We start from the raw sequence: 60,948 nt of genomic DNA, 5'->3' as shown, positions 1-60,948 counted from the left end.
TCCCTCAGGAGATGGCAGATTCTCTGTCCCTGGGGGTTTTAAGCAGAGGTTGGATAGCCCCCTGTCATGGATGCTTTAGTTGAGATTCATGCTCTTCAGGAGGTGGGACGAGATGATTTTTGGGGACTCTTTAATGCTACAGTTCTATGATTCCCATCAGCCTCAGACAGCTTGGTCAGGGCTGATGGGAGTTGTAGCCCAGCAACATCCAGAAGCCCAAGGTTGAAGAACACTGAGAAAGTGCAAAGATAAGAAGGTAGAAATCGGGTGAAACAACAGCCCTCACTGGCTTTCTAGCTGCAAATGCGATCTGGCTAGCATCTCAGAAGGGAGAGAAATATGCTTTCCTGGTTCTGACAGAGGATTAACCCAACAAATGCATGCCGGCGCTGGCCTCCCCTAGTCAGGTTCCTGCGCGGAATCATGGCCCCCTACTCATTTCACATGTTAACAAAGACTCTTCCACCATTCCATGTTTCACCATAATCCATAATCCATTTCGGAGAGGCGTACGTCGCCTTCTAAAGTCTTCATCTTTCCACGGGGCTGACATGAGATTTGAAAAAATCTCCGCTGACATTTAAGCACATGTTTGCTTGGCTGCAATGGGATTAGGTGGCTGTTTCTGCTGGATGCTGTCGGTGAAGTGGGAGGAATTTTTCAATAAAAACAGAGCTTTTTATTTTTATTTATTTTTTAGCAGAATAAAACTTTATTTAGAATCCGACAATAACAAAGAGGGGGAAAAACAACCACAGTGGTTGCTACATCAATTAACCAGTTTAAACATTTTATAAATACTACAAAAGAAATTACATAGCATCAGTTTGAACTTACCAAGGTTTTCATAATAGACTTTTATGACTTTATCTTTTTCTTAGCATATCAAAAAGAGAAAGACCAAGAAAGGAAACACAAAAAGAAAGAGAGAAAAAGAAGAGCTTTTTAAAGGTACATACGTAGCTCATTTAGCCATGGTTAACAAGCAAATCAGGGATGCGGGTGGCGCTGTGGGTTAAACCACAGAGCCTAGGACTTGCCGATCAGAAGGTCGGTGGTTCGAATCCCTGTGACGGGGCGAGCTCCCGTTGCTCGGTCCCTGCTCCTGCCAACCTAGCAGTTCGAAAGCACGTCAAAGTGCAAGTAGATAAATAGGTACCACTCTGGCAGGAAGGTAAACGCCGTTTCCGCGTGCTGCTCTGGTTCGCCAGAAGCAGCTTAGTCATGCTGGCCACATGACCCGGAAGCTGTACGCCGGCTCCCTCAGCCAATAAAACGAGATGAGCGCCGTAACCCCAGAGCCGGTCATGACTGGACCTAACGGTCAGGGGTCCCTTTACCTTTACTTAACAAGCAAATCAGCCATGCCCGTTGCCCATAACACTGATCAGCGAATCCCTATTTGGGGGTAATGTGGGGGTGTGTGTTTGGGGGGTGTTCACAACTGCAAGGAGTATGGTAGCGACTGTCACCTGTTTATAAGGCGAAGGGCTTTGGCTCAGCCAGTGTGGTGTAGTGGTTAAGAGTGGTAGACTTGTAATCTGGTGAACCGGGTTCGCTTCCCCGCTCCTTCACATGCAGCTGCTGGGTGACCTTGGGCTAGTCACACTTCTCTGAAGTCTCTCAGCCTCACTCACCTCACAGAGTTTTTGTTGTGGGGGAGGAAGGGAAAGGAGAATGTTAGCCGCTTTGAGACTCCTTCGGGTAGTGATAAAGCGGGATATCAAATCCAAACTCCTCTTCTTCAAACTCTTTGTGGACAGAAGTTCCCAAAGTAGGGCTGTGCCTGAAACCTTGCAGCGCTGCTGCCAGTCAGAGTTGGCAGTTCTGAGCTAGATGGACCAGTGGGTTTGCCTCAGTAGAAGCTTTGATTTTCCCAACTCCTTTTGCGTTGAAAGCAAGAGGATTGGAAGTGGACTCAGTGTGGGTGGGGAGGGTGGGCCTTGCACCTCCTTCCTCGCTACCTGCCCTGGCACACGCACACACACACACACACACACACACCCTTTCTGTTTGAGTTCTGCCACCCTCTGGAAACCCTTATTTGTTTTGGCAGACCTTTGAGGGGAGTTTGGGGCCTCCTTGGTGAATTAAAACCCGGCAGATTGCTGGGTCCGGGTGGCATCCTCTTAGAGCAGGGGTCAGCAAACCTTTTCAGCAGGGGGCCTGTCCACTGTTCCTCAGACCTCGTGGGGGCCGGACTATATTTTGGGGAAATAAATGAACGAATTCCTATGCCCCACAAATTACCCAGAGATGCATTTTAAATAAAAGCACACATTCTACTCATGTACAAACACCAGGCAGGACCCACAAACAACCCAGAGATGCACCTGAAGGAGCGTCTCCACCCCCCATCGTTCTGCCCGGACGCTGAGGTCCAGCGCCGAGGGCCTTCTGGTGGTTCCCTCATTGTGAGAAGCAAAGCTACAGGGAACAAGGCAGAGGGCCTTCTCAGTAGTGGCGCCCGCCCTGTGGAACGCCCTCCCGTCAGATGTCAAAGCGATAAATAACTACCTGACATTCAGAAGACATCTTAAGGCAGCCCTGTTCAGGGAAGTTTTTAATCTGTGATATTTTAGTGTATTTTTGGTTTCTATGGAAGCCGCCTAGAGTGGCTGGGGAAACCCAGCCAGATGGGCGGGGTACAAATAAATTATTATTATTATTATTATTATTATTATTATTATTATTATTATTTTAAATAAAAGGAAACATTCTACTCATGTAAAAACACACTGATTCCCAGACCATCCGCGGGCCAGATTGAGAAGGCGATAGGGCCGGATCCGGCCCCCCGGCCTTTGTTTGCCTATCCATGTCTTAGAGAGAATCTTTAGAAAGAACTCAGATGCGAAAACTGCTGATCTCCTTACAAAAATATGTAATTTGTCCCCAAGATCAACTTGAGGACAGGTAAGTGGCCAATGAAAAAGCTTTTTATTTTTTTTATTTTTTAAGGGATCCAGTGGAGAATTTCCAGGGGGAAATCACAGGCTGGTTAGCTTAGTGTCTGTTCTGGGGAAATCGGTTGGAAAGCATTGTTGTTGTTGTTGATTAAAGATCTCTTTGGTTTACAAAAGCACACACCTTGCCTCTTTTTTCAGGATTTCATAGAATCATAGAATCATAGAGTTGGAAGAGACCACAAGGGCCATCGAGTCCAACCCCCTGCCAAGCAGGAAACACCATCAGAGCACTCCTGACATATGGTTGTCAAGCCTCTGCTTAAAGACCTCCAAAGAAGGAGACTCCACCACACTCCTTGGCAGCAAATTCCACTGTCAAACAGCTCTTACTGTCAGGAAGTTCTTCCTAATGTTTAGGTGGAATCTTCTTTCTTGTAGTTTGTATCCATTGCTCCGTGTCTGCTTCTCTGGAGCAGCAGAAAACAACCTTGCTCCCTCCTCTATGTGACATCCTTTTATATATTTGAACATGGCTATCATATCACCCCTTAACCTCCTCTTCTCCAGGCTAAACATGCCCAGCTCCCTTAGCCGTTCCTCATAAGGCATCGTTTCCAGGCCTTTGGCCATTTTGGTTGCCCTCCTCTGGACACGTTCCAGTTTGTCAGTGTCCTTCTTGAACTGTGGTGCCCAGAACTGGACACAGTACTCCAGGTGAGGTCTGACCAGAGCAGAATACAGTGGCACTATAACTTCCCTTGATCTAGATGCTATACTCCTATTGATGCAGCCCAGAATTGCATTGGCTTTTTTAGCTGCCGCGTCACACTGTTGGCTCATGTCAAGTTTGTGGTCAACCAAGACTCCTAGATCCTTTTCACATGTACGGCTCTCAAGCCAGGTGTCACCCATCTTGTATTTGTGCCTCTCATTTTTTTTGCCCAAGTGCAATACTTTACATTTCTCCCTGTTAAAATTCATCTTGTTTGTTTTGGCCCAGTTCTCTAATCTGTCAAGGTCACTTTGAAGTGTGATCCTGTCCTCTGGGGTGTTAGCCACCCCTCGCAGTTTGGTGTCATCTGCAAATTTGATCAGGATGCGCTTGAGTCCATCATCCAAGTCGTTGATAAAGATGTTGAATAAGACTGGGCCCAAGACAGAACCCTGTGGCACCCCACTAGTCACTCTTCTCCAGGATGAAGAGGAACCATTGATGAGCACCCTTTGGGTCCGGTCAGTCAGCCAGGATTTCTCACAGACCAGTGACATTTGTTATGAAACATTAGTGCTGAGTACAGTATAAGGCTGGAGAAGAAGAGGGGGGAGAGGAAGGGGGAGGGGGTAAGGTTTATATTCTTTTATATAGTGTACTTGTGGGGGGGGGCTGTGTCAGCCTTGGTTGAAAAGCATTGTTAAAGATACTATTTTGTAGTTGTTGGCAACCGTCTGTTTCAAGAGATGTCTGTGGGAATCCCCTGGAGACAAGAGCAGTCAAGTTGTGCATCCACAGCAGTGGCCAGAGGAGGAATGACCGCCAGGAGGAGCAGAGAGAAAAATCGCCTTGGTGCATCTGCAGCAGCACAACTGGACACTTTCATGTGTCCCAGCTGCAACAAAACATGTCTCTCCCCTATCGGTCTCTACAGCCACAGCAGGCGCTGTAACTGTCCAACAGTTTGACTTTATCCAGGAAGGTGCACTTCTCCATTGTCTCCAGAGGTGCCAAAAACAGGGGATAAGAGCAGAGGCCCTCTTATGGATTAGGAACTGCTTAAGAAGTGTGTGGCGCTGTGGGTTTAACCACAGAGCCTAGGGCTTGCCAATCAGAAGGTCGGCAGTTCGAACCCCATGATGGGGTGAGCTCCCATTGCTCAGTCCCTGCTCCTGCCAACCTAGCAGTTCGAAAGCACGTCAAAGTGGAAGTAGATAAATAGGTACCGCTCCAGCGGGAAGGTAAACGGCGTTTCCGTGCGCTGCTCTGGTTCGCCAGAAGCGGCTTAGTCATGCTGGCCACATGACCCGGAAGCTGTACGCCGGCTCCCTCGGCCAGTAAAGCGAGATGAGTGCCGCAACCCCAGAGCTGGCCACGACTGGACCTAATGGTCAGGGGTCCCTTTACCTTTACCTAACAAGCAAATCAGCCATGCCTGTTGCCCATAACACTGATCAGCGAATCCCTATTTGGGGGTAATGTGGGGTGTGTGGGGGGGATGTTCACAATTGCAAGGAGTATGGTAGTGACTGTCACCTGATTAGAAGGTGAAGGGCTGTGGCTCAGTGGCAGAACATCTGCTTTGTGGACAGAAGGTCCCAAAGTAGGGCTGTGCCTGAAACCTTGCAGTGCTGCTGCCAGTCAGAATAGGCAGTTCTCAGCTCCCTCGGCCAATAAAGCGAAATGAGTGCCGCAACCCCAGAGTTGGCCACGACTGGACCTAATGGTCAGGGGTCCGTTTACCTTTACCTTTAAGAAGCAGGAAGCCAAAGGTAGGAATAAATGGACAGCTCCCCCCAGCCGAGCCCTGTGTTTTTTTAAAAAAAATCATAAATGATCTAGAATTAGATCGTTTTCCAGTTGGACAACAGGATCGGGCTGGACGTCCTATAGGATTCTAGGAGCTTACTTCTGAAAAAGTGCTATCAGGATCCGACCGCTCGCCCCACCATTGGGAATTCTTTGCAGGGTTCCGATCTTCCCAACTGCGCGAAGCGCACCTTACTCCAGAGTAAGCATGCATAGGATCAGGCCAGGGCACCCCACTGGACCACTCCCGAGCGCACCGGAGAGTAAGCACGCAGAAGATCGCCGCTGGAGGCCCGACAGCAGCGAGGAAGGGCAGAACGGGGAGGTCCGGGAGGCGGAGTTCGTCTCGTCTCGTCCCGCTCCCCGCCCTCCTGCGCTCCAGGCTCGGCCATTGGTTCCCCGGCTCCCCCCGCCGCCGAAGTTTTCCTTTCCCTCCCCGCCTCCTCTTTCCCACAGAACCGGAGGCTGGAGTTTCTCCGGCTTTCCCGGCGGAGCCTCCCCGACGCGATCGCTCCTTCCGGGGCTCCCTCCGCCCGCCCGCTCCTACGGGCGCCTCTGGGGTACTTTTTGGAGAGGTCGTGCGTCTTGGCGCACGTCGGAAGCGCCGCGGGCGCTTTCCGTTCTACCGATCGGGAGCGGGGCTGGATTTGCGCCGGCGCTGCTCTTCCCGGGCGCCGGATTTGGGGAGGGTCTCTCGCACAGAGTGCCCGCCCCGCGCCCCACAACAATTTGGCACATTTTGGAACGCGCGACGTGGCTGGCCACCAGACGTTGCCCCGCTGCTAGACACGTGTGCCTGGGATTTCAGACAGTTTTGCCTGCAGCTTTCCTTGCCTCGCCTCCTGCTATGGGAAAAGGAGGGCGCGGGGCGACTTGGGGGGCTGGATAGGGGCGGGGAGAGCTTTAGACGGCGGAAGACCGCCCGCGTCTCCAACCCTGCGCTGAGCAGCCCAGAAGCCAAGGCGAGGGGCTCTGAACCGCTCTCTCCTCCTTCTGCATCGCCTCCTCGTATTTTCATCGCCCCCCTCCAAGATGGCAGCTATCCAAGCCCTCCAGCAGTGGTGCAAGCAACAGTGCCAAGGATACCGGGATGTCAGCATCACCAACATGACCACTTCTTTCCGGGACGGTTTGGCCTTCTGTGCCATCCTTCATCGCCACAGGCCGGATCTCATGTGAGTTCTACAGAGAGAGAGAAAGAGCTGGGGAATGGGCTGCCTTAGGGGTCTCACCCCCTTGCAATTAAGGACTTGGTGTGTGTGTGCAAAGAACCCTTGCAAAGCGCTGGGGGGGGCGGAGGATGAAGGCAGGAAGGCAAGTTTCTGGCAGGTAGAGCTTTCAGAGGGGGGTCTTCTGGAATAGCTAAGTGGCACCTCCATGGACAGATGCAGTCTACCAGAGACTTAAGCCAGCATGGTGCAGGGGTTAGAGTGTTGGACAAGGGCCTAGGAGTGACCAGGGTTCCCTTGGCCATAAATCATAGAATCAGAGAGTTGGAAGGGACCCTGAGGGACATCTAGTCTAACCCCCTGCAATGCAGCTGTCCTATACAGGGATCAAACCTGCAACCTTGGCATTATCAACACCACACTCTAACCGACTGAGCTATATTTTGGAACAGGCACTTACTCTCAACCTGGTCTGATTCACGGGGTTGTTGTGAGGATTAAATGAGGAGGCAGGGAGAACCATGCAAAGGGGGGGGGGTATTTAAAGCAAATAATAATAATAATAATAATAATAATAATAATAATATCGGTGGTGTCGGTGGAGGCAACTTCTTCATGTCTCCAAAAGGCAGGATCAGCTGGGGTTTATGGTCCAAAGTTGTTCCTACGCAAGATGAAATGTCAAAGTGCTCTGATCAGAAAATATGATGCTGGAATATCTCACTTTAAGTAGTAGTAATTGCTGATGTTGGGGACCACAACTCCCATCACCCCTTGGCCATTTGCCATGCTGGCTGGGGCTGATGGGAGTTGGAGCCCAGCAACTTATGGAGGGCACCAGTTTGCAGGAGGCTGCTTTGGCCCATAGAGCTGCACATTCATTAACCCGTAAACACCCAGGCATCCAGGTCGATCCAATAAGCTTCCTTATCCATCTGCCTTTGCTCTGAAATCATGTTCCAATGTCCACTCTGCTTGCGCTTTCTCTTTTCAAGTGAAGTGGGTGGCGCTTAGTGAGAGAAGCTTTCTTCCTCTGTTATGGGATGCCGTCCCCTGAGGCTCACCTGGCAGCATCACGGCTTTCTTTTAGGCGCCAAGTAAAAAAATCCCACACCTTTTTTGTTTGCTCAGCCTTTTAAAAAGTTCTTTTGCACTTTTAAAATGTACTTGCCTGCTCCTTCCCCCTCAGTTTCGTCTTGTGTGCTTAAAAACAGACAAACAAACAAACCTGTAACCTGCCCTGGAGTCAATCCGGATGAAGGGAGGTTTTAAAAACATGCTCATTAATTTTGTCCTGACAATCCGTACAACAACCCTGCGAGGTGGGGGTGGTATTAGTGCTGGCTGAAGCCCGCAGGGTGGCTTGCCAAACTTCCCCGAGGGAATTCAGGACAGAGGTGAGATCTGAGCAAGTTTTTTCACCTAAAAGCAAAAGTGATAATACAGAGATGTCAGGGCTAGTCACTGCCAATAGCCTTTACCTCCGTGGATTTCTGCAATCTGCTTTAAAAGCCATCCAAGTTAGTGGCCATTGTCACATTTTGCAGTAGGGAACCTCACAATTTAACTATGCGCTATGTGGATAAATTATTTTTGTCTGTCCTGAACTTTCCAATGTTCAGCTTCTCTGGATATCCTCTAGTATTCCGAGAGAGGGAGCACAACTTTCATCTATCCGCTTTCTTCATGCCATGCATAATTTTTATAAACTTGTATCTTATCCCCTCTAACTCTCCTTTTCCCTAAACAAAAAACTCCCAAAAGCTGGTGCCTTTCCTTGTAAGGTTGTTGATCCATCCCCTTGATTATCTGCATTGCCTTTTCCTGAACTTTCTCCAACTCTTCCGTCTCCTTTTTGGGGTGAGGTGACCAGAACCCTACACAATATTCCAAATGCAGTTGCACCTGAGATTTACATCATGGTGTCACGATACCAGCATTTTTCTTTTGATCCCTAATGATCCCTAATGTGGAATATCGATAATTTTGGTTGCCCTTTTCTGAAACTCTACAATCCCCTGGATGGCTTTACCGACTGGTAAAGCATGAGGCCCTTAATCTCTGGGTCATGGGTTCAAGCCACATTCTGGGCAAAATATTCTTGCATCTCAGGGGGTTGGACTAGATGACCCTCATGGTCCCTTCTAGCTGATGGTCCAATCAGCTGATCAGCAGTCACAGCAAGCCCTGGTGAGAACAGCTGCAATAGGGAGTGGCTGAGTGGGGGCTGCACAGCACAGCTTGCCCCTCCCATTTCAGCAAGTTCACCCCCCCTGTTTTGCCTTAGATTCACACTAGGGCTGCATGCATTCCCCCAAAGCTAAAAAGTTCACCGTTTGTCTCCCGAAGCTTCAAAATTAATTCAAATTGGCAGTTGCCGCCCACAAAAAGCAGGATGGAATTCCAAATAATAAAGAACAAAATTCAGCCCCTTCTCTTCCAAGTAAATCCATTGCAGGAGCAAAAGGATTAAGAAGCAAAGGAAAGGAACTGTCTTCTCTTGGGAGTTAAGAAAACTAAGAGGTTTTCCACAGGCCTGTTGGGGGTCCACTATATCGCCCTCCACTCCTGCAAAACCAGGGCCAGACAAAGGAATCGCTCACAACCAAACTTTGCCCACCGGATGACGCCATCCCTGTTGAAACCCCAAACGCACATGATGAATGAACTCAGAGGTTATGCATGACTGTCTGAGCTACTGTGGCATAATGTGCCCTTGTCCCACTTCCTTCCATATGACTGACTCTGACGAAGGAACTGGTGGGAAAGGAGAAAGGAGACAGCTGAGCGGTTGAGCTGCATCGCCGCTTCTACCCAACCCTCTCCTCTGCCTTCAGCACCAACAGGTCAAAGAATCATAGAAATGTTGAGCTGGAAGTGTAATAAAGAAAAATCTGCCCTCATTCCCTTATGGGGAACACAAGAGCCCTTATAGAGTCCTTTGTAGGTTCTCCATCAGTCGGAGAAAAGAACAGAGGCCAACCAGAGAATATTGAGAAGCAAAGCAGCTCGTAAGCCTGATCTTTATTGATCTGTTGCAACAGGGTGCTCCCCTCACACGCAGGAAAGGAGGAGGACCCAGAACCCAGGTGTGTCCGCCCTTATATATACATTTTAAATTCCCTGCCCTGGAGCTCAAGACCACCCCTCCATACATCATACACACATCACAGAAGGGGTGTAACCCAAGACCACCCCCCAAAAACATCATACCTACATCACAGAATAGGCAGTCTACAACAGAAATTTGAATGGTGTTGTTTTTCTTATCTGCCAGGTTATCTGATAATGCCTTCTCTGATTGCCTTTCCTGGTAGTCTGGTCATACCTTTGAGATGGTGATTTCCCAATTCCTGAGACAATGGGAATGTTCTCTGATCCCCTCTCTCCTTGCAGAGAAAACATTTGGTCAGTTTGGGAGTCAAAATGGTTTCAGGACTGTCTTCCTGTGCTGATCTATGTATGTGCTTGGTTGGTACATTTATGAACATTTATTATATATATAAGACCTTAAAATTTTTATTTCAGAAGGGACCCTCAAATGTCATCTAGTCCAACCCCCTGCAATGCAGGAATCTCCAGGACAGATGGCCACCCAACCTCTGCTTAAAAACCTCCAAGGAAGGAGAGTTCATAACCTCCCGAGGGAGGTTCTTCCACTGTCAGACATCTCTCACTGTTAAATCCACAGATGGATTCAATAAGTTTTGCTCTGTTCTTAAGAGCCCATCTGATTCTGGACCTTTGCAATGGAGCCTTCCTGGAAAAAAGCCAGGATTCTTGTCCCATATCCTTTCTCTTGATTGCATCTGTGTTTAAACAGCGTTTATTTCTCAGCAAACAGACGCTAAACGTACCCCTTGGAATGTGGAGGCTAAAGCAAATAGTTTAGATGGAAAGCCTGTTATTGTTTTGACTTGCTTTGCTAACAGGTCTGACACATGTTTGGCTGTTTATACATCATCCACATCCTTCTCAGGAAAAGCAGGCGAGAGGGTCGGGGGTGGAGGAGTGAAACAGAATCTGCTCGCTCAAGGGCTTGCCCCTGCCTTGGTATTTTTACAATTGTTAATCACCTTCTAAACCACTGTCCCAAGGTGATTTGCACATAAGATAATTAAAAACTGTTAAAAAACACACAACAAGATTAAAATTCCAGGGAAGCATAGTGGGAAAGACCCCTTTATCTATCTGGGAAAGGATCAAAAATGTCAACTGTTTCTGGGAAGTGCCTGTTGAATCTTGACAGGAATACTCTAGCCAAGTAAGATTGTCTTACTTCACAGTCTTAACAGTGAGTCTGGAATTGACTGTGGAGGCCAGTACTGGATCTACATGTCCTTCCACAATGTAGACATAGGTTTCCGGGCAGGAGTTGATCACGGTGAGGGTTTGCCAAGCATGCCCTCCTCTTAGCACGCTTCTCCCTTGCGTCCTGAGTTTGAGTGTCTTCAAAGTCCATGACACCTTTGGTAAAGGCTGTTCTCCAATTGGAGTGCTCGCAAGCCAGTGTTTCCCAGTTGTCGGTGTTTATACTACATTTTTTAAGATTTGCCTTGAGAGAGTCTTTAACCCTCTTTTGTTGACCACCAGCATTACGCTTTCCATTTTTAAGTTTGGAATAGAGTAGTTGCTTTGGAAGACGATAATCAGGCATCCGCACAACATGACCAGTCCAACAAAGTTGATGTTGAAGAGTCATCGCTTTGACACTGATGATCTTTGCTTCTTCCAGTACACTGGCATTAGTTCACCTGTCTTCCCCAGTGATGTGTAAACTTTTTCGGAGACACTGCTGATGGAATCTTGTGAGGAGCTGGAGATGGCGTATATAAGTGGTCCCTGTTTCACAAGCATGGGACCTGAGCGCCCCGTGTGGCTTCTCGCCTGTTCAATACAACCAGCAGAAGCTGAGTCAATTCTGCCCACTGGCCTGATTTACATAATGGATATAGAGGAAAATACTTTTTTTTCTGGGGAGGAGACGTTTGGGTGAAGTTGAGCAGGATTTTGAGGCACACATATCTCTCTTGTTAATAGGGAGTGGGCTTTTGTGGGGCAGCTTCTGTGACCCTCTCTATGCTGTTTCTTAATTTGCGGTAAAAGATCATTTGCCAGCTTGCTGCTCCCCCAAAAAGCGTCTTTTGTGCTGTTACCTCCCAATAGCCCCAACAAGCATGGAGGGGGTGGGAATTTGTGGTCCAGAGCACCAGGAGGGCACCAGGTTGATGAAGGCACCAGGTTGTTTTGTAAACAAGCATTTTGGTTTCCCTGTGAATGTCCCAGTCCTCATCCACTCTGCACTTCAATCGGGAGAAAGCTGTACTTGCAGAGAAGAAGAAGAGGAGTTTGGATTTGATATCCTGCCTTTCACTCCCTTTAAGGAGTCTCAAAGCGGCTAACATTCTCCTTTCCCTTCCTCCCCCACAACAAACACTGTGAGGTGAGTGGGGCTGAGAGACTTCAGAGAAGTGTGACTAGCCCAAGGTCGCCCAGCAGCTGCAGGTGGAGGAGCGGGGAAGCGAACCCGGTTCACCAGATTACGAGTCCACCACTCTTAACCACTACACCACACTGGCTCTCAGGTGATGCTGAATTTCGGCATGAATGTCGGCCCTTGTAGAAAGATAACTCCCCAGGCAGGAGACGTGATCAACACTTTCCAACGTTACACCATTGTGTTGGATTTGTGACACTGCGGAGGGGTTGTTTTATGCTTGTTGGTGCAGCACTTTCGTTTTTTGGATGTTGAGCAATAGGCCAAGATTTCCATAAGCTTCTGCGAAGATATTTAGGATGGTTTGGAGGTCATCCTCTGAGTGTGTGCACACTGCGTTGTCATCAGCATACTGAAGGTCTATGACGGAAGCCATGGTAATCTCATTCTTTGCTTTCAGCCTATTCAGCTTAAAGAGCTTTCCATCTGTTCAATATATGATTTCTACTCCGGTGGGGAGTTTCCATTTGACAAAGTGTAGGATCATGGCGATAAAAATAATAAATAGAGTTAGATAACACAACCTGATGCCACTGTGAATGGTTCACTGAGAGCCATTGTTATCTGCGATTGCTGCTGTCATATTATCATGGACGAGCTGAAGTCATTGCCTCCAATGTTTGACATGCACACACTGCAAATCTACCTTAAGAGCTGAGTGCTGGGAGCAATTCACATACTTTTTCCTGATAATCTTTACAGCGACCCTGTGAGGTAGACCAGTATGATTATTCCTGTGCAGTGAGGAAGCTACAATTCCCAGATTTCCTTGGGAAGAGGGATTGGTTGTTGAACCACTCTGGGAACTGCTACTTCTTCTTTCTTCTTTGACTCGTAGCCAAATAAGATTGTCTGCAGCTGTGCGAGGGCAATAGAGGGGTCTCCCGGCGACTCTCAGCACCCTATAAAACCGCAGCTCCCAGGATTATAGAATCATAGAGTTGGAAGAGACCACAAGGGCCATCGAGTCCAACCCCCTGCCAAGCAGGAAACACCATCAGAGCACTCCTGACATATGGTTGTCAAGCCTCTGCTTAAAGACCTCCAAAGAAGGAGACTCCACCACACTCCTTGGCAGCAAATTCCACTGTCAAACAGCTCTTACTGTCAGGAAGTTCTTCCTAATGTTTAGGTGGAATCTTCTTTCTCGTAGTTTGGATCCATTGCTCCGTGTCCGCTTCTCTGGAGCAGCAGAAAACAACCTTTCTCCCTCCTCTATGTGATATCCTTTTATATATTTGAACATGGCTATCCTATCACCCCTTAACCTCCTCTTCTCCAGGCTAAACATGCCCAGCTCCCTTAGCCGTTCCTCATAAGGCATCGTTTCCCGGCCTTTGACCATTTTGGTTGCCCTCCTCTGGACACGTTCCAGTTTGTCAGTGTCCTTCTTGAACTGTTGATTCTTTGAGGAGCTGAACTGGAAGCTGACCTGAATCTGATTTGTGAGTGGAGGAAGGAAAAATCTCTTGTGCTGAGGATCCAGAAGTAAAAGTGAGTCTTCACTGAAACTGTAGAAAAGGCAAAGAACTCAGTACTTTCCTGCCTCTGTCCTGGGTCAGCTGCGCCCGAGCCAGGAGAGGCGGCTGAGCTCCTCTGTATCTCCATATCTTCATAACCTTCATTGGGGGGTTTTAATAAGAGGTTGGATGGCCATCTGTCCTATAAGATCGAGTTGAGATTCCTGCATTGCCGGGGGTTGGACTAGATGACCTTTGGGGTCCCTCCCCAGTTCTATGATTCTATGAAACCACAGCTGTTTAAAGTGGCACCGCAGCCCTTTATTTATGGTGCCAAGTGGCCTTTGTCTCTTCATTATTTGCCCTCCTTTTCCCCTTCTCATGTATCTCTTCCTGCTTCCTGCCAGCCCCTCCCACCTCCCTCAGGCATTTCCTTGAACTCTCTCTGCCTGTTCTCTTCCTGGCCAGGGAATCAACTTTCTTTTCAAACTGTGGCAGCGGGAATCCTTTTTTCACTGTCTGTGAAACACTGTGAAACACTGTGAAACACTGTGAAACAACACTGTGGTGTTGTTCTGAGAGTACGGGATTCCCCTCCCGTCTCCCTGCTTTCCCTTCATTCCCATTCCAGTTTCATTACTAATTTCCTCTGTTAATCTAGCCAGTTCAATATACTCGTAACAGTTTGTCTTGCCATTCCTTTTTTGTTGGCCCAAATTCTTTTCCCCAGTTTTTAGCAATTAGGATCCTTGCCGCTCCTGTGGCATAGAGGAATATTTTCTGATCTTCTCTTACTATACCTGTGTCTGTTATCCCTGGTAGAAAAGCTTCTGTATTTTTCATAAAGTTATATTTAAACATTTTTTTAAGCTCGTCGTATACTATATTCCCTGGAAAAGACCCTGATGTTGGGAAAGATGGAGGGCACAAGGAGAAGGGGACGACAGAGGACAAGATGGTTGGACAGTGTTCTCAAAGCTACCAGCATGAGTCTGACCAAACTGTGGTCAGGCAGTGGAAGACAGGAGTGCCTGGCATGCTCTGGTCCAGGGGGTCACAAAGAGTTGGACACGACTAAACGACTAAACAACATCATTACTATATTCCAGAAGCTTTTGATTTTTTCACAGGTCCACCAAACATGTATAAGTGTCCCCTCTGTTTTACCACACCCCCAGCACAGATTTGTTTTTGTCTTATACATTTTAGCTATTTTGGTAGGTGTTAAGTACCAGCTATAAAACATCTTGATTAGATTTCCACTCCAGTTTCATTACTGCACCAAGGCAGGTCTGTTTGAACTCCTGCGCCTTTAATAGTTGTGTAGAATTTGGAGGGGGGAATTTTATTCTGTGCTCCTTCTCCCCTTTCAGACAAGTTGCCCTTGCAAAATTTTCCTTTTTTAAGCAGCTGTGAAATGATAGAGGAGACCGCATGCCCTCGAGGAAACCACTTGGTTTCTACTGAGTGGGGTTTTTTTTTGCATGACAGGCAGAAATCAACAGATCAAGCTTTTCCCAGGATGTTGATATGGTGATGCTGGAAACTTGCCACAGGCATGTGGGGGTCAGAGACTCAGGGTCAGCCTCAGACCCCTTGTCCTTCCTTGCCCTGAGCTGAGATGTGAGTAGGGGCAGGATCCTTCGGGGGAGCGGAGGACAACTGAGCAACTGTTTCCAGCTTCTCTTCGTCTGCGTTGTTTGCATGTACATGAAAGGATAAACTCACATTCCAGCAAAGGGCAGTTCAGAAAACTGGAGAGCAACAGTCGCAATGTACAAACGTCAAGTAAGATGGACTAGTGAATTCAGTTTGCGCTCTACGTGGGGCTACCTTTGAAGGTGACCTGGAAACTACAACTAATCCAGAACGCGGCAGCTAGACTGGTGACTGGGAGCGGCCGCCGAGACCACATAACACCGGTCTTGAAAGACCTACATTGGCTCCCAGCACATTTCTGAGCACAATTCAAAGTGTTGGTGCTGACCTTTAACGCCCTAAATGGCCTCAGTCCAGTATACCTGAAGGAGCGTCTCCACCCCCATTGTTCAGCCCGGACACTGAGGTCCAGTGCTGAGGACCTTCTGGCGGTTCCCTCGCTGTGAGAAGTGAGGTTACAGGGAACCAGGCAGAGGGCCTTCTTGGTGGTGGCGCTCTCCCTGTGGAAGGCCCTCCCACCAGATGTCAAAGAGAACAACAACTACCAGACATTTAGAAGACATCTGAAGGCAGCCCTGTTTAGGGAAGCTTTTCATGTTTAATAGACTATCTTATTTTAATATTCTGTTGAAAGCCACCCAGAGTGGCTGGGGAAACCCAACCAAATGGGTGGGGTATAAATAAATTATTATTATTATTATTATTATTATTATTATTATTATTATTAACATACTAGGACTGCTACTTGCTTGCCATTATAGTTTCATTTGCTATATTTGTATCCCACTCTTCCTTTGGACCCTTCTCTGTTTTGTCCTCAACAATACCCCTGCAAAGTAGGATAGGCTGTGACGGAGCAAATGGCCTGAGGCCAGCCAGTGAACTTTGTGGCTGAGCAGGGTTTTGAAGCAGGATTCAGTCCTCTAACCCAGGCTTCCTCAACCTCGGCCCTCCAGATGTTTTGGGACTACAACTCCCATAATCCCTAGCTAGCAGGACCAGTGGTCAGGGATGATGGGAATTGTAGTCTCAAAACACCTGGAGGGCCAAGGTTGGGGAAGCCTGCTCTAACATTGCACAGCCAGTCAAACTATTGGAAAGTTTTAGCTGTCTAGCTAATGTGGAAACTCTGTTTCAACCTGGCATGCTCTTTGGGTCCTGTTTTTGAAGAGGAATGCTCAGATGACCTGCTTTTCAGTTCTTTCCCCGCTCTCCACTGGAAATGGGTGTCTCAGCCACCTATTGACTAAATTTCTTTTTTTTTTTATTATAATATTTTATTAAGGTTTTCACAAAGTAAAACAAACAGAAAAAGAAAAAAAAGAAAAAACAATACCAGAAAAAATACAAAAAATAACAACAATTAAAAACAATTCCATCTTTCAAAACATATCTTGCATTAGCTTGTTTCTTGGACTTCCCCACACCTCCCCCTTTTGTATTCCAGTTTGATTGTTTGTTCAGCAAATCCTTTCCCTCTTTACCTTTATCTTAATTTTTGTCTTGATATTTTAACTTTACCTTTCCCTCTGTTTAACATTCCATTTTTCCCTAGTATTTCAAACCTTATTGCTATAAACCCCTTAACTTCAATCCAACATCATTCCATCATTCATTAATTTTACATTGTTTCTGTAAATAATCTTTAAATTTCTTCCAATCTTCTTCCACCATCTCTTCTCCCTGGTCTCGGATTCTGCCGGTCATTTCTGCTAATTCCATATAGTCCATCACCTTCATCTGCCATTCTTCCAGAGTGGGTAGTTCTTGTGTCTTCCAATACTTTGCGATGAGTATTCTTGCTGCTGTTGTTGCATACATAAAAAAAATTCTGTCTTTCTTTAACACCAGTTGACCAACTATGCCCAGGAGAAAGGCCTCTGGTTTCTTCTGGAAAGTATATTTAAATACCTTTTTCATTTCATTATAGATCATCTCCCAGAAAGCCTTAATCCTTGGGCACGTCCACCAAAGGTGAAAGAATGTACCTTCAGTTTCTTTACATTTCCAGCATTTATTATCGGGCAAATGATAGATTTTTCCAGCTTGACTGGTGTCATGTACCACCTGTATATCATTTTCATAATATTCTCTCTTAAGGCATTACATGCCGTAAACTTCATACTTGTGGTCCATAACTGTTCCCAGTCAGCCATCATAATGTTATGACCCACGTCTTGTGCCCATTTAATCATAGCAGATTTTACCATTTCATCCTGAGTGTTTCATTTCAACAGCAGCTATCGACTAAATTTCAGGCTTCTAGCTCAAAGCGTTGCCAACTAACCAGCGGAAACTTCTCTCCTTCTATTTGAAATTTATTTATTTGGTTTTTCAAATTCAACACTTACAGAGATATATCAAACATAAATAATAAAATCAGGATTCCAAGGAATCTCCTGGACTTCCACCCTCCCCTTTGTGGGTCCTATTATTAATCATTTCCTCCTGCATCTTTTATGACGATCCGAATCTTTTACATCTCCATTGTGTCCAAAATTCAGCTTCAAACTACAAGTGATATTCCAATACTACTAATGATTTTACAGTGGCCTTTAAGATAAGTTATAAATTTTCTCCATTCATTATTAAAATGTTGGTCTTCCTGATTTCTGATTCTTCCGGTCATTTTAGCCATTTCAGCATAGTCCATCAACTTCACCCGCCATTCTTCTCTGGTAGGGACTTTATCTTCTTTCCATCTCTTCCACCTCTCCTTTTATCGCTCTACTGTCCTGTTCCAGTGTCCTTATCTGTGGCTGGACACGCAAGCCGGCAGGGGACTTTCCTCCTGTGCCCAACCTCTGTGTTTGCGTGCCAAACTTTGCACCTGCCAGGTGGGTCTTAAGGTTAATGCCCAGGTGGAAATGAAAGAGAAACCGAGGGCGCGGCCTCCAAATTGCGGCAGGATTATAAACTTAAAGCTCCGGTGGTGATGATTTCCTTTCAAGTCTTGAGCCGGAGTAATAAAGAGCAAAGATCAGCATGGTTTTTTTGACTGCTTTGCGGCGTCTGCATTGCCCAACCAGCTAATGCCTTTGGAGGAAATGTGTTCTCAAGCTGATTTTTGATGACTCATCGGTGCTGAGTCATGCTTCCCTAAAACCGCCGTGGAAAATGCCTGCTAGCTCTCCGTGCCCTATTCTTCCCAGTACAGTGGTACCTTGGTTCTCAAACCTAACCCGTTCTGGAAGTCCATTCCAAAACCAAAGTGTTCCAAAACCAAGGCGGGCTTTCCCGTAGAAAGTAATGCAAAATGGATTAATCCGTTCCAGACTTTTAAAAACAACCCCTAAAGCAGCAATTTAACATACATTATACTATCTAACAAGACCATTGATCCATAAAATGAAAGCAATAAACCATGTACAGTGGTACCTCTAGTTACGAACTTAATTCATTCCGGAGGTCCGTTCTTAACCTGAAACTAGAGGTGTGCTTTCGCTAATGGCGCTGCTGGCACACGATTTCCGTTCTCATCCTGAGGCAAAGTTCTCAACTCGAGGTAACTCTTCCAGGTTGGCGGAGTTTGTAACCTGAGGCGTTTGTAACTTGAGGTACCACTGTACTGCGGTCGCACAATCAGTCAGTCAATCAATCAGTAGCTGAACTGGGTTCTACACAGTCATAAAAGCAAAACAAAAAAGAGGCGCAAAAGCAAAAACCCAAAATAAGTAGCGAAAACAGACAGACCTCAGCTTAATACTCAAAACGGAAGCGCAACACTCAAAACGGAGCATGTTCGGCTTCTGAAAATGTTCGCAAACCAGAACACTTACTTCCGGGTTTGCAGTGTTTGGGTTCCAAGTTATATGAGTACCAAGGCGTTTGAAAACCAAGATGCAGTCATACCTCATGTTACGTTTGCTTCAGGTTGAGCGTTTTCAGGTTGCGTCCCGCGGCGACCTGGAAGTACCAGAAAGGGTTACTTCTGGGTTTCGCCGCATGCACAGATGCGCAAAATAACATCACGTGCATGCGCAGAAGCGGCGACCCGCGCACACGCAGACGCGGCTTGCGTTCTTTTCAGGTTGCAAACGGGCCTCCGGAATGGATCCCGTTCTCAACCAGAGGTACCACTGTATCCCTGTATAGAGTCTCTCACCCACTCGGTGGACAATTGGTTGCTTGTGGCTTGGTCTGAGATCAGAGGCGAGTGCAAGCCAGCATTTCCCAGGCTTAAGGGAGTTGTAGTTCAAGATGTCTGGAGATGCATGGAGTTGGGGATGGCGGCTATAGGATATGGAGATGACTGCACTGGTTCATGTTCCTCAGCAAGTTTGGAAGGTTCTTTTAATAAACGTATCTACTGCTTCTCTGGACACGGGTGGTGCTGTGGGTTTAACCGCAGAGCCTAGGACTTGCTGATCAGAAGGCCGGCGGTTCGAATCCCCGCAACGGGGTGAGCTCCCATTGCTTGGTCCCTGCTCCTGCCAACCTAGCAGTTCGAAAGCATGTCAAAGTGCAAGTAGATAAATAGGTACTGCTCCGGCAGGAAGGTAAACGGCGTTTCTGTGCGCTGCTCTGGTTCTCCAGGGGTGGCTTAGTCATGCTGGCCACATGACCCGGAAGCTGTACACCGGCTCCCTTGGCCAATAAAGTGAGATGAGCGCTGCAACCCCAGAGTCAGCCACGACTGGACCTAATGGTCAGGGGTCCCTTTACCTTTACCTGCTTCTTTGGCCACATTAACAGCATACGTTTAAAACAGCACCATGCCATTTTAAACAGGCATGGCTTCCCCCCTGCAAAGAATTCTGGGAGCTGTAGTTTGTTAAGGGTGCTGGGAATTCTTAGGAGGCCCCCCATTCTGTACCCTCCAGCACATCAAAACGGAAAAACCAGGACGCCATATTCTGGGATGTCATATTCCCTTTTTTTTCTTGTGAGAGCACAGCAGCCATTTTGGGTGCTGTGATCTCCCGTGATTTCACGTGGCAATCTCTCCCTGAAAAAGCGCTTTTCAGGCATGGCGCCTCAAAATGCACAAGATCGCAGCCCCGGGGGAAACGCTGAGGAAATCGTGTGAGATCACGGCGCCCCAAATGGTGAGCGGAGCTGGCTGGCTGAGGGTTCGATCCTGCTGGGTGCTGCTTTGCCTGCGACAATCCCTGCAGGGATTGAAACTCAGATCCCGGCACCCGTCAGGATCGCATGCTCCACTCTCCAGCTGAATAAAGTTTTCGGTGCCCAGTCTCGCTCGTTTGGCTTAAACCTCCCTTCTCTTTGACCTTCCTTTCCAGAAACTTCGATGCCCTGAGCAAAGAAAATATCTACGAAAACAACCAGTTGGTAAGATTTTCCAGTTCTGCTTCCTGCTGTGACGTCATGTTTTCTGTGCCCTCAGGGTGCCTCTCTGCCCCATGCTTTGGCCCTGGACAGATTAGATCAAAACAAACGGACCATAAATTTAGACAGTGTGCCAAGAAACTTAACCCTTCTTCCATTCTGCCTGCATCTGGCAGCCTTTGGGTCAATTCAAACACTCCTCCATCTGTACCTGTTTAATCGACGTTTTCCACTTTGTACAAAATGCTTGGCAATGTGCCCTGAATCGAACCAAAGGCTGCCGCTCGTTTGCCCTGCTGCCAGAGAAGAAAATCAAGAATTTGTTTGAGCCGTGGGCTAGTATAGAAAGTATCCTTTAACGTTCAGGACAAAGAGTGCCGCCCTTTTCTGTCCAAGCTCTGAAAAACCAGTTCTGCAAGATTTCCAACGTGGTCAAGTGCAGCGAGGGAAAAGCTGGACCCGAGGGGTGTCTATTGGCCAATGCCCGTGCCGTCACCAACACTCATACACACCCAGATCCTCAAGGCGGTTTTGCAAGTTTATAATTTGTTTGAGGGGCAGAGGTGAAGGATTGAAGAATAAGTGTATCCACATGGATTTGGGGAAATGTGTGTTTGTGAGGCAAGTGGCGAGGCTGGACTAGGAGCTGTCAGAACAGGGTTCAAATTCCCACATGGCCATGAAGCTTCCTGAGTGACCTTTGGGTTCAGTCACTGCCTTTCAGCCTAACCTACCTCAGAGGGTTGTTTTTGGATTAAATGAGGAGGTGGAGAACCATGCATGATACCCTGAGCTCCTTGAAGAGAAAGCTGGGGTGGAAATGCAATAAATAAACAAATAAATAAATACTAAACACACACACATTTTTCTGAGGACTGTGGAACAGCATAGATGGCCCTCCTTCCTGTTTTATCTTCACAGCAACCCTGTGAGGTAAGTTAGCCATAGACTTGCCCAGTAGGCTTTGAAGACAGAGGTCCTTTGGCTGGGTCGGGACAATATGGGGGGCAACTCCCATCTCTTGTGGGGGCGCAATTAGTGCCAGCACCGTCCGTTAAGAATTTGGGTGTAATTTTTGACACCTCCCTTTCCATGGAGGCGCAGATTGCAGCTATAACAAAGGTGGCATTTTTTCATCTCCGCCAAGCTAAGCAGTTGGCTCTTTACCTCTCTCGCCCTGATCTGGCCACTGTGATCCATGTGACGGTCACCTCCAGACTGGATTATTGTAACTCGCTCTACGTGGGGCTGCCCTTGGGACTGACCCAGAAACTCCAGCGGGTGCAGAATGCCACGGCAAGACTCCTCACGGGATCCTCGCTGCGAGATCACATTCACCCGGTGCTATACCAGCTGCACTGGCTCCCGGTGGAGTACAGGATCAGGTTTAAGGTGCTGGTTTTAACCAGCCCTATACGGCCTAGGACCCTCGTACCTACGGGACCGCCTCTCCTGGTATGTCCCACAGAGGACCTTCCGGTCTTCAAACAAAAACATCTTGGAGGTCCCAGGCCACAGAGAGGTTAGGCTGGCCTCAACCAGAGCCAGGGCTTTTTCGGCCATGGCCCCGATCTGGTGGAACTCTCTGTCACAAGAGACTAGGGCCCTGCGGGACTTGACATCTTTCCGCAGGGCCTGCAAGACAGAGCTGTTCCACCAGGTCTTTGGCCAAGGCACAGTCTGACCGCTTCCTTTGGTAATTTTTCACAGAACTCTAGCCCAATGGTTGCTATTAATTTGATTTGAACTGATTTTATAATGAATGGATTTTAGGATGCTGTATTACTTTAATGTTGTTAGCTGCTCTGAGCCTGGCTTCGGCTGGGGAGGGCGGGGTATTAAAAAATTATTATTATTATTATTATTATTATTATTATTATTATTATTATTATAGGCTTCATGACTGAATGGCGAGGGTAGGATTTGAACCTGGGTCACCCCGGTCTCAAACCTTTATTGCCATACAAACAAAATCCTGAAAGGTTCGGTACAACAGAATCACTCAGCAAAATCTGCATCTAACGATTAAAATACTGTTGTGCAACATTCGCGAATCCTCACTGCGTGTTGCAGAAACTTGGCTACTGTCTGCAAGATCACCCCAGTCTCCAATCTGACCCTGCTATCCTTGCACCTCACTGGCTTCTATATTTTATTTTTTTGCAACCTCTCCCTAGACTCTGCCTTCCCATTTGGAAACTGGACCGTGCCCTGCTCATTCGCTTGTGTTTACCAAAAATTGCATTTCTGGATCTCTGACCGCGTGGTGGTGGGGGAAGGGAGCTGTTGTCTTGCGCAGATGTTTCCCAACAGAGGCACGGCATTCGGACCACCCATCCGGCTCTGTGCTGGCTCCAGAAATCTGAATGTGGGCTGGCTGGATGAATGAATGAATGCATTCAGAATGGAATGTGCCTTGTGAAGAAGATGGGCTGCAGATTTTGCGGCTTCTACAAGGAGAGCTTCCTTGGCCTCAGCCCAGAATCCGTTCCACCGCTGCCTTCGAAGCCTCATCCTCAGCCTGCCCCCGCCAGAGAATATTTCCATGTGGACTAGTGACTTGACCCTCTGCTGAGCGCTGGGAAGATGCCGCAAAGAGGCCATTCTGATATTCCTTTGCCACTGGGCTTGTTTTGCCTCTGATTCCTGAGCCCCAAAACCAGGCTTTAATTCAGCCAAGCATGGGGGTGCTTCATTCCCTTGTGGGAGATTTTCGGGGGCCTCATGCTTGGGCTGGGGTGGGCCAGAGGCGGGAATAGGCAGAAAGGCATCTATACAAAGAGACCCTTAGTTTTTTTCCTGGCAAGGAAAATATATTATCATACTCTACAGCAGGGTGGATTTGATTTAACTCAAATCGATTTAAATCACGATTTAAATCACTAGTCAGTAAGGCTTGATTTAAATCACTAGTCAGTAATAATATAATAATATAATAATTTATTATTTATACCCTGCCCATCTGGCTGAGTTTCCCCAGCCACTCTGGGCGGCTTCTAATCAAGTGTTAAAAACAATACAGCATTAAATATTAAAACCTTCCCTAAACAGTAAGGTAAGACTTGATTTAAATCTTTTTTTTTTTTTTACATAAAGACTCATTCTTGCTGGTATTATCTTAATATTCACAACCAGATGAAGGTTTCCTTTTTGAAATAATAAATTACCAGAGTAGTTTTTACAGTTATATCAAAAATTGCTGATTTGGTTATAATACATAGACAGATAATTATGAAATTATTTACCGGTAGGTAGCTGTGTTGGTCTGCCGTAGTGGAAACAAAATAAAAAAATTCCTTCTAGTAGCACCTTAGAGACCAACCATAAGACGCACCTAGTTTTTGGAGGAGGAAAACAAGAAAAAAGAATTCTGCATCTCAGAAGCCAGAACAGCAAGAGGGATCACTGCGCAGCGAAAGCAGCAATCCCTCTTGCTGTTCTGGCTTCTGGGATAGCTGCGCAGCCTGCATTCGCTCCATAAGACGCACACACATTTCCCCTTACTTTTTAGGAGGGAAAAAGTGAGTCTTATAGAGCAAAAAATACGGTATATATGTTGTTAGAACATGATTAGCCACACGTTGCCTCTTACTGCTTAACTTGGTCTGTGTTTGCAACACAGGGGATTTTTTTTGTTACATGCAACCTGGACCACCAGGTCTCTTCATTGCCTACTGCGGTTTCCTCTATCCTGACACCCTCCAGCTGTTGTTGAACTCCAGCCCCCATCAGCCCAAGCCAACATCTGGAGAACATCAAGCTGGGCTGGGCTAGCCTACTTGCAGTATAGCCATTAAGGGACGCCTCTCATCCGGCCGTACCTGACCCTGCTGAACCACAGCAAGACGTGGTTGCCGGGGGCTGTGGGAGGTCTCTCTTCTCACCCAAAGTTCTTATTTTCTGCCCCCCCATAACATGGTGGTCACCCCATTGCCGTAAGCCCTGTATATTTACATTTTGTTCTTTAAAGCAGTTGGGTGAAAGCAAGCTGCTGTATCTGTGACTTGCCATTAAAGCCTTAAAAAGAATGCAATAAGAGATAAAGCTAAAAAGATGGTGAAAGAAGAATGGGAATGTTTAAATAATTACCTAGGGGGTAAGGGTTCATCAATACAGAGTTTAGAATGATACCGCATAGGGAAATGATCGCTGATACCAAGATGAGGGATTCTATGAATGCAGATAGAGAGAATTGAGAAGAATAATGATCTGTTGTGACCTTGTCGGAAGTGTACAATAGACGAGCCTTCTTGTGTTTTGGCTCATCTTCCTCCCCCCCTTTTTTCCTTTCATTTTTTTCCTTCCTCCTCCTCCTCCTCCTTTCCTTTTCCTTTTTCCTTTCCCATAATAGCTTATGTTTTATGCCACATACTTTGATATTTTTTGTACAGTGATACCTCTGGTTATGGGACGCGGGTGGCACTGTGGGTTAAACCACAGAACCTAGGACTTGCTGATCAGAAGGTCAGCGGTTTGAATCCCGGCGATGGGGTGAGCTCCCATTGCTCGGTCCCAGCTCCTGCCAACCTAGCAGTTCGAAAGCATGTCAAAGTGCAAGTAAATAAATAGGTACCACTCTGGCGGGAAGGTAAACGGCGTTTCCATGTGCTGCTCTGGTTCGCCAGAAGCGGCTTAGTCATGCTGGCCACATGGCCCAGAAGCTGTGCGCCGGCTCCCTCAGCCAATAAAGCGAGATGAGCGCCGCAACCCCAGAGTCGGTCATGACTGGACCTAATGGTCAGGGGTTTCTTTACCTTTACCTACCTCTGGTTATGTACTTAATTCATTCTGGAGGCCCGTTCTTAACCTGAAACTGTTCTTAACCTGAAGCACCAGTTTAGCTAATGGGGCCTCCCGCTGCCATCAGAGCACGATTTCTGTTCCCATCCTGAAGCAAAGGTATTATTTTTGGGTTAGCGGTAACCTGAAGCGTATGTAACCTGAAGCATATGTAACCCAAGGTACCACTGTAGATTTTTTAAGCTTTCCATTATTATTATTAAGAGTTTTTCTTTTGTAATTTTGGTTGTTTATATTTATCTGTATTTGTTTAAAGCAAAATAAAAGTATAAAAAAGAAAAAGACAGATCTTGTTCTCTGGGAAAAGGAGGGGAGGGGGAGTCTAGAACAGGCCAAGCTTTAATACGAATCGGGGGGGGGGGGGGGACGCAACCAGGAAGCTGATTTTAAGATCTCTCTGCTCAGCTGTGTAAAACTGTAATTGATTCAAGATGGTGGAGCTTCATGGAAAGTCACCAGCTTGAGATCCAGGAGGACTGGGTTTGATTCATCGACAAATAGTTTCTGATCGAATCCCACAAGCCTCTTCACCTCTGCCATTTGCTTTCTCTACCCCTGACAGGCACGTATAAGCATTCTAGATACACAGACCAGTTGCCGTTGCTTCATCAGGCATCCTGGGTCATAAAGATGATAGTTAGCTTTGATGTAGCTATTGTTGGTTTTGTTAATCTAAGGGCCGGGAAGAGATGGTAAATCCTGCCTCTCCTGTTTATGATCTCCAGGGTTTCCTAAAAGCATTCCTCCTTGTTTCCTCTTTTATTTTCTCTGGACTACTATGCATGCTCAAATTAGCTCAAATTAGGTAATGCAAATAAATACGATATCTTAATCTCACACAGCAAAAGTAATGTAAAAAACCATAAACAACTGTACATACCATATGCAATATTACAGGATAGTGGATCTTGTAGCATAGTAGTGGCTGCAGTCAGCAGCGAGTGTTACAAAACAGGATTAGATGAACAAACACAATATTGGTTTGAGTAACAGGTCTTGGCAATCTACAGATACAAAATTTCTTTCCTAAAGTGACCCATATGGCACAACAGAAATAAAGCAATCCATGATCTGGTATGGTCTCTGGTATGCTCTGGTATCTCCATCGAATGAGGTCTCAGGCAGAGACCCCTTGCCAGAGACCCTGGACAGCCCCTCTTAAGTTGCTGGAGTGTTTCTGGCCCTCCTGAATCGAGTCTTGCTTTCGACCAGGGTTTCTGAACTTGGATCTCCAGCTGTTTTTGGACTACAACTCCCATCAGCAGGATCAGTGGTCAGGGATGATGGGAACTGTAGTCCAAAAAAGCTGGTGACCGAAGTTTTGGAGCTCTGCTTTAGATCGTCTCCACCCCCATCGTTCAGCCTGGACACTGAGGTCCAGCGCCGAGGGCCTTCTGGTGGTTCCATCACTGTGAGAAGTTAGGCAGAGGGCCTTCTCAGTAGTGGTGCCCGCCTTGTGGAACACCCTCCCTTCAGATGTGAAGGAAATAAGGAGCTATCTCATCTTTAAAAGACATCTGAATGCAGCCCTGTTCAGGGAAGTTTTTAATATTTAACGCTGTACTGTTTTTAACACTTGATTGGCTGGGGAAACAGCCAGATGGGTGGGTTATAAATAATAAATTGTTGTTGTTGTTATCTTGTAGCAAACCATAGTTCAGCTTTGTAAACCGTGGCTTGGCCTTGCCTCTCATTGGTTTGGGATTTCAAAACAAAGCAACCATCAGGTCTCCTTAACTCCTCTGTTTGCGAATGATAGGCTTTCAAAGTGGCCGAAATGGAACTGGGCATCCCGGCCTTGTTGGACGCTGAGGACATGGTCGCTCTCAAAGTGCCCGACAGACTAAGCATCCTCACCTACGTCTCCCAATATTATAACTATTTCCACGGACGGTCGCCAAGTAAGTAATTTTTCCCTAACCCCTTCCTTTTCTCCTGCAGAGCTTTCGTCTGAAAATAGATCCTTTGAACGCTTCAAAAAAGAAAAAAAGAAGAAAAAAAGAAAGGTTCTAGCAACTAGATGGAAGTGACCGCTTTCAATCGCTGTGTTACTCATGGTTGGGTGTTAGGAAACCCGTTTTCCCTCACAGAACTGTATTTTCCAGAGTGGTTTAACCATTGACCCCTCTTCCCAGTGAACTCTGGAAACTGTAGCTCCATGAGGGGAAACAGGGGGTCTCGTTTGGCACCCTCAACAAACTACAGCCCCCAGGGTTCTTTGGGGGAAGCCATGATGATTTAAAGTGGTATCCATTGTACTTTAAAAGTATTGGGGGAATGTGGTATTCACTTATTCCCCTGACAGCCCAGTGAGATCCATTAAGCCAGTCTTCCCCAAACTGGGGTTGATGGGAGTTGCTCTCCAAAACATTTGGAGGTCTACCAGGATGACAAAGGAGGTTGTGTTACACTGAAAGACTGCAGTCCTCCGCTTATTAGATCCAATTAGTTTTCGGCTGACGTTTTTTCAGTTTAGGGCATTGATCTATAATAATAATAATAATAATAATAATAATAATAATTATTATTATTATTATTATTATTATTATTATTATTATTATACCCCGCCCTCCCTGGCAAGAGCCAGGCTCAGGGTGGCTAACAACAGTAAAATTACAGTAAAAACATAATAGGGGGGGATTTAAAATACAGGTTAAAATGCAATTTAAAATGCAGCCTCATCAGAACCATAAGGGGAGGGAAATATAAGGCTCAGAGTAACCACCTTAGGTCAGTCCTGCTTCCTGCTTCCTTCCTGAGACTTTTTTTGTCTTCCTTTCCCAACAGTTGGAGGAATGTCTGGCATAAAACGCTCTTCTACCGCACCCAGCGAGGAGCCGATGGGGAAGAAGGTTGTTTCTGAACCGGCGGCCCCCAGCAAGCCCCCGCGAGTCCTGCCGCCATCCGAGCCCAAGGCCGTTTCAGCCTCTCGCAATCTGGCGAAGGAGAACTCACCGGTGGCGGCGGTACGGATCCGCCATCTTTTGTCCTAGAAGCTAAACAGAGGGGCAGGGAGCCTGTCGACAACAATTGGATGTGATGTGGGTGGCGCTGTGGGTTAAACCACGGAGCATAGGACTTGCCGATCAGAAGGTCGGCAGTTCGAATCTCCGCGACGGGGTGAGCTCCCGTTGCTTGGTCACTGCTCCTGCCCACCTAGCAGTTTGAAAGCACGTCAAAGTGCAAGTAGATCAATAGGTACCACTCCGGCGGGAAGGTCAACAGCGTTTCCGTGTGCTGCTCTGGTTTGCCAGAAGCGGCTTAGTCATTCTGGCCACTTGACCCGGAAGCTGTACGCCGGCTCCCTCGGCCAATAAAACGAGATAAGAGCTGCAACCCCAGAGTCGGCCACGACTGGACCTAATGGTCAGGGGTCCCTTTACCTAGCCAAGAATGGAACTTCCACATCTAGGGGCAATGTATCTCTGGAAAGCAGTGGCTTGTCCGCTTCCTGGAGGCACCTGATTGGCTGCGGCGCAAAACGGGAGGCGGGATCAAATGGACCCTTTGAGTCGGGTCTCAGGTTCACTTCTCTCTTGCCTTTTTCTCCCCCAGAGGCGTGTCTTAGCAGAGAGAAGCAACGTGCGAAGCAGCAACTGCGCCACCTGCGGAAACCACGTCCACCTGGTACAGCGCCTCCTGGTGGAAGGGAAGCTTTATCACAGGAACTGCTTCAGGTACGGTTCATGTGTGGCACTCTTTCCACCTTTTCTCTGTTTGGATTGTTGCTGCTGCTGTTGTTGCTGCTGCTGTGTTTGTTTGTTTGTTTGTTTCACAATAATATTTAATATTTTTCATACAAAAATATAACAAAAGAGAGAGTAAACAATAAAAGAAAAAAAGAAAAGAGAATATGAAACATAAAATACATCAAATCACCACATAAACTAAAACTTAATTAATTAATTAAAACCCATCTTCATAAACATATTACTTGACTTCCTCTAATCTCTTCCATCTGAATTTCTTAGTAATTATATATAGTAGTTTCCAATATCATTATTTCATAAAACCATATCACAGCCATAATCATATTTCCAAACTTTTCTTATCGTACATTTTCTTATTTATTTATTTAATCCTAATTTAGTCCTAGGCCTATTTAATTCTTTCAAGTGGTTACATATCTTTAATATTACAATATTTATTCAAATAGTCTTTAAATTTCTTCCAGTCTTCTTGGCGTTCCTCTTCTTTCTGGTTGCGTGCTGCTGCTGTGTTTGGGTTGTTTTTTGAAAGAAAATTTTATTAAGTTTTCCAATTTTTTTAAAAAATATTCTCAATCGAATATAATTAACAAAAGAAAAAACAGATACAAGATTCCCTTTGTACCCTTAGACCTCCCTGCATCCTTCCATGGCTTCCCCATATAACATTTCCTGGTGCATATTTATGCCTTCCATTTATTCCATTTAACATTTATATCTTAAGTCTCTGTTAACTCACAACTGTTATTTAAGCCCTGTTAAAGAGCTCAGCTGTTTACAGTGGTCTTCCAAGTACAATATAAATTTCTTCCAGTCTTTATTATAGTCTTGGTCTTCCTGATTTCTGATTTTTCCAGTCATTTTCGCCATCTCAACATAGTCCATCAGTTTAACTTGCCATTAGAAGACATCTGAAGGCAGCCCTGTTTAGGGAAGCTTTTACTATTTGGTGCATTACTGTATTTTAATATTTTGTTGAATGCCGCCCAGAGTGCGCACTGACCCCTCTCGCTCTCCAGGCTTCAGCGAAAGCCTGCACTCGCCCCATAGGACGCGCACACATTTCCCCTTCATTTTTGGAGGGCAAAAAGTGCGTCCTATGGGGCGAAAAATACGGTATTCTTCTCTGCATATTATAAAATTGTAAAGATCCTTAATTCATCTATCAATATGTTACCAGTAAAAAAATTGTGTAGGTTTATTCAAAACCTGCCAAGGAGTCCAGTTCATTTTGTTGTTTCTTTAAGTACATTGTAAAAGATTTCCATTCTTCTTTATTTGTTGTTTTACAAGGATCATTCTATTTCTGGCAGGAGATATTTGTTCTTGTAATGCTGCCCTTTTCCTCCCCAGGTGCAAAGAGTGCTCTAGCACCCTGCAGTCGGGAAACTACAAAGCTGGGAGCCATGCCGGCACTTTTGTCTGTACCCGGCACGAGCAACCGACGCCCCTCCGGGATTCCTTGTCCTCTAGCGCGAGGGCTTTCCCCAGTGAGGATAAACCTTCCGCTCCTGCCTCTGCTGCACAGAACTACTTGAAGGGACTCGAATCCAAGACGCCGTCCGTGAAAATGAGCGGTGCTGTTAAATCGGCAGCTTCTGAGCCACCTGGGAATTACAAAGGCAGCTCTGCGTCCGCAAGCTCAAGTTTGCACTGGTCAGACCTTACCGGGGGGAAACCGGATTCTCTAGCCGTTTCCAGTCCTTCTCCTTCCCCACCGCGCTGGACACCATCGTCTGCCAAAACACAGCAGGCTCGGGAGAAATTCTTCCAGGCCGGATCCGGGAGCTCGGGACTTCCTCCGAGCAAAACGGAGCCGCTTAAAAACCAAGGCTCTCTTCTGAACCCTCCTCGGGTCTCTGGGAGAGCATCCTTTTCTGGCACCCACACATCAGGGACCGGTCTGGATGTCGGCGAGAAGGACAGAGCACGGAATGTCCTGATGCAAGCTTTGCCGGGGTTCCAGCCTTCCTCCAACAGGACTAGTGGTTTTGGCAGCGATTCGCACAGCTCGGCGGCATCCAGCATGTAAGTGCATTTTTTAAAAATACATTTTTATTGATTTTTTAATATATTAATTCCAACATTCATGCAACATAACTTCTCATCTTATACAATATTTGTAGACTTCCGTCAACACCTCTGATGATTTTCTGTTCTTTTATCCCTTATTATGCATTTCTTAATTTTCTATTACCTTTAATTATCCTTAACTAATAATTCTCCGCAGCTAGACTGGTGACTGGGAGTGGCTGCCGAGACCACATAACACTGGTCTTGAAAGACCTACAATGGCTCTCAGTATGTTTCCGAAGCACAATTCCAAGTGTTGGTGCTGACCTTGAAAGCCGTAAACGGCCTTGGTCCAGTATACCTGAAGGAGCGTCTCCACACCCATCGTTCGGCCCAGACACTGAGGTCCAGCTCCAAGGACCTTCTGGCAGTTCCCTCACTGCAAGAAGTGAGGTTACAGGGAACCAGGCAGAGGGCCTTCTCGATGGTGGCTCCCAACCTGTGGAATGCCCTCCCAGCAGATGTCAAGGAAATACACGACTATCTAACGTTTAGACGACATCTGAAGGCAGCCCTGTTTAGGGACGTTTTTAATGACTGATGTTTTAATGTATTTTAAATCTTTTGTTGGAAGCTGCCCAGAGTGGCTGGGGAAACCCAGCTAGATGGGTGGGGTATAAATAATAAATCATTATTATATTATTATTAGCCCTGGGAGGGGTTGGTGGTCAGCTGGATGTTGTCCGTTGTCCATCCCACTGGCCAAACGGCTAATCTCCTCCTCTTGCCCATAGCAGCAAGCCATCTCCAGCCACCTCTGGCACACAGCATATCGAGACAAAAAGCATCTCGGACTGGAAGCCTTCCAGGCCTGTCAGCATGCCAGCTGCCACGGAAGATCCACGGAAAGGACCCCGGGCGCTTTCACCCGCCCTTGAACGTTCGCCCAAGGATCTGGGTGGCAAAGCGGGCGTCGGGGTGGCCCCCCAGAGCAGGCTCAAGGATCAGCCCCCCAGCAGACCTGCTGCTGATTCTGGGCATAAACTGGACGTTAAGGTCTCCAAAGGTAAAAAGTAGCCCTTGCTTTATTTACTTATCGCATTGCCTTTTTGTTCCTTTATTTATTCATTTCATGAAATTCATACATCGCTTGATTGTAAACCAACTAACCAGCCTCAAAGCAGTTCAGGAAAAAAGATAAAGCAATGAAGCTGAGAAACATTTACAACAATACTTTAAAACGTACAAAACGTCAACAAACTAAAACAGATTGAAATTCTTACCAGGCTTTCTAAGCATCCTGGTAAAAGGGGTAAGGGATAAAGGGGTAAAGGGACCCCTGACCATTAGGTCCAGTCGTGACCGACTCTGGGGTTGCGGCACTCATCTTGCTTTATTGGCCGAGGGAGCCAGTGTACAGCTTCCGGGTCATGTGGCCAGCATGACTTAAGCCGCTTCTGGCGAACCAGAGCAGCGCACGGAAACGCCGTTTACCTTCCCGCCAGAGTGGTACCTATTTATCTACTTGTACTTTGACATGCTTTCGAACTGCTAGGTGGGCAGGAGCAGGGACCGAGCAACGGGAGCTCACCCCATTGCGGGGATTCGAACCGCCAACCTTCTGATCGGCAAGCCCTAGGCTCTGTGGTTTAACCCACAGCGCCACCCGCGTCCCTAAGCATCCTGGTAAGCTTGCTTAAATAAGAATGCTTTTAGCAGGTGCTTAAAAGAATACAGTGAAGGCACCTGCTTGAGGTCAATAGGCAGGGAGTTCCACAGTGTAGATGCTGCCACACTAAATGAAACTTCTTATTAATGCGGAACAGGTTGAATAATAGAATCACTGAATTGTAGAATTGGAAGGGACCACATGGGTCTAGTCCAGCCCCCTGCAATGCAGGATTGTTTTGCCCAACATGGGTCTTGAACTCATAATCCTGAGATTAAGAGTACAGTGGTGCCTTGGTTCTCAAACTTAATTAGATAATCCCCAGGGCTAGCTGGCTGAATTGGTCCTACTTGGGCCAGCGAGGAGGCCAGGGGAGAATTAGCTGTGGGGTCTCAGAGCGGGTGATCTTCATAAAAGGGGAGGGGGAAGGAAGAGAAGGGAAATAAAAGGGTGAATTCAAATTAAAGGCCAGGCTTAATAGCTCTGTCTTACAGGCCTGATGAGTTAAATCCTGCAGGGCCCTAGTCTCATGGGACAGATCATTCCAGGTTGGAGCCATCACTGAGAAGGCCCTGGCCCTGGTGGAGCATAGTCTGACTTCCTTAAGACCTGGAACCTCTAAACTATGGTTATTCATGGACCTCAAAGTCCTCTGCGGGGCATACCAGGAGAGGCGGTCCCGTAGATACGAGGGCCTCACCATCCCCACTACTGACTCCCTGTTGCTACTCAGATTCATTGAAAAAAATCTGGTAACCTGCCTTCTTATAGTCTCATTCGTGGATGAATTCTTTCTCCAGTGGGAGCTGCAAGCGTTGCAGAAGAGAAATCAGAAATGCCAGCGGACTGGAGATCTCTGCTGAAGCCGGTGGCAAACAGGTGAGTAGGGCAGGAGAAGAGGGGATTTCGGTTGGGCGGAGAACATAAGGTTGTGTTTGTGGACACACACAACGGCGGACACACACAACAAAAGTGTGCCATAGGCGATATATGGCAAAACAATTGGTCGAGCAACCAGGATGGAATATCCCAGCAATCAGGTTTGGAGCTTCAATGTCCTGCTGAATAAATTGTGAAAATTGAGGAAATGTATGCACGACTTAGTCTGCGTAAATTGCATGGGTAAAATTCTGCTTTTATTGGCATGGAAAGTTGGTTGGTTGAATGAATTTTATTATTACGGTCACAGACCAGTTCTGGCTCACTTACGATATCAGGAAAATCATGAAACACAACAGGAATGCATTGAATTGCAATTGGGTATAACAGAGACAATACAGATATAGCGGCAGTTAAAAAGATATATTAAATCTTCATCACTAAAATACCGTGGTGCCTCGCAAGACGAAATTAATTCGTTCTGCGAGTTTTTTCATCTTGTGAATTTTTCGTCTTGCGAAGCACGGTTTCCCATAGGAAATGCATTGACGGTTTCCCATAGGAATGCATTGACGAATGCGCAAGACGTTTTCGTCTTGCGAAGCAAGCCCATAGGGAAATTCGTCTTGCGAAGCAACTCAAAAAACGAAAAACTCTTTCGTCTTGCGAGTTTTCCGTCTTGCAAGGCATTCGTCTTGCGAGGTACCACTGTATAACCTAAAATTGTCATTTAAAACCTTAATCAGCTTGTTCCCTAAGTTTTATGGCAGTCGCACAGAATTTGGCCACCCTTAGCGTGATCTCTAGATCCTTGTCCAGGAGTTTTAGACATTGAAATTCGGAACCATTTGGAGATTTTTGTATAACAGGGGTCATAAATACCAAGCATATATCTCCTTAGAAATAGCAGCGTAACAAGACATGAGAGACAATTTCTACCTCCATCAAGCCGCAGGGACAGACTGGTTCCACGTATGGTTTACGCTCGAATCTGCCCTGCAATAAGGCAGATGGCAGCACATGGAAAGTTGGTTTGTATTAGAGCAGGGCTTGCATTATTTGTCTAGCACAGGATATAAACAGCTCTGTTAAAAGCCCTTTTAGGGTTGTTGGGTTTAGAGGACTTTGGGCTCCTTCTCTCAATGCTTGCTTCCCTCCTTTTGCAGAGTCCCTGGCCACGGTGACCCCAGAACCGCTCACAAGCCTGCAGATGTTCACAAGGCAGCTGTTGACATAACTCCGAGTCCGGGGCAGAAAGACAAAAAACCAGCTCATTCAACAACCTCTCCGTTGAATCAGGAAACTGGTATGATAGCATTGTAAAGGCAATAAGTGCAGCAGCAGGGCAGTTTGTATAGAATTCGACATAGAAACTGTGATTTGAACCGCCTCAGCAAGTATCCAGTCCTCATTGAGGCTATCAAAAAACCTAAAAATGGGGGGTTTGTCCCTGTAGAAAGCCCAGATCCCCCCACAAAAAATGTGTCCCTGGGCACTTTGTGCTAATGCAGATTTAAGAACATAAGGAGAATTTGCTGGATCAGTGGCCCATCTGGTCTGCCATCTTGTTTTCACAGTGGCCAACCCAGTGCCTACAGAAAACCCTCAAGCAGGATTCGATCACAAGAGCCCTTTCTCCTCCTGTGGTGTCCATTTGCCTAATCCTCTTTCAAAGCTATCCCAGTTAGTGGCAGGGAGTTCCACAGCCTAACAATGCACTGCGTGAATAAGCATTTTCTTTCATCTGAAGCAATTTCATGGCTCACCAGTCATCTGCTGGACAGAACGTTACACTTAGAAATATTGGACCAGCCAACCAGCAGCATCTAAGGATGCTTAAATTGATCAGCTCCATATTTTAGACATTCAGCTTCATAAAAGATGGAAGAACTGGTTTGCTGCAGTAGCCTTGGGTGCTACCAGTTTGTGTGTAGTGGAGAATTTGTGTGGTCGGAGTCTCAGAGGTAACTCTTGGCAGAATTAAGCTGTGTTGTGCCTGTTTTTCTTCCTTCATGTCCCCCGCCCCCTCCGGGTTTGGGATAGTTATTTTTAAAGAAAAAACAACAGCCCATGTTATGCTTGTCTATTTGTTTTAATTCTGTTGTGTTCTTAACTTTTGGAAGTCACCCTGAGAAAGCTTTTGAAGGGTGGTGTTTGAGTTCCTCAAAATATGTAAACCTTAGGTTGAATGGGCAAATGGGCAAGATTTTTTAGGAGGTGGGATTTCCACACGGGAAGCAGGCTTGAAAAACTCATTGAGCAAATGGTTTTTCAAGATGTCTTCAGAGGAGCCCATTTCCTGCAGGTCTACCACTTCTGTGCATGAGCGTGCGGCAAAAACCCGGAAATATACCGTATTTTTCTGCTCCAAAAGACACATTTTTTTCCTCCTAAAAAGTAAGGGGAAATGTCTGTGCGTCTTATGGAGCGAATGCGTGGTCCCTGGAGCCCAATTGCCCAGGGGTGAAAAGCAGATTTTGTGGCTTTTTTTTAAGAAAGAGGGAAGGGGGTGTTGAAACAAAGCTGCTGAGCAGCTGATCGGCAAGCGATCAGGAGGGAGATAAGGGACTCTAGAGATAAAGGAGGCTGCCTGGGAGGGGGGAGGTAAAAGCCCATGGATCCTCAGGATTTTTGCATTGGGTCACCCCAAATTACCATCAGATCACATAGCATGTTCATGGCTACAGCCTGCACCAAAAAAATCACACACCTACTTTTTCGTGGTTACAAAGCACGGATCCACATGGAATCTCAGGATTTTTGCATTGGGCTACCCCAAACTCACTGTCAAATCACATGTCTGTGGCCACAGCATGAACCACAAAAATCATACATCCACTGTTTCGTTCAGAATATTTTTTTTCTTGTTTTCCTCCTCTAAAAACTAGGTGCGTCTTACGGACTGAAAAAATACTTCTGGGTTTGCCGCTCACGTATCCCAAAGTTTACATAAGCGGAGGGATACGTAAGCGGAGGTACGACTGTATATATTTTTTCACTGCAGCTTCATCAGCTGATCAGCCCCCAAAGAAAAAACTGCTGGTGCCTCCCGTGGATATTTCCAGTGGCTGGAGGTCCCCCAAGCAGCAGTGGGAAGATATTGCCACAACCCAGAAGGCTGAGGGGCTGAGCCCCTCCAGGAAGGCTGTTGCGCCCGGTAGGTTTCTGCCTCCTCGCTGGACTGGCTTGTGTGTCATGCTAAGCCACGGTTTATCATCGCTGTGGAGAACCTCTGACCTGCGGCCCAAATGTCGTCTCCAGGACTCCTTTATATGGCCCTTGGTGTCATGGAATTCTACTCGGTATTGATCCAGAGTAGATTCCAATGTATAGTTAGCAGAAAAACAACTTTAACATGTTGCCAGATTCCCCAAAAATAGATCAGAGGCAATTTAGGGAGGTTTTTAATGTTTGAAGTTTTATTCTCTTTTAATGTTCTGTTGGGAGCCGCCCAGAGTGGCTGGGGAAACCCAGTCAGATGAGCGGGGTATAAATAATAAAATTATTATTATGATGTTATTAATATTAATATTAATATTTCATCCAACAGAGCTTTACTGCTACTAAAGGCAAATGAGCATAATAGTCACAAATCCAATACATTCAGGACTGGCACTGTCCGTAAGAAATCCAGACATAACTTAAACTTACAATAATTTATAATAAGTCTAAACCCTAACACTATACAGTGGTGCCCCGCAAGACGAATGCCTCGGAAGACGAAAAACTCGCAAGACGAAAGAGTTTTTCGTTTTCTGAGCTGCTTCGCAAGACGGATTTCCCTATGGGCTTGCTTTGCAAGACGAAACGTCTTGCGCCTTTTTTTAAAAACCGCCAATGCATTCCTATGGGAAACCGTCAATACACATTGGTGCTTCGCAAGACGAAAAAACTCGTAGAACGAAAAAACTCGCAGACGAATTAATTTCATCTTGCGAGGCACCACTGTATACAGAACACCACACCAAAAGGAACAAAGAGATAGAAAGAGAAAGTGAAACCCAGGCTCGTTCTGGCCTTTTATAGTCAGCATGACCTTGACAGAAAGACAGGACCAGTTTAAACCAGCTGTACTCAGCTTCTCTGAAGGAATAACTCAAACATCAGGAACCTTCTGCTTGTTTCTTTCACACAGAGAGGCTTCCAGAACCCTCTTGAATTAAGTAGAATAGGAAAGATCTCTACACATCAGATCAATACTTTCTGTACTAAGAAATGCAAACTGACACTTGGGGCCAGTGGAGTCTTTCTCAGCCTTACCAAGAGACTCCAAAGATTGGACCCTCTGCATGCTAACTGAGATACCTTGGTTCTCAAACGCCTTGGTTCTCAAATGCCGAAAACCTGGAAGTTGCAGTTTTCAAACATTTTTCGGAAGCCGAACTTCTGATGTGGCTGTCGGCTATTGTTTCTGGGGTGCCTGCACCAAACAAAAGCTGCACCTTGGTTTTCAAACATTTTGGAAGTCAGACAGGCTTCTGGAACAGATCAAGTTTGGCGCTTTTGTTTTTGCCATTTATTTTGTGTTTTTGAGGCTTTTTCAGTTCATTTGTTTTTGTGACTGTGTGGAACCCAATTCAGCTACTGATGGATTGATTGTGTGACTGCAGAAATGGATAAAAGCCCCCCATCCAAACAATGACTATCATCAGTGTAGGGAAGAAATTTTTTTAATTCATAATAAAATTCATGGTAAATTGCTGCTTTAGGGGTTGTTTTAAAAACTGGAATGGATTCATCCGTTTTGCATTACTTTCTATGGGAAAGCACGCCTTGGTTTTGGAACAGACTTCCGGAACGGATTAAGTTTGAGAACCAAGATACCATTGTATAGCCCTGCAGTTCTGCATTTCCTTACCTGGTAGCAAGCCCTATCGAACGTGGTGGGTCTTGCTTCTGAGTAGACATGAACTGGGTGGTGCTGCCCGTTCATCTAAGAGGCTTTCCTTTTTCCTCTCTTCCCAGTGAGGCCGTCTCCTCCTAGAGTCCTCCAGAAGTCTCCGACTGGTCAAGTCCTGTCTCCCTCAAAGGTATGGCCAGGAGTGAAGAAAGGCAGTTTTGTGCAGGGATGGGGAGGCCTCTAGACCTCATCCAGGAGCAGTGGGACTCTGAATCCCATCAGCACCTGCCGCCATGGCCAGCGGTCATGGGTGATGGAGTCTATCAGCAGGTCATCCCATCCCTGATGTTAGGGGTGAAGAGGCTCAGATTTGCTCGAGGCCACTGCTGTGGGCCAATATTCTGCTTCTCTCTCTCTCTTTCTCTAATATTAGTTTTTTAACATATCATTTTCAACAATTGCTAAACATACTTTTATATCTTATGCAGTGGTGCCTCGCAAGACGAAATTAATTCATTCTGCGAGTTTTTTCGTCTTGTGAATTTTTCATCTTGCGAAGCACGGTTTCCCATAGGAAATGCATTGATGGTTTTAAGAAAAAGGCGCGAGACGTTTTCGTCTTGCAAAGCAAGCCCATAGGGAAATTCGTCTTGCAAAGCAACTCAAAAAACAAAAAACTCTTTCGTCTTGCGAGTTTTTCGTCTTGCGAGGCATTCGTCTTGCAAGGTACCACTGTACAACTTTTTTGACTTCCATCAATCCCATCTGAAAATTTTCCAATCTTTTCACTTAATTTACATTTCCTACTTTCACTATTACATTTAAATATCATAACTAATGTCTCTCTTCTTTCTCCTCTTTGCAATATTTCATATATTTCTCCTTACAAAACTTCTTGTAGTCCTACTAGCGTAATTTGTTGATTACAGTTGCTCTTCAAATAGTTCATCTATTTCTTCCAATCTCCTGTAAATCTCTGGTCCCGCAGGTTTGGAATCCTTCCTGTCATTTTATCCAATTCTGCGTAGTCCATTAATTTTGTCGGCCATTCTTCTTTCGTCAGTACCGTTTCTCAGCCCGACCTACCTCACAGGGTCGTTGTGCGGAACAGAAGGTGGCCGACTCTCCTTTACTGGAGATTTTCAAACACAGGACAGGTGGCCAACTGCCAGGGATTCTTGAGCTGTGATTCTTGCAGTGGGGTTGGTCTAGATTTCCCTTGGGGGTCCCTTACAGCTCTGTAATTCTGCGAGGATAATGTGGAGGAAGAGAACCGGATGATTGTGCTCCAAGGTCCCTCCTTAACGGTAATGATTATATTGTCGTATGACGTGCCTACTAAAGTACGGCTATTTTTTTTCCCATTTCAGCGCCACCCAGACTATATCCCTGAGGAGGAAATCCAGAAGGAAGTCCGGCAGATTGAGAAGGATTTGGACAAGCTGGAGCTCAAAGGGGTGGAGATGGAGAAGCAGTTGAGGAACTGCGAGGGAGGTGAGGCTGGTCCAGGTGTCTGTGGGGCGGAGAGGCGACTGCGGTCCCCCGCTGTGGGATTAGTTATTCTTAGTATGGGATACAGTGGTACCTTGGTTGTGAGTTGAGGACCCGCCACCCACATAGGATTATAATACGACACAAAGACACATTATTTTTGGTTAATGGGCAAAATTAGGCCACAACTTTATTGGTTACAGCATGTGAGTAGTATTGGCTTAAAGGTAAAGGTAAAGGTACCCCTGCCCATATGGGCCAGTCTTGACAGACTCTAGGTTTGTGCGCCCATCTCACTCAAGAGGCCGGGGGCCAGCGCTGTCCGGAGACACTTCCGGGTCACGTGGCCAGCGTGACATCGCTGCTCTGGCGAGCCAGAGCCGCACACGGAAACGCCGTTTACCTTCCCACTAGTAAGCGGTCCCTATTTATCTACTTGCCCCCGGGGGTGCTTTCGAACTGCTAGGTTGGCAGGCGCTGGGACCGAGCAACGGGAGCGCACCCCGCCGCGGGGATTCGAACCGCCGACCTTTCGATTGGCAAGCCCTAGGCGCTGAGGCTTTTACCCACAGCGCCACCCACGTCCCACAGTATTGGCTTAGGCATTGGATAAAACAGCAATACAAGACTCCACAGGAGTCATATCAGGGTTGACAACCAATGGGAGGAGCTTGTTGATGCAAATACAAGTGGAAGCTTCCCCATGATGTCACCGGGGGTCGTGCCATGGCCCTAGCCACCAGCAGGGCATCGGACAGGATCCACGACCTCCGGATTCCTTTAACGGAATACCCAAAAGAGGAGGGGTAGATGATGGCGCATACCCTATCCTGCAGCACAGCACAAATATTCCAATGCCTAACCACCAATACCAGAAAGTTGTGACGAATTGCTACGAGGTAGGCGAAAAAACCAAGAGGCTGGTTCCAATTTGCCAAATGGATAAAAAAAGTCCTACCAGGCCCCTTGGGCAGCCAAGGCAACCAACCGAAGTCCATAGCAAGGTCAATACGCAGAAGAAACTGACCTAAAGGGAGGGCGGGAGATCCGACGCGAGCAGGAACAGACTGGGGACAGAGTGCTGCCACGGCTGCTTAAATGCAGCTAACCCCGCCCACCAGCCAGCCCTATTGGCTGGCTGAAGGGACTGGTCGCGGCAGCGGAGCAAATCAGGAGCAGGGAGCCGAATAAGCCTGTACAATGCTGTACAATGTTTATTGCTTTCATTTTATGGATCAATGGTCTCATTTGATAGTAAAATTCATGCTCAATGGCTGTTTTAGGGGTTGTTTTTAAAAGTCTGGAACGGATTAATCCATTTTGCATTACTCTCTATGGGAAAGCGTGCCTTGGTTTTGGAACGCTTTGGTTTTGGAACGGACTTGCGGAACGGATTAAGTTTGAGAACCAAGGCAGCACTGTATATGAAACGTTGAAGCTTCTCCTTCGGGACACTGCCCATGGTTTGCTTGGCGGGGTCAAGATGTCCCCCATTCAAGCCCCAATTGGCTTAGTTCTAAGATTTCTATATTCCCAGAAGTCAGGGTTTATCAAACCTCTGGCAGCCTCCGAAGCAAAGAGCTCAGAGGTTTCTTTGGTCTTGTGTGTGTGCAGATGAGAGCGAGGATGCCCTGATGGTGGAATGGTTCAAGCTCATCCATGAGAAGCAGCTGCTGCTGCGGCGGGAGTCTGAGCTGATGCACAAGTAAGTGAAACCGGAGAATTGCAGAATCGTGGAGGGGCACCCAGGGGGCTGTCAGGAGTTCAGCCTACACTCAGGTAGGACCCTGCAGAGACACATGCCCGGCTGGCAGGTTCCCTCCCTCCTGGTCGATCGTTCAGGAGCTTCAAAAGCTTTCTTCTGCCCGAACATCACAGCAACCGATGCCAACCGACACCGGCACACTTAGGGATCAGCAACTCAGCATTTTGGCTAATCTACTTTATTTACATATAAACACACATGGAGCGCGGGTGGCGCTGTGGGTAAAAGGCTCAGCGCCTAGGGCTTGCCGATCGAAAGGTCGGCGGTTCGAATCCCCGCGGCGGGGTGCGCTCCCGTTGCTCGGTCCCAGCACCTGCCAACCTAGCAGTTCGAAAGCACCCCCGGGGGCAAGTAGATAAATAGGGACCGCTTACCGGCGGGAAGGTAAACGGCGTTTCCGTGTGCTGCGCTGGCTCGCCAGATGCAGCTTTGTCACGCTGGCCACGTGACCTGGAAGTGTCTCCGGACAGCGCTGGCCCTCGGCCTCTTGAGTGAGATGGGCGCACAACCCTAGAGTCTGTCAAGACTGGCCCGTACGGGCAGGGGTACCTTTACCTTTACACACGGAGCACTGCAACATGGCTCCCTCTCTCTCTAGCATCAGACAGCAAAGAACAAAGGACAATAGTCCCACTTCACGGAACACAATAACACAAACATCCTGTCTCCGTCACTTCCCACTCTGTGGAGTCAAAACATACACCATCATGTGATAGACAGCAATCCCATGACTGCAATCACGGAGGAGGAATTCTAACAGGGTCACAGCTAAGGTCCCTGCCCATTTCTCAGCAGGGACAGGGTGGGGGGTGATGGGATAGTGGCTGCAACGATGGTATTCGGCCTGTCAGCTGATATCCTCCCCTCTGCTGGGTTTTTCAAATCTGGCAGATTATTTATGTGTTTATAACTGTATTCGCATAGCGCTCTTCACTGAAAAAAGAAAAGAAAACAAGAAGGATCAGAGTGGCTTTGAACAATTGCACATTAAAAACCACACAATGGAAGGCACAAAAAGAAGTTTAAAGAGCCGTTGGTTGTACTGTTAGTGGCTTAAGTGTTGGGCTAGAACCACGAAGAGACCAGGGTTCAACTCCTCCCATCAGTCATGGAGGGACTCACTTTGGGGGGCTAACCCACCTCTCAGCCTAACCCACCTCACAGGGTTGCTGTGAGGATCAAATGAGGAGGGGGAGAACTTGAGGGGGATGCTAGGAGACGCAGATCGGGTGCCAGAGAGTTGAAATGGGAAGGTGGAAAATAGTCATACCATGGGCAAAATTTCCTGATCGTGGCCAAGTTGTTTTGATGCTTGATATCATTTCTCGCTAACCTTCCTCCCCTTCATTTCTTTGCAGGATGAACCAGCAGAAGCTGGAGGAAAAGCAGTGGGACATTGAGAGCGAGCTAAGGAGCCTCATGAGCAAATCTGGTTGGTCCTCCGCCTTTCTCTGGAGACTCTTTTTCAAGAAAGTGTTTTCCCCTCCCCTTTCCCTTTGCTCTGGTTCAGTACAGGTGACTCGCGTCTTGTGCTGCTTTCACTTTGTGCAGGTGAAAAATACATACATACATACATACATACATACTTCTTCTTTGGCGATCACTCGTAGCCAAGTAAAATTGTCTTCCATCAACACAATCTTAACAATGAGTCCGTAAGTGACTGTGGAGGTCAATTCTGGATCCACACGTCCTTCCACAGTGGAGACATAGGTTTCCGTGCGGGAGTTGATCACGGTGAGGGTTTGCCAAATGTGCCTTCCTCTTAGCACGTTTCTCCCTTGCGTTCTGAGTTCGAGTGTCTTCAAAGCCCACAAGACCTTTGGTAAAGGCTGTTCTCAAACTGGAGCACTCGCAGGCCAGTTTTTCCCAACTGTCGATATTTATTCTACATTTTTATAGATTTGCCTTGAGACAGTCTTTAAACCTCTTTTGTTGACCACCAACATTACGCTTCCCATTTTTAAGTTCAGAATAGAGTAGTTGCTTTGGAAGACTATCAACAGGCATCCGCACAACATGACCAGTCCAACGAAGCTGATGTTGAAGAATCAGTGCTTCAACACTGGTGATCTTTGCTTCTTTCAGTACACAGGCATTAGTTCACCTGTCTTCCCAAGTGATATGTAAGATTTTTCGCACAGAACATTGATGGGATCTTTTGAGGAGTTGGAGATGGAGTTCATAAGTGGTCCATGTTTTACAAGCATATAGTAAGGTTGGTAGTACAATAGCTTTGTAGGCAAGTGTTTTGGTTTCCCTGCGAATGTCCTGGTCCTCAAACATGAAAGCGGCACTCACAGAGCTCAGGCGAAACATACGTACATGGAGAGCAGGGTGGGTCATGGAAGCTACAAGTTGCCTGCACATTTTGCCAGGAACACCAGGTCCACTGTCCCTCAGACCTTGTGGGGGGCCAGACTATATTTTTTTGGGGGAAATGAACAAATTCATATGCCCCACAAATAACCCAGAGATGCATTTTAAATAAAAGGACACATTCCACTCATGTAAAAACATGCTGATTCCCGGACTGTCTGCGGGCTGGATTGAGAAGGCGATTGGACCGGATCCGGCCCCTGGGCCTTAGGTTGCCTACCCATGTTATAATGTCTTGGGACCTTGGGGTCAAGGACAGGTGATAAATTTATTATAAAATTATTATTTATTACAACTAATTTATTAACCTCCTTCTAAAGCACCGCCTCAAGGCGATTTACACATAAGGTAAAAAATATATATATTTCAAATAATATTTATTAAGTTTCCAACAAATTAAACACAACACTGCAAAAGACCAAAAAGGAAAAAACATACAATGCAATGCAATGCAATGCAATGCAATACAATACAATACAATACAATACAATACAATACAATACAATACAATACAATATAAAAAAACATAATAAAAGAAACAAACAAAACAAAACAAAAACCATTTAAAATTTCAATTTCAACATCTTATCTTTCTTTCCCTTATTTCCTCGACCTCCTCACACCTCCTTTTTTGTATTCCACTTCTATTAATTGTTTCAGCAATTCCTTTCCATCTTCCTCTGTTTTCTATCCTATAATTGTCTTAACACATTCTAACCATATTTTTACCTTTAATGCTCAATTAATCTATTTATACTTAATTCCACTTCCTGTCCATCTTCCCCTGTTTTCTATCCTATAATTATCTTAACACATTTTAACCTTGTTTTCCTTTAATACTCTATTAATCTATTTATACTTAATTCCTTATAACATTTCTACTGAAGCCATATAACTTCATTCCAACGTTCTTCTAACATTCATTAACTTTACAATATTTCTATAAATATTCTTTAAACTTTTCCCAGTCTTCTTCCACCGACTCTTCTCCCTGGTCTCGGATCTTGCCAGTCTTTTCCACCAATTCATCTAGTCCATCAACTTCATCTGCCATTATCCAACACTTCTGTGCTTCCAGGAGACAACCATTCTCTCAGCCAGCAAGAAGCAGATGGTTCACAACAAAATTTAAGGGTCTGACAGGGCAGGTCCACCTCCTGTAAAAAAAAAATATTAAAGTTCAAACACAGCAGCAGCAAATGCATTTAAAACATGACTGGAACTCTAACAAGCGGACACTCATGATCTACTGGGTGAATAAGGGGCAAGACCGACTCGCTCAGTCCGTGACTTCCTCTGTACTCCCATGTCTTCCTCCATTCCTTCCTGGCTTCATCTCATTCTGTTCCTTTCGCTTATCCTCCATTAGAAGGCGCATTCATCCTGTCAGTTTTCTTTTCCGTTCTCCTGCCGTCACTGTCGCCACTCGAATCCAGGACACGGGGACGGATGTTCGCATGCCTTCCCTCTTGGCAAGCCCTGCCAGCCACCTCCCCGCCCCCCCCCCACTGCCACTGCCCCACTCACAGCTGTGTGGATATTTCGTGAGCCAATTAATGGCAATGGCCTGTCCCATTTTCTCTTCCCCCTGTTGCTCAGAGTTCTCGAAGACGCCCAGGGAGAAGGCCCGCGAGGAGGAGCTGCTGGCATTGTATGTGGCCACGGTCAACGACCGGAATAAAATCGTGGAGGACCTGGATGAAGACCGACTCAGGTACGCAAAGGCCTTTCAGGCGGGGGGTGGGGAGAAGGTCGTGGTCGTGCATTGCCTTGACTCTGTTGCCTATCCCTCACCATCCTGGAAAAAAAAGGACACGTGAGGTACTGTAGGGTTATGTCCTGGACCCGTTGTTGTTCAACTGTCAGACTTCAGGGAATCGGCTTTCTCCCTGTCTGCTGCCCACCCGGCAGCAGATAAGCAGAACAAAGGGAAAGGAGCCTTCTTACCAGTTAGAAACTTTAACGATCACAGCGAGAGAACAAAGGACCCATCTCCTAGAATGGCGGTGCTCCCAGTTAAGGATTACACCCCCCTTAATCTACGGGCAGCAGATAAGCAGAACAAAGGAAAAGGAGTCTTCTTACCAGTTAGAAACTTCAACGACCACAGTGAGAGAACAAATAACCCATCTCCTAGAATGGTGGTGCTCCCATTTAAGGATTACACCCCCTTAATCTACATCACTCCTACGTCTTGTAATCTGAGTTTGTCCCCTCTGCTTTCTGTTCAGCCACTGTCTCAGCCCTTCTTGACCTTGGGGAGAGCGGACGAATGCTTTCCAGAGACAGTGAATCTGTTAACCCTCTATCTCCCAGTGTCTCTTCTCCTAGCTGTTCCCCATCCAGTATTTCCCAGCTTCTGCCTTCTGAACTATGTTCCTCTTCAAACCACTGTTCCAAATCTATACTGCCCTTCTGCTCCTGGGAAGATTCAGGATCCTGATCAGGGGAGGGGGAGGCTCCCACCATTTTCCCTCAGTGCTGCCTTCCTCCGCACGGCCCCTGACATCAACGTCTTTGTAAGGAATGAAGGGGATGATCATCAAATTTGCAGATGGCCCCAAACTGAGAGGGATAGCTAATACTGCAGAAGACAGAATCGGAATTCCAAATGGCTGTAACAAATTACAGAATGGGAATCCCGGTGATCGGCGCTGGGCCATCCGTGTTCTGCAACGTAACCGTATGCAAAGAGTGCAAACGGTATGCAAAGAATGCATGGCTTGGTTTGCATAATCTGTGTCGGCTGCAGAAACCGACTTTTATTGGCCCAGAAAAGTTGTTGACTTAAGGACAGGTGGGGCAGTGGAAGACCCCTGGAGGGGCACTGCCAGTCACTGAAGACAGAACTGAGATAGATATGGCCCCAAGACTCAGTGCAGGCCAGTCCTAAGGGAGATACCTCCCCACATGTAAAAAGGCAGGAACTGAACTCGGGGCCTTTGACATGCAAAGGTGATGCTCTGCTGCTGAACTCGGACCCCTCCCATCCTCTCCAGTCTTGGCGTTTCAGGGCTCTGTCGGTTCCTCCCTTCCCTGTGTAGGAGTGGAAAAGGCTGCCAAGTTGGGCTGGCTGCCTCTTCTTTCAGTTTTTGCCCCCCTGTTCCTGGTTTTCCTGTTTCTCAAGAGGAAGCCCCTTCAGGAAAAGGAGGCAGGACTTTTTAATAGAGGGCCCTGCATTGAGGAAGCCTTCTTTGGCCTCAGCGTTTTCTGAGAACGGCCAACAAGCTCCCACGGCGGGTCTTTACTGGCTCCTTCTGCCAATCGAGGTTCATAGGGTCCGGCTCCTTGGCAAGCCTTTTGGAGTAATTAGGAACCGTCTTAGTTTCTGGCTGCTGTTTCCTTGTCGGTCCAGGTCTTTTCGCTCCAAGCTCTGAAAGGACTTGCTGACTACGCAGGTGGGGAAGAGACAGCATTGCCAGCCTGGTATTTCTCTCCCCTGATGCCCCCCCCCCAAAAAACTTTCTGTGAACCAAATCAAAACTTTGCTGAGTTAAACCGAAGGGCTTGCTTCAATTGAAAAAGACTTGCGAATGAGTGTCAGGGAGGAGGCGAGGGTCCCTGCTGGGTCTTCTTGAGTCGCCTCTTTGGACGAATGAGCAGAACAGGAACTCCTGCAGGATGACAACGGGCAGCCTCCTCTGGGAAACAAATCATCCTGTGCCTCCGATAGAAGAATGATCTGATGGCCACAGAGACATGGCAGAATTAGCCAATCCCGGCAACAGTTGATTGCAAAGAGGCACGACTGCTGTAGGGAATCATGCAGAGAGGCGGTAGGCAACCTCCTCTTTGCCCCCTGCCTCCTTGATTAGTTTTTTGAGGAGATGGCTTCCTTGATAGAAACGGGGGAGAGGGAAGGAGCTGAAAGGGTAGAATGCGCTCAGCTCCTTTGAAAGGTAGGGTCTGGCTTGGCTGAGCTGAGCCAAGGGTCATTCCTGACCTTTATGAAGCCAAGAGTCCTCATCTTGCTTGGCAGGGGGTTGGACTCGATGGCCCTTGTGGTCTCTTCCAACTCTATGATTCTATGATTCTATGATCTATCTAAGTTGCACTGTTCTCCATAGCGTTCCAGCTGCTGAAACATCTGGAGTGCATTCTCTTTTTTTAAAAATAAAGTTTATTAGATATTTTATAATTATAAGAAGAAAAACAGTAAAGAAAAACAATACATGAATTCAACAAACAATACATCAACAATAAACAAGAGGGGGAAAAAACGAAAATAAAAAACAATACAATACAACAATACACCATAAAAAAGAAAAAAGAAAACAAAAACACACATCCAAATTTTATATCTAAATCTTTCATTAGCTTATTTCCTTGACTTCCTCGCACCTCCCTTTTTTGTATTCTAGTTCAAATTATCTGATTCAACAAATCCTTTCCCTTCTCCATCTGGAGTGCATTCTCCCCCCCCCCCCCTTTCAACTGTCTGTCTTTCCTTCCTCAGGGAAATTGAAGAAGATGAAGTGATAGCGGCCATGATCCAGAAGCTTGGTAAGCCTGATCTTTTTTTGGGGGGGGGGGGAGCCTTGCCCTTGGATAAGACCAGATGTGCTGGGTCAGATCTGGACCACATTCACAACACACATTTAAAGCAATATCAATCAGTCATTTTATCTGCACGCTGCCTTTCCAAAGGTCAAACCATGCTCAAGGCGCAGCTTACAACATATAGACAGTGGTACCTCGGGTTAAGTACTTAATTCATTCCAGAGGTCCATACTTAACCTGAAACTGTTCTTAACCTGAAGCACCGCTTTAGCTAATGGAGCCTCCTGCTGCTGCTGCGCCGCCACAGCACGATTTCTGTTCTCATCCTGAAGCAAAGTTCTTAACCTGAAGCACTATTTCTGGGTTAGCGGAGTCTGTAACCTGAAGCGTATGTAACCTGAAGCGCATGTAACCCAAGTCACCACTGTATATATAGTATCACATAACTACACACAGAGCAAAAGTAGTCATGACCAATAAACAAAGCATCAAATGGTACACAGCCTGCTTAAATGATCTCCATATAAATCTTGGGATCCAAAAGATGCAAAAACTTCCTGCAACAACTTCCCCGAAGTTGGAACCAGGGATGAACAGTGGACACTCAGGTTGCGAACGTGATCTATGCAGGAGGTACGTTCGCAACCCGCAGCGCCGCGTCTGCGCATGCGCGGGTTGCGATTTGACACTTCTGTGCATGCGCAAAGCGCGATTTAGCACATCTGCGCATGTGAGATCACCAAAACCCAGAAGTAACCCGTTCCGATACTTCCGGGTTTCGGCGTTTCCGTAACCCAAAAACGTGCAACCTGAAGCGTCTGTAACCTGAGGTATGACTGTAATCTGTTTGGCAGCCTCAGCTTTTGCAGCTGGAGTCAGTTCGGGCCCTAGGAGGAAACAAGACCAATAGAAGCCCAGATGGTGTTCTCCATGTGGTGGTGTTGGACTCCAACTCCCATCAGCCCCCAGCCAGGGATGATGGGAGTTGTAGCAGGCGCCTTGCAGCTTGTCCCTCCCATAGATAACAACCTTCCTGGTCTGACGAGTCAGGTGATCTTGGGAATCCAGTCTTGGGAATCCAGTCTTGGGAATCCTGCATTTACACTCCATAATCTTGCAACCACATCTGCACTCTTGTTCAGTTATGCAAAGGTGTGTACAGTGGTACCTCAGGTTAAGAACTTAATTTGTTCTGGAGGTCCGTTCTTAACTTGAAACTGTTCTTAACCTGAAGCACCACTTTAGCTAATGGGCCTCCTGCTGCCGCCATGCCGCTATCATGCAATTTCTGTTCTCATCCTGAAGCAAGGTTCTTAACCCGAGGTACTATTTCTGGGTTAGGGGAGTCTGTAACCTGAAGCATCTGTAGCCCGAGGTACCACTGTCTTGTTTTTATCGCCCTCTGTAGATGTGCCCCGTAACACCCAGGAGAGTGAAAAGAAGAAAACGAAATTCGGCTTATTCCATATGTTGAAGATAAAGAACTAGGCAAAAGAGTGAAGTATCTTCGGAGAGACGGAGAGTCTGTTTGCTTTTGGTGATGGAGTAGCCATTCCGTTTCTGTTTTCTGCTTTAGGAGAGTAAAAGCCATTTGGCCAAAAAAAGAAAAGAAAGAAGAAAAAAGGAAGCTGAAGAATCGAACAAGGGGTTTATTCAAAACCTGGAAAGTGGACAGTCAGGGATGGAATGTCCCTGGTCCAGATCCGCAAACTGAACAGGCCTTGAAAGCCAACTTGATGGACTCATTGGCATCATTTGGAGAGCAAATGTGATCATTGGCTGGTGTTTCTCTGTACACTAGTCTCTCTGGAGAATCCTAGTCCAGCCTAGAGCAATTCAGGAACTCTGTTTAGGACCAGTTTCTTCCTCCTCTGCTACCAAGAGAGTACAGTGGTGCCTTGGTTCTCAATCTTAATCCGTTCCGGAAGTCCGTTCCAAAACCAAAGCATTCCAAAACCAAGGCGCACTTTCCCAAAGAAAGTAATGCAGAACGGATTAATCCGTTCCAGACTTTTAAAAACAACTCCTAAAACAGCAATTTAACATGAATTTTACTATCTAACGAGACTATTGATTCATAAAATGAAAGCAATAAACAATGTACTGCAGGCACACAATTAATCAATCAGTAGCTGAACTGGGTTCCACACAGTCACAAAACCAAAAAGCCGCAAAAACCAAAACCCAAATACATAGCAAAAACAGACAGACCTCAGTGTGGCACTCAAAACGGAAGCGTAACACTCAAAATGGAGCACATTTGGCTTCCAAACTAAGTTTGCAAACTGGAGCGCTTACTTCTGGGTTTGCAGTGTTGGAGTTCCAAGTTGTTTGAGTACCAAGGTGTTTGAGAACCAAGGTACCACTGTAATTGGGCATGGATGTAGAGCTGCCAGAAACCATATGGCTCCCCCAAAGAATTCTGGGAAGTGTAGTTTGTTAAGGGTGCCTATTCCCCTCACAGGGCTACAATCAGGAGGATTGCAAAACCACTCAGAGCCAGGTTCACACCACACATTTAAAGCACTATCTTACCTCTTTAAACAGTCGTGGCTTCCCCTGAAGGATTATGGGAGCTGTGGGTTTGTTGAGGGGTGTTGAGAGTTCTTAGGAGCCCCCCCCCAACTACATTTCCCAGAGTGGTTCAACAACGGTCACCATACATTTAAAACACTGTCATAGACCCTTAAATTTTTAAGCTTCCCCCAAAGAAATCTGGGCGTTGTAGTTTGTTCAGGATGCTGGGAGTCCTTCCCAGAACTACAAGTCCAAGATTTCCTTGGGAAGAGGGAGACACTCTGGGAATTGTAGCTCTGGCAGGGGCAGTGCCGGATTTACGTATAAACTAAACAAGCTATAGCTTAGGGCCTGCCACTCTCTTGGGCCCCCCCGAAAAATTCAAGGGGGAAAAAAAACCCTGGATGTACATTTCCAAAATATAAGATAAAAAACAAATAAATTAAAACCTACATACAGCAACAGTGTTTTGTGTTGTGTAGGCTCCTGTGATGTAAGTCACGGGCCCCGCCTGCTAGCCTGCTCCCTAAAATATCACTGGTTTGCTCATTTCTATATATAGGGTGCCTACATTCTGCATGGATTGGTTGCATGGCCACATGGGCAAATGGCTTGAGATACCTATTAAAGGTAAAGGTACCCCTGACCGTTAGGTCCAGTCGCGGATGACTCTGGGGTTGTGCGCTCATCTTACTCTATAGGCCAAGGGAGCTGGCGTTTGCCTGCAGACAGTTTTTCCGGGTCATGTGGCCAGCATGACTAAGCCGCTTCTGGCGAACCAGAGCAGCTCACGGAAATGCCGTTTACCTTCCTGCGAGAGTGGTACCTATTTATCTACTTGCACTTGACGTGCTTTCGAACTGCTAGGTTGGCAGGAGCAGGGACCGAGCAATGGGAGCTCACCCCGTTGCGGGGATTCAAACTGCCGACCTTCCGATCGGCAAGCCCTAGGCTCTGTGGTTTAGACCACAACGCCACCTGTGTCCCATAAGATACCTATTAGGTCCATAAATTACCATATAGCATATATTCAGCACAAAAACCAGCAATGATTTGTTGTTGACAAAGGACAGCTGGCCATAGAAAGGGCCCCATTACCTTCAGTAGCTTAGGACCACATCAGACCCCAGAATCTGGCCCTGGGGAGGGGAATAGAAGCCTCTTGACAACTCTCGGCACCCTCAGCAAACCACAAAGTTCCCAGAATTCCTTGGGGGGGGGCATGGCTGTTTTAACGCACTGTCCTTATGCCAGACCCCTTCATGTGTCGAGCGGAGAGGAGAGTGGCTTTAACTGGGGGGGACGACACTGCTGAATTGGGCTTGGCTGTGCATGCCAGGCGCAGAGCACCCATATAGAAGCAGCTCCCCCCACCCCACCAGTTAGAATGGGAAGGGGGCCTGCTTGTTGGACTAGATGACCCCAGGTGTCCCTTTCAATTCCACAATTCTATGATTCTGTGTGTGGGGAGACCAACTCGCTGCGAACATTTCCTTCTCGCCACTAGGTGGCAGCGCAGCTCTCAGCAAGCCGGTTTGCCCAAAGCATCACAGAACACTTGACTTTTCCTTCTTTTCAAAATAAACCTCAGGAAGTTGTATTAAAGACAGAAGGGAGGGGTGGAAAAAACAAATAAGGGAAATTTGTTCTTTTCTTATATATATATATAAAAGAACGACAACATCCAAACATGCGCGCCCGTGTAGCTAGCCGGTTGCTCCCGCAATGGGCTTCCTTTTTGCACTTGTTTGTATTAAATCGAGAATGATTTAAACGGTGCTGGTTTATATAACGTGGCTTTGCTTTGGTGGCTCGGGGGAAGAAGTGGCCTTTTCCCTCATCTGAATTTCACCTGGTGTTTATACTGGCAGCCAAGGGAGAGGACTTTGCGCAAGTAAATAATATTAATAAAAAAGGGGACAGGCAGATGTTGTTGTTTTTTAAAGTGGGGGACCTTTGATTGTCTGTATTTCTTTTCAAAAAGGAAGTCTGTGGCCAGTTCAGGTATGCTGGTGGGGGTGATGCCCTCATAATCCAGTTAAATATTTTGAATAGGAACACGTAGCATTTTTCATGGGACTGCCTGCTAAGGTTTTCCCTGCCTATTCTTAGCTACAGGATCCTTCTCAAGACCAGGAGTTTGCAGATCTACAGTGGTGCCTCGCAAGACGAAATTAATTTGTTCTGCAAGTTTTTTCGTCTTGTGAATTTTTTTGTCTTGCGAAGCACCACTGTGTATTGACCGTTTCCCATAGGAATGCATTGGCGGTTTTAAAAAAAAGGCGCAAGACGTTTCATCTTGCGAAGCAAGCCCATAGGGAAATCCGTCTTGCGAAGCAACTCAGAAAACGAAAAACTCTTTCGTCTTGCGAGTTTTTCGTCTTGTGAGGCATTCGTCTTGCGAGGTACCACTGTATTCCCATTTTATTTTTTTTAGTGAGGTGGGTTGGGAATTGTGCAGAGTTAATTCTCAAAGGCCTATGAAAGGCTCCCATCTCCTTTTGACACCATGCCTTTAAAGTACTGCGGGACCATTTCAAACAGTCATGCCCCCCCCCACCCCAGAGAATTCTCCACCAAATTTGTGCGTACAGAAATTTCAACCCATTTCTCCGGGAAAGATTGTCCCAACAGTTTCTGAAATACTTGATTGTCACTTGTACAACTTGTATGCAGTGAGATTACATGAGCACCCCCCACTCAGCTCTCTTAGTCTTAATTCCCCTCGTTTACTGATGCACATCCATCAAACCCGGAAGTCAGTTGCCCTGTTGTTATCTTTTCATTCAGCAGCCTAACAGCCCATGGATAGAAGCTGTTCTTTACCCTGTTGGTGCGACTAATCATGCTTCTATATCTTCTGCCTGATGGCAGGAGATCAAGAAGGTGCCAGCCAGGGTGTGAATCATCCCTGAGAATTTCCCTCACTCTCCTGAGGCAACGTTCTTCCGCAATTTCATCCAGCGGATTCACGGGACAGCCCATAATATCTGGGGAGTGGGGCTCACCATTTGCAGAAGCAGAGCTTCTACCCCCACAAAAAAGGGTTTGGGAGGTTTTTTGGTGCCGTAGCTGCAAGGAGGGTCAGAAATTGTTGACTGCCCAACCGCACTTTTGCAACTAGATGGAACCAGGGTGGGGTGGGAATGCTGGATATACCATAAAAACAGACGAGAATATTCAGAAGAGATTCTGCAAAGTGGCCTTATCCTTTGACAGGCATAGGCAACCATGGCCCTCCAGATGTTTTGGGACTACAACTCCCATGTTGCCTAGCGGTCAAGGATGATGGGAATTGTAGTCCCAAAACATCTGGAGGGCCATGGTTGCCTATGCCTGTTCTTTGAGGTGAGACAAGGAAAAACCTGGCATTTTCTCAGAAAAACGACATTGGGGAAATTTTGACTCAGCAATAATATGATTTATTTGGGACTATTTAATGCCCCACCTCTCCGCCGCACACATGCCTTTAAAAAGCTGTGGGAATTGATTGCAAAGCCCTCCAACATTCTCCAGTGAAAATAGGGACATTCAGCGCTATTTTTCTAGAAAAAGAGGTTCTGGAGCTCACCATGAGCACCTCCCTTGTTCTCTTATGATGGCAGTCGTGCTCAGCTGAGAGCTGCTGGAACTGAGTTCTGGTGAGTTCTAGCTGGGGGAAAAAGCCCCAGGGATGTCCAATTCCATACCCTCCAACATTTCTCCAATGAAAATAGAGATGTCCTAAGGAAAAGCATGGAGTTTTCTTAGCAGGGATACTGGAGTGGCTTGCCAGTGGCCACTGGTCCCATCACCTCCTGGCAAATAGAAGGGAAAAAAATGGAGGCAGTGAGAGATTTTACTTTCTTGGGCTCCATGATCACTGCAGATGGTGACAGCAGTCACGAAATTAAAAGACGCCTGCTTCTTGGGAGAAAAGCAATGACAAACCTAGACAGCATCTTAAAAAGCAGAGACATCACCTTACCAACAAAGGTCCGTATAGTTAAAGGTACGGTTTTCCCAGTGGTGATGTAGGGAAGTGAGAGCTGGACCATCAAGAAGGCTGATCACCGAAGAAGTGATGCTTTTGAATTCTGGTGCTGGAGGAGACTCTTGAGAGTCCCATGGACTGCAAGAAGATCAAACCATTCTGAAGGAAATCAGCCCTGAGTGCTCACTGGAAGGACAGATTGTGAAGCTGAGGCTCCAAGACTTTGGCCACCTCATGAGAAGAGAAGACTCCCTGGAAAAGACCCTGATGTTGGGAAAGATGGAGGGCACAAGGAGAAGGGGACGACAGAGGACTAGATGGTTGAACAGTGTTCTCGAAGCTACAAACATGAGTGTGACCAAGAGGCAGTGGAAGACAGGAGTGCCTGGCGTGCTCTGGTCCATGGGGTCACGAAGAGTCAGACTCAACTAAACGACTAAACAACAACAAAGGAAAAGCAGGACATTCTGGGATCAGATCAGAAACTGGGATGGCTTCTTAAATCTGGGACTGTCCCTGGAAAATAGGGTCTGTGGTCCAGGCAGCCATGTTGGGAGATGGGGATCCAACACTGAGATAGACTCAACCAAAAGAGTTAGCTAGGACTATGTGCTCAGGCCTTGGCACATCAAGGGATGACATGGGGCATCATCTATGTGGTTGGCACACAACACAAAGCCTCCTGATTGGCCAGGCCTTGCAGGATCAGACCAAGGGCCCATCTAGTCCATCATCCTGTTCTCACAGTGGCCAACCAGATGCCCATTGTGGGAAGCCTGCCAGCAAGACCTGGGTGCAATGATGCTGTCCACACTTGGGAATCCTAGCAACTTGTATTCAGAGGCATAGCAGAGGAAGAACATTGAGCCATCACAGCTATTGATAGTCTTCTCCAGGCTAAGGGTGTTCTTCTGTCTCCACCCTGCAATGAAGTAGAGAAGCAGAGATGCAACTTGGCTAACAATACAAAGGTGTTTGTCCTGGCGAGGTTGTGGCAGGAGAAGGCCTTGATATCTGCTGTGCAATGCTCCTGGTAAGTTTCGTAGACCCTCCAGACAATAGCCCAGGACTGATGTGAGTCTGAAACTGACAAGGCTTAACTGGGCGCCTCATCTTGAAACTCCCGATTTCTGGGCCGGTTGGAGGAGCTTACTGGATGCATATCAAAGCCTTCACGCAAATTGTGGCGGCGTGATGGAGGTCTAGAGTGAAAGTGATAAGACCCATATCAAGGGAATAACTTAATTAACCGGTCTTGATCAAAGAACTGCATGGATTCAATAGCCCAGTTTCGAGAGCTAAATGAGGACATTTAAAGAAACTGTACTTGACTGCATTATCAATTTTCCTGGCCAAGGAGCTTTGAAGTAGAATTAAGCAGGGACAGGAAATTGTGCCTCCCCCACCCCAGCTCCCTCGGCTGCCAAGTGGCTCTGTGTTTCACTAGCAAAGGGATACTTGAGATCATCAGAGGCGCAATTCAATGGGCAAACAGATTTCTTGCGCAGCCTCACCAAGATGGACCGCGAAAGCAAGGATTCTCTTATTATCAAAGAGAACCAACGTTTATAGCAAGCCATCCACCTGGGCACCTGCGAAAGTCATATGTGCTCATCCCAGGCAAGTTGCTAATTGCAAGGGGGCATTGGCACCAGCGTTGTCAGGATTCATGGATTCAGAAGGATCAGTCCTTGGCAAATCCACTTAGGAGCAAATGAAACTTTCTTGTACAAAGACAGACACTTGGTCTGGCAAGCTTAGTACCGCCTGCCTGCATTGTTTCAGGGCTGCATGGAGACACCAGAAGTTGAATATGGGATCTTTGGCAAATGGAGCATGTGGTCTGCCGCTGAGCTAGAAAAGGATCTCCGGCTGCAGGACTTGGAAAGATGGGCGACTCTGGGGTTGCGGCGTTCATCTCACTTTCAGGCCGAGGGAGCCGGCGTTTGTCCACAGACAGCTTTTTCGGGTCATGTGGCCAGCATGGCTAAACCACTTCTGGTGCAACAGAACACCGTGACGGAAACCAGAGCGCACAGAAACACTGTTTTCCTTCCTACCACAGCAGTACCTGTTTATCTAATTGCACTGGTGTGCTTCCGAACTGCTAGGTTGGCAGGAGCTGGGACAGAGCAATGGGAGATCACCCTGTTGCAGGGATTCGAGCCGCTGACCTTCTGATCGGCAAACCCAAGAGGCTCGGTGGTTTAGACCACAGCGCCACCAGCGTCCCTACTTGGAAAGAGACTTGCTATGTAAGTAGACCAGCCTTCTTTGGCCTAATGCTATTGAACTGATGTTGTGGCACTCCAACCCCTACCAGTCCCTGAGGTCAGGGATGATGGGACTTGTAGTCCAGAACTTCAAGAGGGCCCGAAGCTGGGGAAGGCTGGAAGAGGCAGTTCTGAGTTAGCCGGACGAATGATCTGACTTGGCTGGAAGCAGCATCCTGTGCACAAATGGTGGGACCCTATACCACTGCTTCCTAAGCTGTATGTTCTTGGACCTATTAATTGCTCGTGAACTTTCCACCATCATCTCAGCAGCTGAGCTTGGGGGTCTAGGCGAGGGGCTCATGTCAGTCAGCTGAAACCAGAGCCAAGCAGAACCAACGGGAATGGAAGTTTGCAAAATCTGCAGAATGCCTTCTCTTTACACAGCACATTGTTAAACTATAGATCCCGCTCAGCCAGGAGGCAGCAATGGCCGCCAATCTAGATGGCTTTAAAAGAGGATTTGTCAGGTTCATAGAAGAGAGGAATATCAAGGTCTACTAAGCATGATGGCTAAGGCTCTGGAAACCACAGAAGAGGAGAGTGTGCTTTTGCTATATTTATTTGTTTATTCTGCGAACTGCCCTTAGACCCCTTGGTATAGGGCGGTATATACATTCAATAAATAATAATCTGGTTGGCTACTGTGAGGACAGGGTGTTGGACTGGACGGGTCACTGGCCGGACCCAGCAGGGTGTGATGGCCTGGGACTTGGGTTCGGGCCCGGAACCAGAGGAGTCTCAGTCCGCACTGGATCCTTTGCCTCAGGCGGCATCTGAACCTAGTCTGGGGCCTGATCCTGAAGAGCCCCAGTCTGCACAGGTTCCCCTGCAACAAACACCAGCTGGGCTGAGTCAGGGTCCTGAGCCTGCCCTGGCTCCAGATGCGGGGATGACCTCGTTGCCTTCAGCTGGGCCATCACTTACAGCTGCTCCACTATCAGTTGGGTCAGGGGAGGCTTAGACGGCCCCTGGGTCTAGCAACCCACCAACGTCTCCCGAGCTGCAGAGACTGAGGTCTGAGAGAAGGAGAGACCTGAGTACTCGCAAGAGGAGTGCTCGCCTTTGGGCGAGACAGGGAGGTGAGTCACCGGGGGATCAGGACCGGCCGTTACCTTGACAAAGATAAAAGGCTGTCGGACTCTGCCCCAGGTTGCAGGAGCGACATTGCTGTTTGCTAGAACCTGCCTGAGACCCTGTGCCTGACCTTGCCTGGTTTCCTGCCGTGTCCTGCCTTGGTCCTGTCGGACTCTCTCCTCGTGGAACCCTTGGATTCGGGACCGGACCTGGACCGCGTTGCTCGGGTTAACCCCCGGGCCCAGCACAGAGGCTCTCATTATGTTCTTATGTTCTGGCCTAGCCTGCTGATCTCTCTCTGTGCTGCCCTTTAATCTGAGATATCATTCCAAACCATCGTCTGGGCTCCCGCAGATGATCCAAACCATGGCTTGGGTTTCGAAACCAGACGCGCAGCCGTACCTCCCCGTCCTTCTGCAACGGTTGAACTTGCAGTTTCCGTTGACGATCTGGAGAGTGAAAGGGTCAGGGGGCAACTCTCCCTCTCTCTCCTCCCCACCCCACCCCCCAAGTTGTATTTTCCTGCTGCCATTCTGAAGGTGATAATATAATTCACGTCGGAAGAGTTAGTGGGCTGAAAATGAATTGGTGGAATCAATCCAGAGGGTATAAATGAATTAGCATGTAAATGAGGACACTTGCTCTACATACTTTCATATCGCCTGCAGCTGTAAATAATTCCAGGGATGGAATCAAACACTGCAAACAACTTCATTTTGATGCTCTTGTCTCCCTCCCTCCCATCCTCTCCATCTCCCACTCTGGAGTACTTGCAGCTGCAGGCACTGGATTCTACCTTCCATGAGGGGGGGGGGAGGCTGGCAGAGAGATGGGTCTCATGTGGATCAAAGAGGGATCCGTTTCTCGCATTTCCCCATACCCCCCTTCCTGTCTGATCACGCATATTTTTTACAAAATGGGCCTGCTAATCATTTGGGCTTTTATTTTTGTTTCTTTTTTGCATTCCTGCTTAGCACACGTACAGTGGTACCTCTGGCTAAGAACTTAATTCGTTCTGGAGGTCTGTTCTTAACCTGAAACTGTTCTTAACCTGAAGCACCACTTTAGCTAATGGGGCCTCCCACTGCTGCTGAGCCGCCGCCACGCAATTTCTGTTCTCATCCTGAAGCAAAGTTCTTAACCCAAGGTATTATTTCTGGGTTAGCAGAGTCTGTAACCTGAAGTGTCTGTAAACCCAAGGTACCACTGTATTAAGTCATCCAAACAGGTCAGGGGAGTGTCTTGCTAGCAACCCAGTCAGATTGGCAGGGTACAAATAATAAAATTATTATTATTATTATTATTATTATTATTATTATTATTATTATTATTTGCACCCTAGGCAGTGATCATAATCTCCCCCTGAAGTGTGGAAATCCTTTAGACATAGATGGGTGAGTATCTAAGAACTGCCATTTGCACAGGGTTACAGTATCTGGTGGTTAATTTCTAAAGCAGGAGTGATGAACCTGTGGCCCCACAGATACATATTTTTATTTGTAAAAATATTTTTATACCACGATTCATTTTTTAAAAAAGAAGAGTGGTGCACAATTTTATGTACATACAATCAGTACTTTTTTTCCCCTGGGGGGACGCAGGGGTACGCATACCCCTAAACATTTTATGAATCTATGTTTGGCCTCATTGAGGGGCAGTATTTCAATATGTGTAGGGAAATGAGAGTACCCCGAAACTTTTTTTTTTTTAATAGAAAAAAAAGCACTGCATACAATGAAAACAATACGTTAAAATCAGAAATCAGCTAGCTATTTTGCTAAGATGCATTCCTCTTGCCTGCGTAGGCCTGATGGAATAGAAAAATTTTCGGCAGGCATTTAAAAGTTAAAGCAGCACATTCTGAATCTCTCTTGGCAGAGCATTCCCCAAGATGGGAGGGCCAGTTCCTGGTTCTCAAATGAGCCTCGCCGACTCACGAATGACCAGTGGTGCCTCTGCGGGTTATCTCAGTGATCAAGCTGAAATAGAAGGGTTCCTACAATTCTGTGGTTCTAAGTTGTTCTGTTTGGTCAACTCCCATAAGCCCCAGCCAGCGTGACTAACAGGAAGGGTGATGGGAGGTGTAGTCTAGTAGCATTTAGAGAGCCACAGGTTGCCCATCCCTGTTATAAAGAGGTGGTGGAATACAAGGTTGCTTATGAGCTACACCCTTTGAATGGCCCATCCTGCCACCTAATCCCAGATTACAAAATTATTGTGCCAATTTTGTGATTGGGGGCAGAGGGGAGACACTGCATAGGCTTACAGGTAAAGGTAAAGGGACCCCTGACCATTAGGTCCAGTCGTGGCCGACTCTGGGGTTGCGGCGCTCATCTCACTTTATTGGCCGAGGGAGCCGGCATACAGCTTCCGGGTCATGTGGCCAGCATGACTAAGCCGCTTCTGGCGAACTGGAGCAGCGCACGGAAACGCCGTTTACCTCCCCGCTGGAGTGGTACCTATTTATCTACTTGCACTTTGACGTGCTTTCGAACTGCTAGGTTGGCAGGAGCAGGGACCAAGCAACGGGAGCTCACCCCATTGTGGGGATTCGAACCGCC

At 46.9% G+C, this 60,948-nt stretch overlaps 1 protein-coding gene across 2 annotated transcripts; it reads left to right on the top strand.

Annotated features, from left to right (window-relative positions):
• The first annotated feature begins 5,843 nt into the window (after nucleotides 1-5,843).
• MICALL2 (MICAL like 2) lies at nucleotides 5,844-51,444 on the top strand. 2 transcript variants are annotated; one of them, XM_083413476.1, is made up of 17 exons: nucleotides 5,844-6,605; nucleotides 20,459-20,507; nucleotides 27,064-27,205; nucleotides 28,092-28,270; nucleotides 28,860-28,981; nucleotides 30,365-31,039; nucleotides 31,822-32,090; nucleotides 33,494-33,572; nucleotides 34,739-34,878; nucleotides 36,577-36,729; nucleotides 38,538-38,602; nucleotides 39,783-39,906; nucleotides 41,518-41,608; nucleotides 43,027-43,100; nucleotides 45,647-45,761; nucleotides 48,504-48,550; nucleotides 49,956-51,444. In XM_083413476.1, exons 1-17 carry the CDS (start codon nucleotides 6,463-6,465, stop codon nucleotides 50,033-50,035), a joined length of 2,547 nt encoding a protein of 848 aa, XP_083269602.1. In that variant the 5' UTR covers nucleotides 5,844-6,462; the 3' UTR covers nucleotides 50,036-51,444. The 2 variants fall into 2 exon arrangements, with proteins under 2 accessions (XP_083269602.1, XP_083269601.1); XM_083413475.1 differs by having other exon boundaries at nucleotides 5,850-6,605; nucleotides 31,819-32,090.
• The last annotated feature ends 9,504 nt before the right edge of the window (nucleotides 51,445-60,948 follow it).

Source organism: Podarcis tiliguerta (genome assembly GCF_965153285.1).
Source record: "Podarcis tiliguerta genome assembly, chromosome: 14".
NCBI lineage: Eukaryota > Metazoa > Chordata > Lepidosauria > Squamata > Lacertidae > Podarcis > Podarcis tiliguerta.
This window is presented reverse-complemented; position numbering and strand designations above follow the sequence as displayed.

Coding starts and splice junctions, on each gene's coding strand:
- MICALL2 (XM_083413475.1), top strand. CDS start 6,463: ATGGCAGCTATCCAAGCCCTCCAGCAGTGGTGCAAGCAACAGTGCCAA. Junction 27,206..28,091: donor TTTCCACGGACGGTCGCCAA/GTAAGTAATTTT, acceptor CTTTCCCAACAG/TTGGAGGAATGTCTGGCATA. Junction 48,551..49,955: donor GGCCATGATCCAGAAGCTTG/GTAAGCCTGATC, acceptor CGCCCTCTGTAG/ATGTGCCCCGTAACACCCAG.